This window comes from Uloborus diversus, chromosome 10 (assembly GCF_026930045.1).
Source record: "Uloborus diversus isolate 005 chromosome 10, Udiv.v.3.1, whole genome shotgun sequence".
In the NCBI taxonomy this organism is placed as follows: Eukaryota; Metazoa; Arthropoda; class Arachnida; order Araneae; family Uloboridae; genus Uloborus; species Uloborus diversus.
This window is the reverse complement of record NC_072740.1, coordinates 62,049,946-62,122,034: the sequence shown is the minus strand read 5'-3', so window position 1 is coordinate 62,122,034 and position 72,089 is coordinate 62,049,946. Positions and strand designations below refer to the sequence as shown.

At 32.5% G+C, this 72,089-nt stretch overlaps 1 protein-coding gene across 1 annotated transcript; it reads left to right on the top strand.

Moving 5' to 3' along the window:
* Positions 1–14,819: 14,819 nt before the first annotated feature.
* LOC129231847 (ras-like protein 2) lies at positions 14,820–64,442 on the top strand. The gene is made up of 6 exons (XM_054866229.1): positions 14,820–15,040; positions 25,482–25,569; positions 45,617–45,719; positions 52,739–52,847; positions 56,519–56,637; positions 63,467–64,442. The coding sequence occupies exons 1-6, from the start codon at positions 14,936–14,938 to the stop codon at positions 63,540–63,542; spliced, it is 600 nt and encodes a 199-aa protein (XP_054722204.1). The 5' UTR covers positions 14,820–14,935; the 3' UTR covers positions 63,543–64,442.
* Positions 64,443–72,089: the final 7,647 nt, after the last annotated feature.

Sequence of the window (72,089 nt, the reverse complement as noted above, 5' to 3'; positions counted from 1 at the left end):
ATATTTTTGCTGAAATTAAAAACTAATAAACTATTCCTTAGTTTTAACTGTAAAAGGCATGTGACAGCAAAGTTGCACCTTTTGAAGATTAGCCCATTAGTGACTGAAGTTTTTAATTAAACTAGTGTTTTCTTTTTCGGATGAAAATGCTGGAAATTTTGTGTTTTAAATAAAGTTTATAGATACAATAACACCAAAAAATAAATTGAACAACAGAGATCTATGTTGTTTACAACAAAAACAACAAGATAACAACTATAAGATCATGCTATTGGTCTGAAAACTTAGCATGAAATAAATGAGTTTTCCTCATGCTAAATTGTTTTTAATTTTTAGTTTTTGTTTTCTCATAAAAATTCAAAATAAGTACAAATCCTTTTTTGGTGCTCTGAATTATTTTAATTTTGTTTCATTAAAAAAATGTCTACTACCTAACTACCTTTCATTCTAGTATTGTTTTGGTATAAAAATGTTGTTGAAAATTTTAAATAATAGATAGTGTACTTACAAGAAATAAATATAAAACAATGGAGACATCTGTTTCTTATGCATATACGAATGTTAAAAAAATATATGTCAAAATACACGCCCCCCTCCCTTAACTTCCCAATTCATTTCTGAATATTTCTATCTGCATCTAGTTTCAAATAAAAATGACCTCTGATTAATATAATTTTGTTTTCAACTAAATACAAATTAATCTATTAACTAGGTGTGCCCACTAAACCATTGAAATATTCAGAGGTTCTTAATTTTTTTTTTTTTGGAGTGGGGGGGAGCGAGATAGGATCCCCGCAGTGTGTGGTGTCCCAGGTCTTAAGGGGTCCAACGGCCTATGAAATTGAAGAAAAAAAAATTGAAAAAAACCTAGCACTAAGACTTATTTAATGTTACAAATACACACTGATGGCCTCTGGGGAGGGGTTATAGAGATTTTGTTGCAGGGAGGCCCAAAATATATAGATCCGGGCCTGGATAGGATACCTTGTTTTAAGCTTCTGCATATTTCTAGTATTACTCTTTCAAACTTTCCTTTGCATATACATGAGTGCCCCCCCCCCCCCCCGTAGGTGGACATCCTAGGCATATATTTCCTTTCGGAATTTTTAAGCTAATGCTAAACTTTTCCATTTAAATCAGAAAATTGTATTTTTTTTCCTTTTATAAAAAAAAATAAATAAGCAATGCTTTTGATATCAATTCAAGAAATATTTCTATGTTCAAAAATCTTTATAAAACTTAATGTAGCAAAAACAAGCAATTTTTTATGTTCGTTATTTGTTGCTTATTTATTTATTTTCATTTTCTTAATCAGTTTTTATTCCTTCATTCATTTTGAATCAATTCAAACTATAATATAATTTTCGTTGTCTCAGAATCTTTTGATTAATTTAAAATTAATCGTATTAAAGAGAATAAGGTTAAGGGGGTCCGGGACACATTTTGAAATTTTTTTTATTATATACTTTAGAGTTTTGAAATTTTTTGCACTGATTCACCATTTATTTAATAAGCAAAATTATAACATAAATATGAAAAAAAGAGAAATTTTTATTTAAATTTAATTAGTTTTTGTTATAAAAAATGGGGTTGCTTTAAATTGCTATAACTCAAAATATTCTTAAACAATTTTCAATTTTTTTTCAATGAATTACGCACAAATATCTAAGCTTTAATTTTTATTCGGCGATTTTAAAAATATTGATTCAATAAAAAATATTTGAAGAAAAATTTCGAAAAATTCGAAGATACTTTTTTTTTTAAAAAATCGTAATTTTTGCAGTAAACGTTTTTTTTTTAATTCGACGAATAAAATTTAAAGTAAACTGTTTGAAAAAGATATGCTTCAAGTTTCATTACTTTATCTTTATCGGTTCCTGACTTATAAGAGTTTGAATGCAAGAAATCGGGAAAAATTGCATCATGGAGAAAAACGCGTTTAAAGTTTTAAAGTTAAGTACACTTTAGTTAGGTGCATGAAACAAAAATAATTATATCTTTCGTTCTATTTAAGATAGAAACAAGATTCAAACCTCCTCTTAAGCAGAAAAACACGGAGTGATTTTTTACATGATAAAAAAAATTTGCAAAATTTGACCATTTTTGTGTTCCGGACCCCCTAAAAGAAAAATCTGCTTTTAATTCTGCTAACACAGGGCCATTTCGTCTTTTTCTAATGTTTGAATCAAAATCGAGCGTTTCATTTATTGACAGCATGCATTTTCGAATCCGCGTGCTTACATACTTCAGAACCCGTTTCAGCCACTCTTCCCGCTCCCGCTTGTGACTATTTTTTTGTAATGAAACTCAAAAGCGAACAAGGAGCCAATCTTGCAGCTCGGCGGCAACCCTATCTTTCTCCTGTAACCGGTTGCGCTTTCCGAGCGTAGCTGTTGTCGCAACTCTGAAAACTACGTTTTCATATAGGGACTCTAGTGCGCATTCACTTGACCATTGAGGTGAAAATGGGCCTCATCCGTCCAAAGGATATTCCACGGCCAAGCAGCATCGACTTCCATTCTGGCAAGGAACTGCAGCGCAAATGTTTCCCGAACCACAGGGTCCCCGTCCGACAGCTGATGAAGACTATGGATTTTGTAAGGAAAATAGCGTAGGATTCGACGCATCACACGCCAGACGGTCGTATAGGGCATATCCACAGCACGAGAAACACGTGACACACTGACAACACCATGTGACGATTGTCTAGTGGTATCCACGACCGCCAAAGCAACGTCTTCTACGCATGCAGAATTCACAGCATGGCGTCCTCTACCTGGCAAAATTCCCAGTTGTCCAGATCTTTCGAACTTCCTCATCATCTCTCTTAAAGCGCGTGGTGATATCGGTCCTCGGCGCATGTTCTTCAGCCGACGGAATGCTCTTAAAGCAGCACATGAGTTCTCGTCGTTCTGGTAAAAAAGTTTGACCAATAGAGCTTTGTCTTTCAAAGTCACCATTGTGTACCAGCGAGGTTAAAAATAACTGCCTGTGCAGCGCCTGTCTTCCACCTTCCACTTTTGTAGGGCTCATCTTTTGCATACGTTCGCAGAAGCTTTATTTCTGCAAATCACGTTGTTGAAATATGCAAATTTCCCAATTACTTGAATACTGTATGATATTCTACTAATTAATAACTTAATCAAAAGTTAAATTATTCAATAATATATAGACATTTTATAAAGTGTACGAAGACTTTTGTGAGATAAAATTTCCGGCACTTTTTGGTTTTTAATTTTTAAAAAATTAGGTTTTAATATATTTTTAAAACTTTTCATGTAGTTTTATTAAAAACTGATTATAAATCATATAATTAAATACCTATTCCGAAATATTAATTATAACCAATGGATTGGGGTCTATTTCGTTGAAAGTCGTAGGTGTACGAAGGCTTTTAAGAACCACTGTATATACATATTACTCGCGTATATTACAACATGCAGCATTATTTTTTCAGTTCAATATGTTTTTAACTCCCCCTCCCCATACTGATTAAGTTTGGGGGAGGGGGTGGAGCACCCTCTTTCAGTTGAAATAGGAAGCTAATATTCTTCCAGCATATTATTGTCCACAAGACTAAAAATATTGAGGGGTGTCCTGTTATCTAGGAGATTATTATTTTTTTTTTTTACGTATTTCGGACCCACCCTAAGCAAGAAGCCCACCCTAAGCAAGAAGCGTCCCTATCTCATTTAATTTTTTGCCCCATTTGTGTTATTTATTACTTTTCGGGTGTTCATGTAATGCGTGATTTTAGCATAATTTTTCGATGCAGAACGTCCGGGTTGGGCCCGAACACTTCTGGATACCAGTCGAACGCTCTGCCGATCGAGCTATTCAGCTCTGTCGGTCACACAGCGCAAGTTAAACTTATAAATTTAACCGAAAACCTCAGTCTGGTGCTTAAAAACGGTTTTTTTTTTTTTTTTTTTGTTGGACAGAAGAAACAATTTTTAGACCGTGGGTCTATTTTTCATCATTAGCCTGCACGATAAGCTTTAAAATAAGAGGTAAATCAAAGAAATCGATCAAGAAATGAGGAAGATCTCGCGTAGCAACAAAAAACAGGCTGCAGAAATAATATATAAGGATGTATCATGAATCCCGAATTTCTTGATGAAATTTGGTATCAATTACACTTTTTATACTCACATATATGTGGTGCCGACTCTGGTACACCCTGGTACGCTTGCATAGCCCTCCATACATTTTAGCCTTCTTGTATGGAAAACTCGCCAAAAGATGACGACGTAGAGTCCGGCGACAAAACGAACAGCGCCAAGGGCGGTAAAACTTTTTGATTAGTGAATAACTTTGAGGAGACGAAAGACGTAAGACGTGGCACAAAGACGAGCAGCAAGACGGCTGCACTTCTGCATTGTAATCATTTTTGTAAATATTAGTTATGTGTAGTTTAGTTATCATTAAATGTTTAGTAGCTAAAATTATGTCATCAATGAGTGGTTTTATAAGTGAATACCAGCATTTCCATAGTTATTACCAGTAGCTCGGCGTCCCACAAAAAATTCAGAAGTGGGATCTTGGATCGATATGAGGAACGCCTACAATAAAATTCTTTTGGAGTATAATGTTTGCAAGTGTGATTAACCGGAAAACTGATTGATACTAACTGTTTCTGAAAAATTGCAAAAAAAAAAGAAAGAAAGAAAGAGAGAACTGAGTCAAATGTGACTGTGCCTTGTGAACTATCTTAAATTCTCTGTTGGATTATCTGATTTCAAGCATCCGGAAAAGGGGTGAGTGAATTTATTTTCTTCAAATATGCAGTTGAAAGAGATTAAAAACATTGACTTTGCGCTCAGAAACTTTAAGCGAGAAAAAATAGTGCTTCTCCACCGTTTTATATTTTCTGATAACGGGGATAGTTCCAATAGAAAGCGCTTAAGAAATTTTACGGGATTTGAATACAACTCAGAATCAGATGAATTCAAAAATAAATTAAAAGACATTGAGAAAAATTTTTCTCTTAGCGAAATAATAACTATTGCAAATCTTTTGAACATTCCCTTGGAGGGAAATAAATCTGAGTTAGCAAAAAGCATTCTCTCCTTTCTGACAGATATTGGGGAACTGTCAAAGCTTGACGAACAACATTCCCACTCAGAAGATGACTCATTCTCGGATCATCAGCAGTCCGGTCAGAACGAGGAAGTTATTAGTGACGATATATCTGTTGGAATTGAAAACAAAGTAGCACCGCCGCCTGTAATTAATTATTCTGATTCAGGCAATGTTTTGGCTACGAGCTATCTTTTACATTATTCTGATATTGAACACTCCCTGCCGAAATTTAATGCAGAACCGCATGAGAACATTTCTTCTTGGGTAGAAACTTTTGAAAGTGTTTCTAAGTTATTTAACCTTACTGAAGTTCAAAAATTTATTTTTGCTAAACGCTGTTTTGGAGGAAATGCCGCATTATTCATCAACACCGAACAAAATATTAATTCTTATGAAAAATTAAAGAAAGCGCTAATCAGCGAATATTCCACACAAGTTAATTCGGCTTCGCTTCATAGTTTAATGAGCGAGCGTAAAATGCGACATTCTGAGACTACGCAAGAATATTTTTTAAAGATGAAACAATTGGCTCTTTCTGGACGTATTGATGACATATCTCTTATCAGTTATGTAATAAAGGGAATTCAAGATAAACCGGAAAATAAAACAATTCTTTATGGAGCGCGCGATATAAATGATTTTAAAGAAAAACTCAAAGTATACGAAGTAATGAAAAATGATTTGGCTAGAAATGAGAAACCTTTCGACAGAACCAAGCAAAAAATGTCAAATGATGATCGCTTAAAAAAGAGTGGGTATACTTCCAATTTCAAAAGAGATTTAAACAATAAAAATAAGATACACTATGAACAAAATAATGAGAAGACGCGATATAACACTAACAACGAAAATTATAAAGAAAAAATTTGTTACAATTGCGGTTTGAAAAACCACATTTCAAAAAATTGTGTACACAAGGATAAGGGGCTTAAATGTTTTCAGTGCGAAAATTTTGGGCACAAAGCTTCTAATTGCCCTAATAAGAAACCAGACGTTGCTCATTTAAATGTTCCAAAGAAGAAAAATTTAAATAAAGAAGTAAAAATTGGTAACTCAGTGGTAAAAAATGCTATTGTCGATTCAGGGTCACAAGCCACATTAATTCGGGAATCAATTTTCAAAAAATTGAATTCTCTTGGTGAGCGATTTCAATTACTTCCTTTAAATACTGTTTTGTCAGGATTCGGTAAATGTCAAGTAAAACCAGTTGGAGTTTTTGAGAGTGATATTCAAATTGACAATTTTAAATGTAAAGCAGATGTAGTTGTGGTGAATAACGAAATAATGGCTTGCGATGTAATTATTGGACTAAATGTTTTGATGCAAGGAATAACAATAATTGATGATAATGGTGTTACGATTCAAGCTAAACCCAAAGATGCAGAACATTATGATGTTTTATCTGTCTTGCCAATTAATGTATGTGTTGAAGAAGTTGAAATGAATATTTCCCCTGATATTCCTCATGATTTAAGATCTAAAGTAAAGACATTGATTTCCAACTATGTGCCTCAAAAAATTAAAACCACTAATGTTGAGTTAAAAATTTTGGTAAAAAATGACGTACCTATATCGCATCATCCCCGTCGGTTGGCATTCTCAGAAAAAATGATCGTCGAAGCTCAGGTTGCCGAATGGTTAAAAGAAGGTGTAGTGGAACCCAGTTCCTCTGAGTATTGCAGTCCAGTGGTTATTGTAAAAAAGAAAGATGGGACACCGCGCGTATGCATTGATTATAGAAAACTAAATAAGGTTATAGTAAAAGATCGATTTCCCCTTCCACTAATTGAAGATATTTTGGATAGACTGCAGGGCTCCAATATTTTTAGTACTATTGACCTCAAAAATGCTTTTTTTCATGTAAATGTAAGTGAAGAGAGCAGAAGATATACGTCATTTGTAACGCATGAAGGACAATACCAATTTTGCCAAGTCCCTTTCGGATTATGTAACTCTCCGGCGGTCTTTACAAGATATATCAACACTATTTTTCGAGAATTAATTAATAAGGGTATTGTTTTGCCTTATATGGATGATATAATCATTTTGTCTTCCTCTCCCGAAGAAGGTATTGAACGCCTTGAACTGGTCTTAAAAACTGCAAGCGAATACGGACTTGAAGTAAATTTTAAGAAGTCCCATTTTTTTAAAAAACGTATTGATTTTTTAGGACATGTAATCGAGGGTGGAAATATTTTCCCATCTACTTTAAAAACTAAAGCAGTTCTTAATTTTCCAGAGCCGACTAATTTGAAAAAGGTTCAAAGCTTTTTAGGTTTAACAGGATATTTTAGGAAGTTTATCCCGAAATATTCCATAATAGCTAGGCCGTTAAGTGATCTCTTGAAAAAGGATCGAAAATTTCATTTTGGAGTCGAAGAAAAACATGCGTTCAACCAATTAAAAACGTTGTTAGCTGACACACCTGTTTTGGGAATCTACAACCCTAAATTTGAGACTGAACTTCATACGGACGCTAGCCTAGAAGGGTATTCCGCAATTTTGATGCAAAAACCCCCAAATGAAAAGACTTTTCATCCAACCTATTTCATGAGTAGAAAAACGACTGATGCCGAAAAGAAATATTCTAGTTATGAACTTGAGGCCCTAGCCGTCATCGAAGGGATAAAGAAGTTCCGTGTTTACCTTTTGGGTATCCATTTCAAAATTGTAACCGATTGCGCCGCGTTTGAGAAAACGTTGTCAAAACGAGACTTATGTACCCGTGTAGCTCGTTGGGCTTTGTTACTACAAGAATTTAATTATGACATTGAACATCGTCCCGGAAGCAAGATGCCACATGTTGACGCTCTCAGCCGCTCCCCTATCGACGTGTTTTGCATTTCAGTCGATAATTTGTTGCCACAGCTGAAATCAGCTCAAGATAAAGATACTGAAATTAAAACTATTAAGGAATTACTTAAAATTTCAGATTATGAAGATTATTGTGATAGAAATGGAATATTATATAAATTTGTTGAAGGTAAAGAATTAGTGGTTGTGCCAGAGAATATGCAAACAGAGATAATAAGAAATGCGCACGAGAAAAGTCACTCAGGTATCAAGTATACTGAAAAGGAAATAGAAGAATATTATTTTATCCCAAAACTAAGACAGAAAATAGAAAAAATAATAGGAAACTGTGTCCATTGTATACTTCTGAACCATAAAAAGGGAAAAAAAGAAGGTCTTTTGCATCCATTGCATAAAGAAGACGTCCCACTGAAAACGTATCATGTTGACCACATTGGACCCTTAGAGAGTACTAACAAAAATTACAAACACATTTTTGTTGTAGTTGACGCCTTTACTAAGTTTGTATGGATCTACCCAACAAAAACAACGACGTCTGTTGAAACCATAGCCAAATTAGAGCTTCAAAAGACTGTATTTGGAAACCCTTCACAAATAATCTCGGATAAAGGACCAGCATTTACTTCTAGCGAATTTGCTGATTACTGCGCAAAAGAGGGCATTAATCATCATTTTATAACGACAGGATTACCAAGAGCAAATGGCCAAGTCGAACGAATTAATCAAACAATTATTGCAATTCTTTCTAAATTGTCCTTGGAAAACCCTACTCAGTGGTACAAGCACACGAATAAACTGCAACAAGCCATTAACTCAACATATCAAAGAAGCATTGATAAAACTCCATTTGAATTACTTTTTGGAACGAAGATGAAGATTGCAGGACTTGAAAAGCTGAAAGAAATGATTGAAGTTGAATTTCAAGCCAGTTTTGAAGCCCAAAGAGAAGATATGAGAAAACATGCGAAGGAACAAATTTTTAAAATTCAGGAAGAAAACAAGAAGACATACAATTTACGAAGGAAAAAACCGAAGCCTTACGAAGTTAACGATTTGGTCGCCATCAAAAGAACGCAATTTGGACCTCACCTAAAACTTAAACCGAAGTACCTAGGCCCGTACAGAATAACGAAGGTGAAAGGAGGAAATACGTTTGATGTCATCAAAGAAGGAACTCACGAAGGACCAAACTGCACATCAACATGCGCAGAATTCCTTAAACCATGGAACAGCTTTTCGGAATGTTAATTAAATAAAAAAAAAAAGAAGCAAAGAAGTGTAAAAAATAGAAGAAAAGAACACCGACTTTTTGTAACCAACTGTCCATACTTTCAATTTAAAGACGAAAAACGAATACCAAAAGAAGACGAAAAAGATGAGAGAAAACACAAATGACGAAATAAAGATGAAGCAAACGATAAAAGACGAAACGCACGACGACGAAGATTTTTTTTTTTAAAGACGAAGGTGATTTTTTTTAAAGACGAAGACGACATTTTTTAAAGATGAAGACGATATTTTTTAAAGACGAAGACGATATTTTTTAAGACGAAGACGATATTTTTTTCTAAAGACGAAGACGAATTTTTTTCAAAGACGAGGACGAAGAAAAAATTTTAAAGACGAAATATTTTTAAAGACGGACAGTTTTCATTTGCAGACGAACATTTTTGTGAAGACGAGAAATTTTAAGACGGGCAAATCAAAGACTGAACTTTTGAAGACGAAAAACTTTTGCAACCAATTTAATTTTAGTTTAATTGTTGTTTTGTTTTTGTTTTTTTTGCTTACTATATTTTCAGGTTCGCCTGGAGGTCCAGTCGAGTGCAGGACGGCCGAACTTGTGGTGCCGACTCTGGTACACCCTGGTACGCTTGCATAGCCCTTCATACATTTTAGCCTTCTTGTATGGAAAACTCGCCAAAAGATGACGACGTAGAGTCCGGCGACAAAACGAACAGCGCCAAGGGCGGTAAAACTTTTTGATTAGTGAATAACTTTGAGGAGACGAAAGACGTAAGACGTGGCACAAAGACGAGCAGCAAGACGGCTGCACTTCTGCATTGTAATCATTTTTGTAAATATTAGTTATGTGTAGTTTAGTTATCATTAAATGTTTAGTAGCTAAAATTATGTCATCAATGAGTGGTTTTATAAGTGAATACCAGCATTTCCATAGTTATTACCAGTAGCTCGGCGTCCCACATATATATATAAAAAAAATGTGAAACTTTATTCCAATATTTTAACTACCTCTCTCTCTCTCTCATCTTATTTTTTTCTTCCCTATTTGAAGTATATTTCGGCGGCTCAAATATTTTTTCTCCACTTTGGTGTGATATGTTGATATTTTGATAGGGTCAGTTGGGGTAAGAAGAAACATTTTAGCTGACAGAACAGAAAATAATGTATCTTTAAATTGAAAATCACGGAAATATTTCCGGCTTATTAACTACTAGCCGCCTGCGGCGACCAGCTGGTTCGTCTTCTTACGCCATTCACCTTTCTATGCAAGCAGCCACCTACGGCGGCTGTTTGGTTAACTTGTAATTTACCTTTTTACTTCAAGTTTGACGCCTTCGGCGACTGTTTAAATAAATTTGGCAGCAGTATTAATCAATCCATTTCTATCTTTTTTTGTGCCATTCCCGTTTTGACGCCGAGATTGCCGCCTCCAGCGGCTATCTACCTTCACGATCTATCTCTAAATTTTCTTATCCATCTCTATTTATTTCAACATCCCCGCTCATTTCCTAATAAAAACAAAGATCACTCAAAAAAACCGCTTTTTTTAATTTAAGTAGAGCAAAAAAAAAGTTGTCTCCAAAATTCCCCATAGTGTGCAAAAAGTAACAAAGTAAAGCAAGTGACAAAGAAAAAAAAAATCCCGCTGTTTTTATTGAATTAAATGCACACAAATATGAAATGTAACGTAATATAGATACAGCAAAACTTCCAGCTTGGGGGGGGGGGTGGAAAAAGAAATAAATGTAATCATTAAATAAAACAAAAAAGGGAAGAAAAAAGCAAGCGCTGCCGGAAAAACACGTAACCATCACGTTATAAAATGCAGAAGTAAGCTATATAGTAAAAAAAAAATTAACATTCTTTGCGATTAAGATTCCGTCGTAAATATCGAATCGAAATCCATGAAGTGACGTCAGAGGTATAAAAGCATTGTATAAAAGATTGAAGAACGCTTTTTTCGACCGATGCGTGGAAAGACATGATGTGTTCAGCATTAAAAAAATTGTAAAAAAAAAACTATTGCGTATTTTTAAGAACTTTTTTCTTCTGAAGAGGGCGAAATGTTTTTACTATTACCAACTTAAATTTTAGAAATGAGGCTTTGATACTTCTCGCAGGATGATATTAGAAAAATATAAAACCCAGGAAAAAATGCAAATTGAAGGTTTTTTCAAAAATTCATAAAAAATACAAAAATTGCTCAATCTTCAAAATTTTTTCATTCATCATATTTAAAATTAAATTTCCAACACTACAGTACAAAAAATATTTGTGTGGTGCAATTGGTTCGGGGTCTGTGAGGTAAAAAGCACTAAAAAGTGCAAAAAAACACACAAAACATTAAATAACTTTTTTTCTAATTCAAAATTCAAAAATCGAAGCCCGAGGTGCACATCTTCAGCAGAAACTGTACCTGTATACCAAATTTCATCTTTCTAGGCCTTACCGTTTTCCCGGGAAGCGCGCCACACACACACACACAAACATCTTATTTTATTATATGTATAGAAGACTAGCCGCCTGCGGCGACCAGCTGGTTCGCCTTCTTTCGCCAATCGACTTTCTGTGAAAGCAGCCACCTACGGCGGCTGTTTGGCGAACTTGTCATTTACCTTTTTACTTCAAGTTTGCCGCCTTTGGCGGCTGTTTAAATAAATTTGACAGCATTATTAATCAATCCATCTCTATCCTTTTTTGTGTCATTCACATTTTACGCCAAGATTGCCGCCTTCGGCGGCTATCTACCTTTACGATCAATCTCTAAATTTTCTAATCCATCTCTATTTATTTTAACCTCCCCCCCATTTCCTAATAAAAACAAAGATCATTCAAAAAACCGCTTTTTTATTTAAGTAGAGCAAAAAAAAAAAAAAAAAGCTGAAATTCCCTGTAGTGTGCAAAAAGTAGTGTTTGACAAAGATAAAAAAAATCGCTGCTTTTATTGAATTAAATTCGCACAACTATGAAATGTAACGAAACAAAGATACAGCAAAAGGTCCAGCTTGGGGGGGGGGGTGAAAAAGAAATAAATGCAATCCCTAAAGAAAACAAAAAAAGGAAAGAAAAAAAGCAAGCCCTGTCGGAAAAACACGTGGTCAACATGTCATAAAATGTAGAAGTAAGCTATATAGTAAAAAGAAAAGATTATCATTGCTTGCGATTAAGATTCCATCGTAAATATCGAATCGAAATCCAAGTAGTGACGTCACAGGCATAAAAGATTGAAGAACGCTTTTTTCGACGGATGCGTGAAAAGACATGATGTGTTCAGCATTAAAAAAATTGAAAAAAAAAAAAAAAACTATTGCGTATTTTTTAAGAACTTTTTTTTTTTTGAAGAGGGTAAAATGTTTTTACTATTACAACTTAAATTTTAGAAATGAGGTTTTGATTCTTCTCGCAGGATGATATTAGAAAAAAATAAAACCCAGGAAAAAAGGCAAATTAAAGATTTTTCAAAAATTCATAAAAAATACAAAAATTGCTCAATCTTCAAAATTTTTTCAATCATCATATTTAAAATTAAATTTTCTACACTATAGTACAAAAAATATTTATGTGGTACGATTGGTTCGGGGTTTGTGATTTAAAAAGTACTAAAAAGTGCAAAAAAACACATAAAACATTAAATAACTTTTTTTCTAATTAAAATATCAAAAATCGAAGACCCAGGTGCACATCTTCGACAAAAACTGTACCTGTATACCAAATTTCATCTTTCTAGGCCTTACCGTTTTCCCGGGAAGCGCGCCACACACACACACACACACACAAACATCTTATTTTATTATATGTATAGATATCCACTAGTTTGAACAAGAGGAAAATGCGGACTTCAAAAACAGAGATTTAGATTTTCTCTGAAAAACTGAGAGGGTATCCCACCTCTACACCCGCTCTTACCTCTACGCCCTCTCTTGGCAAGAGCCCCGTCAATAATTCGTTTTTTTTTTTCCTTCTCTTTTATTGAATAATTATTAAGATGACACAGTTTGTTAAAACTACAAAGGAATTAACAGCTTTGCCGCCTGCCTTGTCTAGTGGTCAGAGAAGTCTGACTGCGACAGGAAGGTCCGGGTTCGAATCCAGACTCGGGCATGGACGTACTTTCTCTCTCCTGTCCTTGTCTTTTCTTTGTGTGAAGGTTTTGTTATGCTGTGAATGATTGCCTACCCTATAAATGGGTCCTTATGGCATATGTGTACTGCAGAATTCGGATTTCACACCAAATTACGGTACAGTTGTAAAAGTGAAGCAGCGCACCTCAGCCTAGCTGGCACACGACAACAAACAATTAACAGCTTTTACTTGATACATTTACGATGGTCTATAGCACGGGTTTTCAAAGTGGGTGTCGCAGGGAAATGCAAGGGGTGCCGCGAAGTGTCCATATGGTATCCCTTAATAAATATATAATATAGATAGATTAGAGTGCCTTGAGAAAGTTCTAAATCTTTAAAGGGGGTGGGTGTCATGGCACAAAATACTACACTTCGCAAGCCCCTCCCCCCTCCCTTAACCTTTAAAGAGCGTCTCAAATCTCGTTCTCAGGGCTTCAATGTCGAAACATTTCCAGGGGACGATTACCAAACGCCTTGCGTTCTAACAGCATAGGAAATCGTTTAAGATTTCTTTTATGGAGCTTCAAATTTGAAAAATGGCCGAACCCATAACGTTACCAAATATGGCCCACAATCGCGTTTTTAAGACTTCGATTACGAAAACATTTCGGATGAGGGCCCAACTGCTCCCATATGAAATCTGAAAGTGAAAAAAGCAACAATGTCGAGAAATTTAAAGTGGAAAGCGTTTAAAGGAGGCCCTGACTTCAAATGGTTATTAAAAATTAAGAAATCGTATATAAAAGTTATTTAATAAAATAATTCATCGTATAGTAATTAAAATCAGTGTGTATTTTATAATTGGGTGTTTAGTTTAGTTAATTTTGTACTGGAATTGTAAAATAAATTTGATTTTTATGTTTGGGTAGGAAATCGTATGTAAGTATAAAAAAATATTGTTACCTTTTGTTTTCTTAATAATTTAATGACATATGTGTGGATATGGGAAGTAGAAGTTATTGCTTAGAGTAAGTTTTAGTTTTATAAATTTTTTAATAATACAGGACTCGATGAAGATTTGTACTTTGATCTTGACATAGATATTGACAAGAGCATTTAAATGCACCAGAAATTGTTATTTCTTTTGAGGACGCTACAGTTGAAACAACAACTGCGTTTTCGAGTAGGGACTCTCTCTACATCGAATTTTCAACCCGCTTTACTGCACGCAAGCAGCTGTCAAAGCAAGCGATTTCTACCGCTAGTCTACTCCCTCCCCACATAAGTGAGAAATACTTCATGCTCTATTCATGCTTATTCATGCTCTAAATTTCAAATTAAATCCAATATTTAAATTTCGATTGAAAGAATGAGGGAAAAAAAGAACAAGCGAAAAAACTTTTGCTACATGAAATTTAAATGAAATGATATTTTTAATGTTTAACAGAGCATAATTCAGTGCAATATTTTTTTTTTCAGTCAAAATTTTGTTTAAGACAGAATAAAATCTTTCTATTTTGTAAAACAAAATCCCTTTAACGTATTTCAGGCAGTGCTCGATTTTTTTTTTTTTTTTGAAAGATTTTTTTTATTTGTTACTATGGGTTTGTGAATCTGGTTGGGGATCAGTATGAAAAGCAATAAATTAACATGAATGAGTAATAATGAAATCGCTTGGTGTATCGCTTTGTTATAGTTTGGAAATTTGATTTTTAATTTTAATCCGAAAAATGCCCCGAACACCAGAAACTAGCAATATTGGCCAAACCTACAAACTGGTGGTTGTAGGTGGTGGTGGAGTTGGTAAAAGTGCATTAACTATCCGGTTTATTCAGGTATGGAATATATATAAACAATTACGCAATTCCTAAATTTAATAATTTTTAATTGACAACCGATCTTCTTAAATTAGAATGTCATTTCAAAATTTTTATTCTGCTCACTTCATTTGCAAGTTTATTTTCAGTGGTTACTTCTTGCATTCCGTTTTCAAAACCATGCATTTAATTTTGTTTAATGCTCCAGTTGCTGTTATTGTTTCTTTCTATCGATATTTAGCAGTCCGATGAATTTTTTTTTCTTTTTCTAGATAGATATTTTTTGTAACAGTTGTTTCCCTCTGAATACTAGTTATTTTGACTGAAGCATATAGTTTCCAGACGTGATTATGTTCAGAAAATTTTGTGTCTGTTTTTTTTTAAATTATTATTTTTCATTCAAAAGCCATTTACCAATTACAGATCGCAAGAAGAAGTCGAATTCCAAAAAAGATAATTTTTTTTTTCTCCAAGTCTTACGCTTCTTGTAACAAACTGTAAGAATGTTTGTGTGCGCCAAAGTGCTGTTCCTGTACTGCTTTTCAAGAAAATAAATTTCTCTTTCACGTTAACGCTTAACAGGGGAGGTGCGGTCTCACAAACCGCTCAAAAGTGTATCTGATCACCCCTATTTCATTCTCAGACCGATTGAATGGTTTTTCCCAATAGCTTTTTGTTTTGTGACCTTGAACACCTCCCTTGCTTTATTGGTATCTTTTGGCATCTTTCATTGCATTCTTAGAAGCAGTCTGTGAGACCACACCTGCCCTTCAGTGTTACAATTTTCGGCAGTAGTAGACATGGCTCTTAACGTTAGAAACCGCGGATATAAGTCCATTTAATCTTATCCACATTATGTGGAAGAGTTGCAAAATATTCTCGATGAGGTTGAGAGTTGTTTGAAATGTTCTCAAATGTTGCGCAATAATGTTCTAAGGACAATGAAGGCTGAATTATTCCTCGAAATAAGGCATAAAATACTAATAGTTAAAGGGCTGTCAAAAATTTCCCATAACGTGATATAACCAATCTTCTGGTGCTAAAATGTTCTGTATATATTAAAAAACTCAAATGAAATCATTAGTAAATTATAGATTCGTTTTTATTATGAGTAGATAGTTATTTACTACACAGCATATGATTTTCTCGAAAAATCTTAAGACTCTAGCAAAATTTCCTCGGAAAATGTATATTTCGATTAAAAATTCAAAAATATTTTTTTCCCTTGCTAATAAAAGTTCAAAGAACATCTGTGGGAAATTTGAGGAATATATCATAATTACATGATTTTTTAAAAATTTGCAAATAGAGCGGTCTCTGTGACCTCACGTCCCCTGTTACGTACTACTTTTTCACCTCCCCTGTTACAGGTTAAATTTATCAAGACTCAGGGCTCAATTGGCGTTCAGATACATGAAAAATTTAAGAATTCATCCATGGTATATCTATCTATCTATCTATCTATCTATATATATATATATATATATTTGAACTCTCTTTAATACCAGGGCTGTGGAGTCAGAGTCAAAGACTCAGAGTTGGACTGATTTTGGGATAAAGGAGTCGGAGTTGTTCAAAAACATGCCGACTACGAATTCCGGGTTGGCATAAAAGCGCAAATCCAAAAGATCCGATAAAATATAAATGTTTTTTCTTAATCTAAAGACTTTATAAAAGAAAGCTTGGTTATCACTAAAAAGTACAGAATAAAATCAGTACATGATTTATTGGTTACAACACTCAATAATTGTAGTTAATTCTAAAATCTTCATATTAAGGTTAATTCTAAAGCTGCCAGTAAAATTAAAATTAAAAATTGGGTCAAGAAATGTAGGTATAGTAAAAGCTATTTGTGCAAAGATGTTTGCCGCTGCATTTTGTATAAAAATTGCTCCAGACATATACAAGTATCCGACCCAAACCTCTCCCTGCTATATAGTGCAATTTTTTCCTTGAAATTTTTAAGATGAAATTTAAGATTTATTAAGGAAATTTTTCAGAATTAAGGTATTTCAATTTTTATATACTCTGAAATTAAGTTGAGGTATCACCCACTAGATGGGTGTCACCCGGGAGGGGGGGGGGGGAGAGGAGGGACATTTTTAGAGAAAAAAGTTTTTTTTCTCTAAAGGTACAGCTTTAAAAAATTGAAAGCACAGGATTTGATCAACATCTATTTGTTAAGCATTAAAAAGGAGCAAATTAATCCTTTTCAATTTTTTTAAAAATTGGATTTTTAAGTAAATCTCGCTTTAGAAATTGCAATTATTGGATAATTTGATTTTCAAATTGAACTTCTAACGTTGTATGCATCTTAAGTTTACAATAAAATACAATGCGAAAATTTCTTTAAAAGAAATTAATATTTCAATCTCTGTTTCAGGGTTTTCCTCCCTTCCCATGAGGGGGGGGGGGGTTGAAAATAAATAAAAAAGCTGGAGTTGGAGTCAAAGTCAAACGGAACTGATGTGATATACCCCACCCTTGGCGACTTTTTCCTGTTGGCGCCAAGAAAGCGTCGCCAAGAAAACGATGTATGACGACATATGTCATACATCGTTCTTAGCGATGCTTTTTCAGCGCCAACAGGAAAAAATCAGATAAAAAAACATGATCAAAGCACTTCAGAACACAATATATATAAAAACAACATAAAAGCACAACAAAAAGCATCACGAATATATGCTTCAAAAATGTATAGGGCCAGGGTTTTTTGTAAACATATTAAAATACAATGAAATAAATTATTGTATTAATTACAAGTCGAAATTAATGCATTAATTTTTTTTTCATCATTTCTCCGGGATACGAGCCCTCGGTCTCATAGTACTTTCGTAATGAGACCTCGGCTCGCCGGCCCTGCCTCGGTCTCATTACGAAAGTACTATGAGACCTCTGGCTCGCCAGGACCTCGCTCCGCTCGGTCCGTTATCCCTCCGACTGTTAATATACATGACAGTCGGAGTATGATCACAGTTATGTATACTACAAGAACCCCTCAAGGATTTGTAAAAACAAAGAATTTTGGAACTGAGAGGTTTTTTTTTGAATTCTAAAATAAAGAACTTGCCTTTTTATATGGTATAAATATTCACACTCAGTCTAAAACAATACATCATATGACAATGGCACGTTACAGATACACACCACGTTGGAGTTAACTTTTAATTAAACTTCAAGTTTGAAGAAACTGGCATTTTCTAATGTTTTTACTTCAAAACACAACTACTGAATTTAAACTAACACAAAATAAGCATTCCTGTAAGGTATATTGCAGGAAAAAACACCACGTCGTAAAATCCCCCTAAGAGCGGAACATATGTGCACCTACCTCCACGGACACACGTGCGAAAAGAATTAGTTCACATCTGTACTTCCCAGGTATATTCTGCAGGGTTACTAGGGCTACCGGAAAAAGTTTTATCGCCAACGTTGGCGATTTTCGAAATGAGCTAAAAATTCTATCCTCGCCAGGGGGGGGGGGGGGGGTATATCACATCTGTACCAGTCAAACTTTTTAAAATCCCGGAGTCAGAGTCTACCATTTTTCTTCCGACTCCGCAGCCCTGCTTAATACGATCACATTTTGTAAAAAATCACAGCTAAATCAAAAATTTTGTTTAAGTTTGGCTTGTCACGTATAATACATACATTAAATTGAAAATCTCTACTAACAAGGAGACCTTACGGTCTCGGAAATTCAGATCGGGATGAAATTCAGCAGATTAGCAGTACCCCTTAAGAGTAGGGTGGTTCAAAAATACATGTAAAAAAAGTTTCTGCTAGATACCAGGACACCCCTCAATATTTTTGGTCTTGTGGATAGCAATATACTGGAAGAATAGCTTAGTATTTTAACTGAAAGAGAGTGCTCAACCCCTTCCCCCATATTTCATGAGTATGAAGAGGGAGGTTAAAAAAATACATTGAAATGAAAAAACAATGCTACATATTATAATATATACACGAGTATTATGCATATACATTGCAATAAAATAATGATTTGCAAAAAAACCGCTGGGGAAATTAAATGTTTCTAAATTTGTGACTTTTTTAAGCTACACGACTAATGTTAAATTGAGGGGTTATTCAGCAACGTCCTAAAATTTGAGTAAGAAGCTAAAGCTTTAACCGCATAATACTATTAGTAAGTCTAAGAAAGTTAGGGGGTGTCCTGGCCTCTAGCTGAAAAAAAGTTTTTTTGAACCACCCTACCCTGAGAGTATCCACACAGTAAAGTAATAAAGCACACTAGCCAGAAGATTCCAAGAAAACAGCCTCTAAAGTTTTTATGCACAGCTTATGGACTAGTAGGGATTTTTCGCCTGCAGCAGCTCGCTGGCTGTGTGGTCAGCGTATTAGATTCCTGTGCAGTCCATCTTGGGTTCGATAACCTCTTGAAGAATTCTTTTTTTCACCAAAATGTACCTCACTTGTTCAACCTTGAGACGTCTATTTTTATAGAACAAGTAAAGAATCTAATATAGCGTATACAAAATTGTGCGTATCTCGTTGAAAATAATAGAAAAATAAATACCCGTGAAGACTATAAAAATACAATCAATAGTGTATCATCAACTGTCATCGCCAATTTTTTATAAAATGGTACCGTATACTTCCAAACTTTCTGACAAAAGAGAAATTTTCATGGATGTTAAAGTATGTTTTCCTATGAATCTTTTACAAAAAGATTGCTCCTGTAAACAATCTTCCTTTATACATTGTGCAAGATGTTAAAACAATTTTTGTTTTCCGTGTTTTTATGATTAATTACCATTCTGGTGTATGTAGATAAATAAGAACTATATTTTAAAATTTTTTACATAAATTAACAAGTCCTACACTAGTTTTGTTGCCGTGGTAATTAAAATTATAATTTATGATCAATTGAATTTATCTCTGTTTTCTTGATTAAAAATATATTATGTATTTAAAAATAAAGTATTATCTTCAATTCAAATTTCAATTAGCTGTAACAGTCACTTTATAAATTTATGTACAAAAATTATTAGAGAGGTATCGAACCCAGATCGACAGCACAGGAATGCAGCTCGCTGACCACACAGCCACCGAGCTGTTGCTGACGATTAATCTCTACTAGTATATATAGGCTGCCCGTAAAACTTTAGAGGCTGTTTTCTCGGAATCTTCTTTCTAGTGCACTTCATTAGTTTACTGTCTGGATATTATCAAGGGATACTACTAATCTGCTGAATTTCATCCCGATCTGAATTTCCAAGACCGCAAGTACCAACCGGCTCCAAGACCGTTTGTAGGACAAACAAAAATTTCTGATATCTTTACTTAAAATGATTATTTTGTGATCAGAATTTAAAAAAACTAAGTTTAAAGATCAATATAACATATTAAATTAAAGCAAATATTGAATTGACTAACTTCTACTTTTGCGCCATTTATGTGTCGAAACAAATCTACATTTTATCTGGAATTAGCACAACTTGGGTCTTTATCAACCTCACTGTTGCTAATAATAAAATATTGTTTTCTAATTCTTCTATAAAATTTCGTTTTTTCGTGGGTTTTCTAAAAGCGAACCAACGTGTGCCAGGTTCTTGGTTTTAATTTTTTTATATAGTCATAATTTATTTCTTTACGGACAAAAAAATGAAGAAACAGCAAATAATTATGAACTATAAGACCTGAGAGGAATTCGATTTATTGCTCTATTCTTCATGAAAACCATTAACAAAAAAAGTTAAGAAGAGTTATGAAAATACTCAGACGTGGCCAAAACAATAAATGTTTTGAAATGTTTTTTTCTGAGTAAAATTTGATCGATATAACCAGGGTTTGCCGATATATATCCGACCTATTTATTTTGAAAATATCATGATATTTTGATATTTTTGATATTTATTTTCCCAATTACGGTATTTTCAATGTAAAAATTGCATTAATCATAGTAATATTTGGACAATGAAGAAAATTATTATTAAACATAACCAAAAAGTTATGCATATATTACTTCCTTTTACCAAAAAAGGAAGTATTGTATTCGCGAAAAATTTTTCACTCAAAAATCGGCCTTAATTTCCATTTTTCTCACCCCCGAATGAATGTTGAGTTTTTTTTTCGACTCGACCACACGTGGATATATGTCTAGGAACCTACAGACACTCAAAATATCCATTTTGACAACCCCCGAGTTAATTACAACGAATTTTCTCGTGACGTCCGTATGTATGTCCGTGTGTATGTGTCTCGCATAACTCAAAAACGATGTGTCCTAGAAAGTTGAAATTTGGTATGTAGACTCCTAGTGGGACCTAGTTGTGCACCTTCAATTTTAGTTGCATTTGGATGTTTCTAAGAGGGTCTTTTACCCCTTTTTGGGGGGAAATCATTGTTAATTTCAATGTAAACTCAAGTGGTGTTATAATTTGTCAGTCACTTGGCAATATATCGCCAGTCTTTAGGTCGCCAAGTTTTGTTGCCAACTTGGCGACAAATTTGGCGATTTTTTTTAAATTTTAAATTTGATTTTAATTTGGCCACTTCGTGATACACTTAGAGAGTAAACAACTGAATCACATTAGAATTGCCAATGATGAGGAAATGACATTAAATTGGAGTAAAAGGAAGTCATGTGATGCACACATCAGCTCGTTTTTATGATGTATTAATACATCATCAATACAGCAAAGTAATAAAATACTCCTTTTTTATTTTATATTCATAAAATGATTAGTAATGTAACAATTTTAATTCATTTTAAAAGTGCCTCATTAAATATTACATGTTGGTCAAAAAAAAAAAAAAAGGAAACTGTCTTATGACTGTGCACCGACTAAAGCATATTTCTTATTTCTGAATCATATACCTGTAAAAACGGCTAACTGAAGAAAAATGAATACAACAGCTAATACTAAATGAACTACATTAACATTGATAAAAAATTTAAATGAAATATTAGGCATAAATAATGAAAGAGAGGCGTTAATTTTAAGTCTACATATTGTAATAACAATGTTTAAGGAAATAAAGAGTGATTTGAGGATTCATTTACTATTTTGAAGACTTTAGTTTGTGCTAATCGAAAATATCAGATAGATATCAAAATATCCTATATATATTAAAATATCGGATATTTTCGAAAATATCCAATATTTTTCAATATTTTTGAAAATATCATGATATTTTTGATCCCTGGATATAACTGTACCATGTGATTTCATATTAGGATTTGTAGGACTACAGGTGCATATTTGTTTTCCATATAAATTAAAATAAGAAGGATTAATATTATCACAATTATAGAGACCAGTCCCTACTGGACTACTTTCTGCTTTTTTTGTTGACCTTTTTGCAATTTCCAGTTTTAATAAAATTTTCTTTACCTTTTCAAAAATTATTCAGTTAAAATATTTAGAAAAAAAAGCTACAAACCCTCAAGGATTGTGTTCTACAAAAAAGAAAAAATAGGAAGACTCAGATAAAAATAAACACAGATTAAACACAACAAAATGACTAGAACATAATAAAAATCTTGCTCCCCTTCCTGTAGAGAATAGAATTTCCTTAAAGACCTAGCTATAGTTGGAGAAATATTAAAACCACCCTCCAAATCAAAAACAATAAGAGCTTGATAAAAATGCATATTTAATAAAAAAAATTTTGAAAAATCATTTCAAAGCATACCCTTCCCTCAAGGTCCAAACAAACTTGTTCCAAATTTGACAGTTATAGGTTCTAAGAGGCTCTTAAGCATAACAAAATGTCAATTTTATTCTCATTTAGACTATGATTCCAGGCTTAGAAGGTTAAAAATAAATGTACAGTCTTGAGCAAAGAAGAGACCGAGGGGACATAATTCAGTTGTTTAAATTTATTAAAATGAAAGATGTTACAGGGCTGAAGTTTAGCCCTGAAAACAGGACAAGGGGTCATTGTTTTAAGCTATTTAAATCTCAGGCTAACACGGATATAAGGAAAAATTATTATTATAGCAGGGTAGTGGAACCTTGGAACAGCTTACCGGAAGAGGTGGTAATGAGCACGGGAGTAGATAGTTTTTAGAGGGCCATTGATTTTCACTGGGGATTGTAAATTGACTAGGACCAGTTTAGCTGGGCCCAGAGCCTGTTGCTGGTCATCATTTTTGTATTTGTATTAGTTTTCAAGTTCCTGGTCTCTGCAGTAATATTTTGCTCTTAGCTCTGGGAGTGAATTGAGTTAATATGATTTTTGCTAATTTTAGTTTAAAAAAATTAATTACAAAAATACTTTGAAGTAAAAAAAAAAAAAATAATGGAAAAAAAAAACACTCCGAAGTGCAAACCAGTAGGGCTCAAAATAATTTTTTTCCAAACATCAAGGCTGTAGGTGCTATGGGTTCTCCTGGATGCAGGTACTCTTTAAGACATCCTTTCACAATTTCTTTGATATTACTTTTTTAAACTATAAATATATTATTGTTATTGAGCAATCACGATTTCTTATTGTTCTCGCTTGACTATTTTGAGGTCCTATGATTTTATTTTCCCCCCGCCTTCCTCTGCAGCATCACAGTCGACCGGCCCCTCCCGATGCTGCTCCTATAATCCTATAGCGAACACAATCTCCAGGTTGCGTCAATATAATACACACACACATACAAACACACGGCAACACACACACAAATACCCACACACTCATGCCTGCACACAGACACAAACACGCAGGCATACATACACGCAAACTCGTGATTGCAAAAAACACTTAGTGCAGCTCTGATTAGTTGAGCTGTGACCTTGACTATGTTTATCTGTTTTAGGAGAGTTTAGTGAAAAATAGTCGTGTTATTTGCTCGGATTTTAGTTGGAATATATTTGAAGAACTACTAAAAAAGTTTCTCAGCTCAATTTAGCACCAATTTCCTCTTCCTATTTTCCGAAACAGAGGTAAACATTGTCAGAGTCGGAGCTCAACTTCTCAGAGCTTCACAATAGTTTGAATTCAAGATGTCAAAACTCAAATAATTTTTTTTCTTTTTATTTACTTACTTCAAAGTACCTATAATAATCATAATCATATCGTTAGTTATTAAAACTTATCGTTGTAACCTTATTTAAGTGTAATACTCATACTATTTTATTTATTGAGATCTTTTATTTTTTGTACTTGGGCAAAAAATGATCTTTTTGCATGTAATGGTGTCGTAACTGGATGGTTTTCCTTTTTGGTAGTTATTGCCTTGGTATAATAATAATGAATCTCAGAACTCTAAATTATAAGTAAGCTGCTTTTTATTGGTTTAAAGAAGCTTGTCAGTGTGGAAATAGATGTAAGACGAGGGGTAATTAAGTATTTAGTGGAGATTCAAAAAAGAGAATAGGAAAAGGCTATTAGATAACATAGAAAGGAACTCTAAGAGGTTGTTTGCTTATGCTAATTTTGGGAAAGTTTGCAATAGTCGAATCCGGCCACTGGTTGATAAGCTTTGAAATTTAATTCAAAAGGATAGGGATATTGCAAATGCTCTTAATAACTTTTTTCCAGTGTTTTTAACAATGACTGCGTCTCAACAGTTGACACAAGCTATTACACAGTTTGGAAGGATTTTGTGTTTTCCAGGGAGGAAGTTTTATTTTATGTGAAAAAATTTAAAGGAACTAAAAGCTTTGGGACCTGGTAATATTTAAAAAAAAATTTTAGTTGAATGTGCAGAGGAATTAGTAAATGTTATTTTAAATATTTACAATTCTTCTCATAACTCAGGGACAGTGCCAGAGGACTGGAATCTGGCTAGCATAACGCCGCTCTTCAAGAAAGGGTCTAAAGGTAATGCAGGAAATTATAGACCGGTGAGTGCGACTTCAGTAATTTGCAAAATTTTTGAAACTTTGATCAAAATCTAGATGATGAACTTCTTAGAGACAAATAGTCTGTTGACTAGTTTGCAGTATGGTTTCAGCACTTTTAGGCACTAACGTAATGATGAGATTTTCAGCACAGCTGTCTTATTTTCTTCAGTGCAGATTTGAAAATATTTATTCTTATTCCTATCAATCTTTTTCTTCTTTAGAATAACCTGGTACTTCTTTTTTAGACAAAAAACTTGTCTACTCATTGATGAATTTATATGTTCTGCTCTTTGTGATCTACCAAATTCTTTATCTTCTCCTACACAAGTCATTTATCTCATATTTTGTTAAAAAATATAAATCCCTTGAGGTCATCTTTCTAAATCTACCAACTCTTTTGCTTAATCTGTGTTTCGTAATTTTTTTTACCCACATTTTAGCATTACTTGTGTGTGTATCTTTTTCACCCATTTTCACGTGTTAGTCCTAAGCCTTAGGATCATTCAATGCATTGGAAATTGGTATCAAAAGATAATTTTTAATATCTTAAGCAGTTTAATTCAAAATGTTTTATCCTTTTATCATATAGATATTAATTAATATACATTACAGCTTGATTGAAATTATTCTTACAATTACAAATCTTGTCATTTTAGTCATATTTTGTTACTGATTATGATCCAACAATTGAAGATTCATATACTAAGCAATGTGTCATTGATGGTCAAGTAGCAAGGCTAGATAGTAAGTACATTTTGAAATAAAGAAATTAAAATTGTGACATGTCAATCTCTTTTGACATGAAATTCTATATTTCTTGTTTTCAGTGCCGGCTCGTGCCTTGAAAAAGTGAGGGGGCCAGATCATGGGTGCACTCCCCCCCCTTCCTCCATTTTTGAAAAAATATATCATTAATTATTTTGTCATAATATGTCATCATATGTCAAAAATTATTTTTTAACCGACTTCAAAAAGGAGGCGGTTATCAGTTCATACTGTATGTATGTTTTTTTTTTTTGTTTGTCCACTCACAGCGTATCACCTAGTGAACCGATTTTGATGATTATTTTTTTAATGGATAAGGGATGGCTCAACTTAGGTCCCATTACTTTGTTTGACCATATTTGTCCTTTAGAAAAAAAGTTATGGGCAAAAAACAATAAATTTCATGCAATTTTCCCATTAAATGATTAAATTTAAAACCCATTGTTATGAAAGTTTGGTGCCATACGACAGTAACATTAATAGTAATTGTAATTATAAATTTGAATGAAGGCTTCTCTGAAGCAAGCATCAAGTTTCTTTAGGGGGATATTTCGATAATAATCGGGAATCTGGCGCTGTCGTCTCATTTTTTGGCGTAAATAATTTTATTTTGGTAACCTTGCTGATTTAAAGTAACCCTATGTGAATTATCGAAATCTTCCCTTCTTCAGTGCTATTGCTCCATAGTGGGGGTAAACCTAACCTGGAAGCGAGGTGATGGGATGTGATTAGGATCTGCTTAGCCTTCACAATGCTACCATTAGGTTTGCCTCAACTACAGTAGTATTTTTTTCGTTATCATCTATGCCAATAACAGATGATGGGGGCTAAGTAAGAAAATACAGAATTACATCATGAGCAACTTAAATGCTGTAAAATGTAAATTAGTTAGGAAAACGTAATACTTAAATGGTTATAATTAAATTAACTACACATTAATTCCAAAGAGGAACAAAGATAAGTTTTTAGTGCCAATCGCTTAAAGTTTAACGCGTGTTTATTGTTTTTTTTTTTAGTATGGAGCATTTTTATGAAAAAACAAGATGAAGTTTCGTGATGGTAACTTCTTTCTATTTCTGAAATACCTACATTTACACTAAAAAGAATGAAATAAAAAAATTTTGAAAAAAAAAATAGAACCGACTTCAAAATTGCTCTAAAAAGTGAAAAATAATTTTATTCTTTAAACACCATCGATAATGCTTTTAAACATAATTTTTGAAGTTGGTGCAAAAACGATAGATAAAATCATTCACAGCCATAACTCAACTACAAATATAAATTTAACCAGGCCCAGTTTCTTCAATATGTCATAAATTATGCATTGATGACAACATATTTGAATAACGATATAAATGTTTCGTTCGTAACTTTGGATGCTTTTCGAAAAGAAATATGAACGAAGCATGGTCACACTGGATTTTATGTTTTGTTTTTGCGCCAACTTCAAAAAATATGTTTAAAAGCATTATCGATGGTGTTTAAAGAATAAAATTATTTTTCACTTTTTAGAGCAATTTTGAAGTCGGTTCTATTTTTTTTTTCAAAATTTTTTTTTAATATAGACTTTCTTAAAATGATTATTTGTGAAAAATAAATAAAATTAAATTCTTTTTAAACACAGGCTAAGCTACAAAATACTTAAACTACTAAGTAAACCATGAAAGATATTAATCTCATGTTTATATCCATAATTGCTGGCAAGGTGGTGCACTTCACCCCCTGACTTCAAAAATAGAATTTAATTAATCAGATAGAGGAAAGTTACAAAATACATCACGAAAATTATTAATCTCACTAGCTGCGTGCCCGGCGTTGCACGGGCTACTTAAAAAATGAAAGAGATGTCCAATTGATATTTTTGTATTACTCTGACATTAGTTTCTAAAGCGCTAAGGAGTAAATAAATACGCGTAATGCTAGGTTTGCAAAAAAAAAAAAAAAAAAAAGTAGAGCTTATTTTTGGCAAAAATCTCTTTAACGTTAATCATAGTTTTCAATGATACAAGTTATGAGCATTTTCAATTAGCACAAAAGATGAAAATATATGCATTATCAACTATAATCTGTGCTCACGCTAAAATGAATTACATCTGATAGACTATATCTGAAATATTTATGTACAATTACAATCAGCTTTTTACTTAAAATGACACACACTTTATGATTGATTACGTGAAACTAAAGCACCAAGACTAAAATACCAATAAGCATTAATTTAAGGTCATCAGATTCCAAATTATCTTTAGTTAAAATCCTTAAAAACAGTTTTTTCTGTTCAACTCTGTTTCACTTAAAGAAATCCAAACACTCTTAATTTAACATGTTCTTTAAACGATACAAACTGTATTTCAAAAATAGAAACAGGAAGGAAAAAGAGAGTTATTACAATTCGAACTCACCCATGTGACGGGAAAAGGTCCAACAAAATAACATAATTAGTCACACCTCCTAAATGTACCAAAATATGAGGCCGGTGAATGATAAACTTACACTACAATCAATAAACATAGCTAAAGAAACAACTTTCCTATGCTGAAAAAAGTTAAGAATGTTGAATGTAAAAATTAAAAAAAAAGACAGACGATAAAATAAAGTCTATGTCCGAATAGTGCAACCAATTTTAAGCTAATTTAAAATAAAAGTTCTAGATGGAAACGTTGTTTTAAGATTTGGACAGCAGCCAAAAAATCTCTTTTAAAAGAATTATTAGAATTTTACTTGCTCACCCATATGCAAAATGGCAACAGGAAAGAAATAAAAATTCCTGAATAACGTTATATTAATTAACGTTTAAATTAATATCTCCGCTAATTAAAGTCGCACAATTACGTGATTGGTCCTATTGTTTTCTTTGGAAAATTTCGAATTGATCGCTATCTCGTTTGACTCTTGATTCGCAGCGGTTCTCAAGAAGATAGATCTTCAGACAGACAGACAGACAGACGCGAACAGATTTTAATATTATAGTGGATATTTATATCCTGCACGCTTTCCGACGCTGCCGTACACCTTCACCCCTTAGCTTTTCAAAACAAGCAAATAAATTTTAAAAAGCAGTATCAATCTAATATTTTTAATAGTAATATTATTTTTTAATCTTTTAATAACTAATTATTTTGAATGAGTAAAATTAAATTTTTTTTAAAGCAAGACCAAATTACAAATGTGCAAAAATATTATGATCAGAGAAATGTGTAAGAATTATAAATTAATTAACTTTAACAAATATGATAATACATGTCAGTATTCGCTTTAAAATAAATAAAATAAAACTAAATTTAGAAAAAAACCAAGAATAAATAAATTACAAAACTAGTAAAAAAAAATCTTAGCAATTTACATGCGGGTGTACCCTTCTGCATATGAATCTGCCGGCCCCCATGTGCCAGATTCAGAATTTTTATGCAGACAAAGAAAAAGAAAATATCAGACTGTTTTTATTTTCTTCAAATTATTGATAACTTGTCACATTTTCTTTAAAACTACATGAGCAGTAATTTAAAACAAGGGTAATAATTTCTGTGTAACAATGGGAAGACATTTTTTGAATAAAAAAATAATCTTGTAACCATATATGCACATACGTACATACAACACAGCACACAAGAGTGGCGAAACTAATAAATAATTTTTAAGGTCAGGGGGAGGGGCATAATAGAAAAAAAATCTCATCAATTTGATTGATTTGATTTGCTCATCAAATCTCTCAATTTTGAAACTTTTAGTTTTAACGGTTTAGACGGTGTTTGGTGATGTTAGGGGAAAGAACAATACAGGGGACTCCATGGAAATTTGTAGAAATTGAAGCTTTAAAATGCAGTTTAATGCCATATTTATTGACGTTAGGGTAAGGGATGGAGCTCCGGGACCCTCCCCGATCGTTTTTTTTTTTTTTTTTTGAAAAATAAATAGAGATCAATTCCCCCCCTTCCAATTTTTTGAAATTGCAGTTCCAAAAACGCAATTGTAGACAGTTTTAAAGACTTTTACGGGAAGGGGTATTGGAGCTTTCCCATGGATTTTTTTTTTCGAAATTGGAGTTCTGAAAACTTAAGCAAAATATTGTATGATATTATAAGGAGGGGTTCAGAGACTATTCCACTTAAATTTTTCATCAGAGGCTATTTAAAAAACCTACTTTTTGATGATATTAAAAAAAGGCGGTTCAGGGGCATCTGCCCAAATATTTTCTGAAAATGAAGTTTTAAAAACTCGATGTAGAACAATATTTGGTATCATTAGGGACAGCAATCTTTAAAAAGTGAAGCTCAAAAAATGCAATTTTAAGTGATGCTGTAAGGTATTTGGAAAAATAATGATCTCTTCTCTAAAATGTCATTTAAGTATGCTAATTACTTGAAGACAAAGAGTCAAGAAATGAGCAAACAGTCTAATCTGGTGCAAATGAAGGCTTTTTCCTTTCCTGTACGTTGTTTATTTTACATAGCCTAAATCGCGTAAGAAGAACATTCCAGCTTTGTAAAATAATCAACATACAGGCAGGGTAACGGTCTTGGCGAATCCTGCTGTAAATATTGAAGTTCAAGGCGTTGGTATTGAGGGGAAAAATACACAGATAATCTGCGGCAGCGTATAATCTGCACCTCATTAATTTTACAACTTTTTAACAGGTAATCTGCGGATTATATGCAGAAAAATGCGGTACAATACATTTTTTTGAAAATTTCAAGTATGTATAAAAGAAAAAGAGAATAAATGAAACGTTGTAAATTATTATCTGAAAAAAAGTGAGGGGCCTGGCCCCCTCTGGCCCCTCCCACGAGCCGCCACTGCTTGTTTTATGAAAGCATCTAAATGTGTAATTTTTTCTCGAGCTTGTTTTGTCTAAAGTTAGAATGCATTTTTTGAAATGTTTTCAATCGAAAAATGATTGTAGACAAAACTGTTTTAATCACTTAAGCCATTTGCCCGTTTGTGACACAAAGCAAGAATTGCTAGCAAATTTGCACGTGCTTGATCTCACACTATTTCTAATGCTGTCTAAGTTATGTTCCTGTAAAAATAGACAGATTATAATTAAACTTATCTTCCTTAAAATGATGCAGCATTTTTCTTGGGTAAACCAATGATTTTCCATAAGCTTGTTACGAATTCTTTATTATAAAACAATTGCTTGGTGGGGAAAAGATAATCTATTCATATTTTTTATTCATCAAAAAAAAAAAGAAAGAGAGCTGTTCGATTTTGTGCAACAAGTTTCATCGAACATTTCTTGTCATGCCAGGTTTTTTTTTGAAATTGTGAAATTAACTTTTAAAAATTAATTTTTTAATGGAACCTTGTAAAGTTGACCATCCTACCCAGCGCGGCAGGGTTACGTCCGTCTACCCCATGGGTGCGTTGGACCTTATTACACAAACAACTTCTATTATAATTTTTGTAATAAATGTTATCCAATATTGTAACTAACTTATTTCTTTTGTGTGTAGAATGAAAAATATAAAGTTTAAATAAAAATACAGATACTATGACCATCAATTTTTTTCTTCATTAATGTTGCATAAAATAATTCCAAACAGAAAAGAATCCTGTTAAACTATACCATACATTTTAAAGAAAAAGTACAATAAAATTGACATTTTAAAGTTGTGAAAGTAGATAATCTTTTTTTTAATAAAAAATCTTACCTTTTTCTTCTTTCAATTATTTGTTTTATTTTGTTTTGATGTAAAAGGCTTGTTTTGCTAACAATTATGTTTAATTCAAGAACTTTACTATAGCATGTATTACATATTTTATACTTTGAAAGCGATTGCCTGCAGAACTTAAAAAATATTTGAAAATATAAATAGTAAAAAAGTGCATATACAAAATAAATCTTATAGTAAAATTAACTTAGTATATTTTTTGTTAATTATGAAATGTACCTTTGCTTTTTTTCCTCCAAATTTTTTTCATTATTATTTCAAAACATGTGTAACATGAAATGAATGTTTTTTTTTTCTTTCCAATGGGGCTGTATAAGAGACCCACCTCAAGAGGTGTCTAGCCATATCCAGACCTAGTGCGCTCCCCAACAATGCATCAGTCTTTCGTGTGTCACCATTATGACGCTGATGCATGACACTGTAGTGTTTTTGACGCCCAGTTTCCCTCAGATGGGGGCACCTGGGCTTTCATTTAATGCGAAATTGCACTAGAAATTTAATTTATCCAAGGGATATTCTAAGCCAAACGAATACCCAAGCGATGTTTTACATGCTGCATGATCATAAGACATGGGCACTGAAAATTTTCTGCATCTCGAAAATCCACCTACTGGCCACGCAGGTCAGAACCTGGATCCCACGTGGAAGGCTAGCACCTAACCATCACGCCTCCAGCCGGCTACATGAAATGAATGTATAATGTACAAAGAATTAGATGAATGTTAAAATTTTTGAGATTTATGCCGAAAAAGAAAAAAGATTTTTTAAATTACTTGGGATAGCTTGGTACCATTCAGCGTGGCCTGAAAAAAAAGTGCACTGATGTACCATGTTCTTGGTCGGAAAAAATGCTGCCATATTCTTCTGTTTATGCAAAAAATATAAAAAACTGCAAAGAATAATGAACTAATAGAACTTATTTTAAGAGAAGAGTTCAATTTATTTACTGCAATCTTGGATGAGAACGGTTTAAAAAAAAATCAAGTTACAGATTTTGGAAAATTACTCAGCACGACTGAAATAACTCTTTTTCAAATAAAATGTGTTTAATATATCTGTACTCAGTGGCATAGCTAGGAAGGGGCAGAGGGGGTGGTCCGCCTCGGGCGGCACATTTCGAGGGGCGGCAAATTAACCCTTTTGATGTGGAAAAAAAATATTTTTGAAATAAATAAATTATGGTTTTAACCCTTCAAGCGGCCGTGACGTAAAATTCCTTCACCAAGCGATGTATTGAAGAGCGGCCGTGTCGAAAAATTTCGCCATGATTATTCTTCCATAGAATTTTACGCCGCAGCCGTTCTCGAAGCAGAATATTCAAGGCCAAATTTTTCGACACGGCCGCTCTTCAATACATTGCTGGGTGAAGGAAGTTTACGTCACGGCCGCTTGAAGGGTTAATCTGTTACTGCAGGCAAAAATAAAATCTTTGAATTGTAAGTCTTTTGTGCCACTCCCAGTTTAAAATTATTTACATACTATACTTTGTGATTTATTTAAAAAAATTTCAAAAGTCTCCCTTGATAGCATATCAGTACAATTTCTTGTTTTGTTTCTGAGAATGGGCGGTTGTTCAACAAGGGCGGCAGTGGACAGTCATGGGACCAATGTTTTTTAGACTGTAGAAGTTAACTCCAGGAGGAAGAAAACAATGAAGTTTTTCCACTTTTCACTGCAAGAAAGAGTTAACACTGAGTATTAAAAGAGATTCTTGAAAACCTCCTAGTGGAACATAACCTTTTTTTTTTACTTAAATAAAATGGTCACAAGAGTAAGAAAGGGAGGGGGGGGGGTGAAAAATGGTAGACGAAACAATTTATTACTTATCACACGGGTGGCTTTATATGTTGCAGGGTTTACTTAGATTTCCCATTCATTACAAGAGTTCTCTATTTCGAAAGAAGTAAAAGGGATTTCTGTTTTTCGCTTTTGAGAGTAGAAAATCTATCCGACAACTTTTGATCACATATTAGTTTGTTCCTTATGGAAGGTGAGCGAATTTCATTTTTTAACATTTGGTTTGGTCCCTCAACTTGGTCAAGCATAGTCTAAAATTGTTTTTTAGCGTATTCAGTTTCAAATAATTCCGGTTGGGAAACTCTCCCAGCTCCAATCTGTAGTCTAACTGCTTGAAAGATGACTTCAAAATGTTTTTAGGCGGGAGAGATCTCTAATCTTTCATCTCTTTTCCTGATGTCACCAAAGATAGCTTAGAAATACGGTTTTGGACCTCAATGTTTAAACATTTCTGGGTAGAACCCCGAATGCTGTCTTTTCCTCTAACGTAGCAAACACAGCCAAAAAGTGCATGTTTAGGACTTTAATTCTGAAAATTTTCCTGGAGAAAACTCCTCTCTCCTCTAAGGTCTCAACATATAGCCTAAAATTACGTTTTTAAATCTTTGATTCTTCAATATAAATTTTTGAAAACACCATTTGAACCTTGACTATGCTTTATCTCCTAACGTGATCAAAAATAGCTTAAAATATGTTTTTAGGACTTCAGTTTTGGAATTTTTTTCGAGAAAGATGCCTTAATCACCCCCCTCCCCCTTATCTAAGGTCTCCAAAGATTAAAACTGCGTTTTGGAAACTTCAATTTTGAAAATTTCCCGAGGAAGGAAAGCCGAACTCCTCAGAACTTTTCCTAACGTCCCCAATGATAGCCTAAAATTTCGCTCCTAAAAATGTGCGTGGGTTTGAGAGCTTGCTAATTCTTCCTTTTCAAAGATAGCCTAAAATGAACTTCCGTTCGAAGAAAGTTTTTTTTGGGGGGGGAAGCCTCTCTCTGCCCCCTTTTGCTCCTAACATTATCAATATCAAACAAATCCTAAAGTCGGGCGTCAATTACGGAAAGTTTCCATTAGAGAGCCGCCTGGCTTCACAACATTTTTGATGCCGTTATATCTTAGGGAACCCTTTAACGTCACGAAAGATAGCCTAGAATTGCGTTTTTGAGACTTTGGTGCTGAACAAATTTCAAAGAAAGAAACCGAACCTTCCCCAATCCAGTAGATCACCAAAGATGCCGTTAAAATTCATTTCAACTAAAAAAAATATTTCAGTAAGGAGCCTCAGCGCCTCTCCCTCTCCTAACGCTTACAACTGTCATAGAATACACATGCAATTGCGTTGCCAAAGAAAGCGTTAAAGTGCATATTTCAGAGCTGAAAGTTTTCGAATTGAGTATCCGACCATTCCCGATTTTCTTAACCTCTCCACAAAGTAGCCTAAGCTGCGTTTTAAAACATTGAATTTGAAACATTTCCTTGCGGTGCCCACCGATCCCCTAACGACAACAAAAAAACACCAAAGAGACTTCAGTTTTGAAAAAGAATTGAAAGCAAACCCAAATCGCCCTTTCCTTTCACTTTCCCAAAAACTGCCTCAATATTGGAATTTTTTAACGTAAATTTAGCAATTTTCTCCTAGTGTGGCACCTTTCCCCCCTTTTTTTTCTTTTAGAAGTATGTAGAAAAGAATTACGCCTTTTTTTAAAATTAAATTTCTAGTTTTAATTTCAACACTCTTGACAGTTTATAAAGTGTTAGCTATTCACAACAAAAGGGCGGCAAAATTGAGAAACCGCCCCGGGCGGCAAACATTGTAGCTACGCCACTGTCTGTACTGATGATGATATATCTGTGATTTCATTTTGGGATTTGTATGACTATAAGTGCTATTTGTTGATCATAAATCAAAATAAAGTACATCAATAGCATTAAAATAATTGAGATCGATCCAAAGGGCCCCTGGTCCAATAAGCCCCATCTCCCTCTAATCAAATTGTTTATACTTTGTATTTAATTTTCTTAAAAATAACTATTACCTCATCCCCGATCCCTAGTCACCCTCCTCTCCTTGCAACTGAAATTGCAAAAGAAACTTATACCAATCCTATATGAGGCAGTGAGAAGCAAAGGGATGTAAGTGCCAAAATTAAAAATTTGGAGATAACAAGTACAAATTGTAGGGGAACCTCTCCTCTGTCTTGGGGCAAGAAATAGTACTAGTAGCCTCGATAGGTGCTGCTACACAGCATGCTTAATTTTTTTTTTTTAATGAAAGCCTATCTAGGACTGAAACTTTAAACCCGTTTTTACTCAAAACTTGAAAATGTCCACTAGCTCCCCTTTGTTTGTCCTTGCCTCATATAATTATTTTCTGTCAATCAACATTTTTTTTTGCAGTTTTTCTGGAAAAAAACAAGAAAAAAATCATACAAAAAAAGCTGTTATTCATACCTTAAAAATTCATAACGTCATTTAGGGGGCCAGTTGCCCCCTTGGCTTTGGGAAGTCCATGTATTTACGTGTAAGTCTGTAAGGGGACATGGTTTTTTTGGTATATTTTGCATTGAGTATACACCCTTTGCCCCTGGAGAAATTTGAAATGACTGCCTACTTAAAGAGCTATAAAAGGGTGTTGGAAAGTTGTATCTCACTGCCTAGAAAAAATTGCAGTAGATTGCTTGGCATATTTTCCTCATTGAATTTGAATTGCTATTTCACAAGGCTAAATTAAAGGCTAATCATTGTACTTGTTCTGAACCATGTCATAATTTTGTCTTCTGTACAATATAATTGGTGTGATCATGAAATTGTTTTATGCTTTATTTCATGGTTATATTTTGAAGTGCCCTTTGATATGCTACCATTTTCCATTGTGTTACAAAATTTTGTGTCTGGTTGTTAAGGTCATTAAATCAACAACATTCATTTCCAAGTGTGGATGTACTAGTCATTGGAGGACAAAGCTGACATCATTATTATGCCTTATATGCTATATGCATAAGGTATTTGATTATCACGTTAAAACGGAGATAACATTGAAGCGTATTTCATATTCCTGCAGAAACCTGTGTGTATCTTCAACCTGTTCCAACAATGTTTTTGGTTCAAATCTTTTCAACATGTTTCAAACTCGGGTCTAGTTGCTTAAATTATTTCAGTTTAGTCTAGAACAGCTGGCCCCATTGGTCCATACCTCATGGTGTGACATATTCACATTAAAGGGTAAACTCAAAGTGGGGCTGATGCCCTGTGTGTGGTACCTTCCCCGGTGCAATGTTCCACATCCGCAGACCATCGTCAACCTCAGTTCCGAGCCATAAAGGGGCTGCTTTGCAGTCCCCTCATGTGGTAGAGCTTAAGCTGGAGCTCTTAAATAAATATATAGATAATTTCGAAAACAAAATTTAATGTTACTAAACATAACTTTATTTTAAACATTCTTATTGGAACCATGAAATCAAAGAACTAAAATAGAAATAAATTTGAAGTAAGTCAATTCCACTGGTAACTGACTGACATTTTCAAAGCAAAATCACAAGCATTTTGTCACATTTCATGCAAAATATATTATTTTTCTAAAATATTCCTTTGTTTTTTTTTTTGCTTTTTAAAAGCCAAGTTTGATGTTGTAGTTAAATTTTAAAAATATTTTTTGGTTGGTTTTACAAAAATAGTTAAAAATATGGTAACTGACTGACTTCTAGAGTACTTTAATTTCAGTCAGTTACTATGTTATGATCTATTTTTTAAAACTGAACCAAAAAAAAATTAAAAATTCAATCAGAGCATTAAGTTTAACTTAAACAGAACAATAAACCAGAGGAAAAGATTATGAAAATAATGTATATTTTGCATGGAAAATGATAAAATGCTTAATTTTTTGCTTCAAAAGTGTTGGTCAGTTATGCATGGAAATGACCCTGTGAGCTAGGTGAGATTGGAATGCGATACCAATCTCTTTCACAACACATGGCTGCCAGATGTGGCACAAGAATGAAAGGAATCGCAAACAAGGCAAGTTTACCGTTTTTGCCACTTGTGGCGCTGTCCTCCCAGGGGCACTTTGTATGTATTTCCAATATGAAAACCTCATCTTTGCTCGTTTTACAGTAAAAATCATGATATTTTTTCTGGCAATTTTTCAGTGCATGCATTATTAATCGAAACACATCTTACGACACACATCTATTTCATATGTTTTACTCTTTTTTCTTTTATAATTTCCCGTCCCATAATAGATTTATCTACCAATTGAAATTGAGTTTGATTTTTTATTGTGTTTATATTCTCTAGTATATTAGCAAGAATTGGTGAATATTATTCATTCTCCCCATGCGTCTTAGACTCGACTTTTTCGCATGCATTTTTTCACTATTTTGTATCTGAAGTGTTTTTCGCGACTTGTGCTATAAGAGCATTGGTGTGCTCATTTTCTCCACTTAAAAATCATCTTTGCACTTCAGAATATGTTTGAATTACGTATTTAAATTATCTTTTATTCTGAAAAGTTTAAATTTATTATATTAATCACTAATTTGTATTTTGAGAAGAGTGAAATCTCTGTTAAATGTAAAATATTAAAAGATAAACAGTTTAAACTGAGAAGAAATAATAACTTTTTTTTTTGGCTGAGCTGCAAATGCTAAAGCCTTAATTTCCATCCTTCCTTCTCCTTTTATTCTTTCGTTTTTCTCGAGCCATTTTTGTGGCACCCAGTTTTTCATTAATTATTGCTTTCATTTTTATATTGCATGATTATTTGAACATATTTCATACTTAAAAAATAAAAATAATTATAACTAAAGCAGCAAATAAAATAAATTAGCTGCATATTTAAGAAAATGAAAACAGGACATAATTAAATCAGAACATCAAACCAGGCCGGTCAGGGGGGTCAGTTGCTTTTGTGGCTTTCGGAAATTAATGTATTTAGATGTAAATGGGCATTGTTTTTTGAAACAATTGACATTGAATATACACCCTTTCCCCCCTGGAAAATTCGAAATGCCAGACCTGCATCAAACCCCTTCCTTTTTTCTCATTTTTCTTTAAAAAAAAAACAACTTCTGCTTGCAGATTGTTAACACATGTGAATTTAATTTTCAAACTGTTCAAATGTTTCTCCTTTTTTCTTTCCTTTTATTGGAAAAAAAATAAATAAAAACTCTGGTATCGTTAAAAACTTCTAAGTTTTTTGAACAGGAGGAGTGGGGTTAGTCGTTTCTTTTTTTAAAAAATTGTAATTAATAATTAATGCATAAATAAATATATAAATAAAACTTTCCTTGGAACCAAACTGTCAGAGAAAAATGTTTAAAAGTTAAAATTGTTAATTATTGTATTAAATTATGCATAAGTAATAAACATTGGCAAAAAACTCAGAAGATTTCGAAAGTTAAAAACAAAAATCATGTAAAAAAAGCCATATTTTATATTAATGTTAGTAAAGATTTGCTTTCTATTTCTTTTTTCCTTTCAGTAAGGAATTTTTTTGTTTTTTAACATAGATGAGCAAAAATCTCTGAGGACCAGTCCAATTTTTCCACCTTACCACGGGTTGAGAAATGTTGGACTAGATTGTAAAGGTCAAGATTCAGAAAAATTTCTAAGTGGCCAGTGGCCACTAGACCCAAAAAACTTGGTGGCCACCACTGTTGCAGAGTGTTGAAGTACAAAGTGGGAGAGGAGTTTTTTTACTACTTTCTTGAAAAAACTAATGAATAGAACTTTACAGAATTAAATTTTAAAAGCTATAAACATGCATTTTTTTTTCAAAATAAATAAATAAATGTAAATTAATGAAAAGTCGGCAGGAAACTGCATTTTAGATGAAATTTACAAAAAATACAATTTTGTTGATAAAATTTCACTTTTCCAGAAAATAACTAATTAAAAAAAAACATAATTTCTGGCCCTTTTTATGTTATTTTCAGTAGTTTGCACTGAGATAGGCATCCAATTCTGTTTTTGGAAACTTAGGCAATTAAATAGTCTTGTCTGCTTTCATCTTGCGAATGACCAAGCGTGGCGACTACTGGAAAAATTAAGATTTAGGTTTTTGAATTTATAGCATAAAAATAATTATAAAATGTAAAATCCTCATTAAACATGAATTTAATCGATCTGTTATAGCTTTTAGCACATTAGCATTCAATGCAATAAAGATAAGGTGAAATTTTAAATACAAAATTTTTCAATTCTCAATAAAACTGTTTTAAATGATAAAAAATAGATAAATAAAATGCTTTACAGCCAATTTTACATTATTTTCATTAGTTTGCATTTGAATAAACATCAAATTCTGCTTTGTTTTTGCAAACTTAAGCTCTTAAGTACTTTACGTTCTTCTATCTTGTGAGTGACAAACATGGCATCTATGTTTTACACGTAACTAAAAAGTATTGCTGTTCTGGTCAAAAAACGATCTTCCTTGATGTGTTTATCCTCAGGCATATGCTTCCAAAGCAATTTATTTTCTTCCACCCTCTTGAGTTTGTGCATAATTCCTGTTCACACCAAGATTTTTTTTCTTAGGAACAACAGGGGGGAAAATGACGACTGAGGACGCTTTTTTAGGTCTCCACTTTTTCAAACTAGGTCGCCACGTGGCGAGTGGCGACTGTGAGTCTTGACCTTTACTAGATTGTTATTATGCTTTTATTATTATTATATGGATCTCAGCATTTTTAACATTGTCGTATATTTTGCTCGTGTTTACTTTGTGATAACAGCCTTTGATGCAGAGATCTCAGCTATTCAAATTGCTCTCTTGCAGCTACAATGCCATTTCAAAAATTTCTCGAAAGCTATCCTACTTTCAGATTCTAGGGCTTCCTTAATGGCCATTTCTTCACCTGAAGCCCCTGCATCGGTTCGGATGTTCTAAAGATTTGTCAGGCCCTTAATGACTTAGCTGAAAACCATAAAGAGGTTGCATTTCAGTGGGTACTATCACATTGTGGACTGCAATGAAATGAGGTGGCAGATTCCCTGGCAAAGAAAGCAACCAAAATTGTTCAAATAATGGATAAACCAATTCCCTTCTATATCGCCTAACAGTTAATTAAAAATTCTCTCAGAGTCTTACTGGAAAAACAAAAGTCACAAAGACAAGAAATGGATTGAGGAAATCAAATGTTTCATTTTGGCTACGAGACAGATCTGTTGCCATATTTTGCCTTGTTACTCTCCTGTGATCGTCTCCCCCAAACATCTCCACCGAATAAAAATCTTATCAATTCCTATTTGCTAGCTGTGCAGCATGCATGAAGAAATGGACATGAAACATTTGAGTTACTGCCCTGCGCTTGACTCGGGATACTTGTGGGCAGGGCCGATCCTAGGGTGTCGGCCGCCCGTGTGCAAAGACCTAATGTGCCGCCCCTCAAAAGTAATTTGCATATTTTGACTAATCTTTAACATCTATATAAATCTTACTTTCAATTTCTATGCCAAGTGCGAATTTAAAAAGGGGGAGGGGGGAACAGAAGAATGATCTTATAAAAAGGAAGAATTTTTTTATAGTAAGAAACTCCTTAGGTACAATTTATATCTTTGAAGAAAGTAATAGATACCAAAATTTACTAGTCGTAAAAACGCATTTTATAGTAAGATAAATAAATACCTTTGTGCTGTTGTAAAGAAACGAAAAGTAACAACGTATTAAAAGCACAAATTCGCAGATTACCATCTACGAATTTGTGCTTTTTATACGCTGTTACTTTTCGCATTTTATAGTGTTTCTTCGGTGACATCAGAGAAGGGACGGAGGAAGGGGAAGCGTAGGGGGAGGTGTCAGGGGTTCAGGGGAGGAGGATTGCACCAAGAAAATTATCGAAATTGGCGTATGAAAAATATTTTTAGTTAATCCTTAGTTGCGTTTGGTTGCAAAGACAAAAGAGTCAAGTATATTCAAGGCGCAAGAAGAAATTTTCGAAATTGACATCAAATATCGCAATTTTAGGAACTTTTTCGAGACTTTAGGTGAAAGTAATGTTGCAGTTCTTTCCTAAAATTCTTTCAAAATTGAAATCAATTTGAAGTTTTTTTTTAAGACTTAGGAAGTATCGGCGTTCTTCCCGAAAAATCTCCGAAACTGATTCAATCGTCTCCCATCGGATGGTTTCGAAATATAAGTTTAAAATGCAAATTTAGGTCGTCTTTGGTGACGGTAGGGGATCTAGCGGCTATCCTCCGGTAATTTCTTGGCACTATTTTTTCAAAAACCCGTTTTTGGCTAGATTTGAAAACAATAGGGGAAACACGAAAATATTCGGAACCAAAATATTTTTCGGAACTGAAATCCATTATAGGCTGTTTTTGGAAAGGAAGGATTTTGGAGCTCTTAAGCGGCTATTTCTAAAATCGCAATTTTATATTATCTTTGGTGACGTTAACAAAACTGGGAAGCTTCTACGGATCTATCGGATATTTTTCAACATTAATATCTGAAAAATATAACTATAGACTTTTGTCCACCTCAAATAGACGATTGATGGATATGCCCTAGCGCCGTGAAAAGTTACATAAGCCTGGCAGTTCTCCTACGGAATTCTTTAGAAATATAAGTCCCAAAATCGTGTTTTAAGCATTGTTTGATAGCGATGGGGCTAAGAGCGGGCGGCGGGGATTCAGTGTGCCCTCACGAACTGTGTTTTTGAAACTGAAGTCAATTTCAGGCTAGTTTAGGCAGGAAGCTGTGGCTCCACGGAATCGTCTAAAAACGAAATTTTCAAGTATAGTGATTGCGTTGGAGAAAAGGGGGATCCGGGGTCTTTCCCCAAAAGTTCTTGAAACTATTCTTGATGTTTGAAAAACGCAATTTTTGTTTGTTTTTCAATACGTTAAGTGAGAGGGGGTGGAGTAAGGGGCTTCTCTAAAGACGCTAATTGAGACTGTCTTTGTTAGTAATGTTTGCGAATGGATTTCGGGGTCCTCCTCTGCAAAAATTTCGAAAAATACCAAAGCAATTTTATATGACGTTAGATGATAGGAAGGGCTGTCGTCTGAAAACACATTTTGGATTTTGGAGCCAACATTTTTAGGCTATGTTTGATTAAGTTAAGGTGGAAGACGTGAGTCAGAGACTTAATTGGGTCCTTAAGATCGATTGGTCAACCAGCGAAATTTTCCGAAAGTAAAGTCTTAGAAACGCAACTTTAAGCTTTCTTTAGTTTCGTCAAGGAGGTCACGGCATCCTTTTGGATCTTCGTTTTGGAGCTACATTTAAATTTACTTCCCTGGGCAAGGGCCCTGTCCACCTACCTCCCAGTAAGCAAATTATCTTGCCTTAGTATTGCATAAAGGTTGACATGCAAGAAAAATCATCTTGCATTAATGCTACCTCAATATTGTTATGTTACTCCATTTATGCTGTCAGCAGGCTGCCACAATATTGACTGACAAGGTGTATGCAGCATAATATCAGGAAAATATCAAGGTAGGCTGCTTTTGTAATATTGCATACGTATTGATATGACAGGATAATATCAAGATGTTGTCATGACAGCATGAAATCAAGGTCTAGGCCAGATGATCTTGCTTTTGTAATCTTGCATACGTATTGATATGACAGGATAATATCAAGATCTTGTCATGACAGCATGAAATCAAGGTCAAGGCAAGATGATCTTGCTTTTGTAATATTGCATACGTATTGATATGACAGGAAAATGTCAGGATACATTGACATGACAGTATGAAATCAGCACGTTTGCAAAGTGTTTTGTCCATTTATTTATTTTTATTATTTTCACTTTAAACTCGAGAATTAAATTTCATTCTTTAATTATTTCTGTTATTCTTCAAGATAGTTTTCTAGCTTAAGAATATTTTCAAAGCTGATATCTGATCGGAAATTCATATAAAGGTATTAATATTATTCGCAATTTAATTAAAAAAAGGAATGTTTCTTCGTTTTGCGTAATACTTGACTTATTTTTTAAATTCATGCTTCTAATTGTATTATAAAGATATAAAATGCCTAGTTAGGAATAATTGCGGAAGTTTTTATAGCACATTTAAGAGTAAATATAGCAAAATAATAAATAAATAAATACAATGAAGTACATTTTCAAATGGATCTCAGCATTGAAAATATCCCATGGACAAAACATATGAATTTATCTTAAAGAATAATATAAATAACCATTGAATAAAATTAATCTTACGCGAGATTGAAGTGATAATACGAAATTCTGGGCTTCATGTCCTTTGTTTCAAAGTCTAGGGACGAAAAAAGTTATTTTCGGCCATTTCTAACATTGATCGCACATCGTCTGCGATATGGCTTGTTTAGTACTATATTAATAAACAAATGCAGTTATCCGTCATTCATAAGTTTTTCCTAAAACAATACTATTCCACACTAATAACTAAGCAACCAACTTAACGCAGTCTAAAGAATGCAAGGCCACGTGCAGCTCCTCTGAACCGACTGAATCGCAGGTCGAAGCAGGAAGATGTGCCAGCAATGCGAGGGATGCTGGGTAGAAAGAGGTGCGCGCATGCGCAAGTATCAACGAAGGTCCACCTGTTCTATTGTGTACTAATTACCTTGACGGCGACAGCATGAAATCAATATCATCTTGACGGCGTCAACATGTATGCAATGTTGTTATTTTAAGGTAATATCAATATTGATATTTAAGGATGAACGCAATGTTGCATACGTGTTGTTATTGTAATATTGCTTTTTAATCTTTATGCAAGCTTTATGCAGTATGAAACAAGTCAATATTGACGCCTCTCAAGGGAGTCACAATTTTCCACTTTCTCTCCACGCATCCACGATTGTTAAACACAGAGTTTGTTACATAGTTTGTTGTTTGAAATGCTTGCGAGAGTATCTAATCAGTATAGCTTTTTTTTAATAAATAAAATATGTCTTCATTGTTTAGGTCTATAAAAGCTTGGGGGGGGAACATTAGTGGCCGCCCTCGGTGATCCTTTTAGACGGCACCATTTCATGCTTCAGAAGGGGGCCTTTCCCGTCCCCTGTATCTATGCCTCATTACCGGTTCTGTCACAAACTTTGAAACCAAATGAAGCATATGTGTTAAGGGTAGATATTAATGGACAATAAACCAACACAATGTTCCCTAACATTCTATTTTTCTTAAACTATGCTATGCTGTAGGGAAATCGACACATACTTTGACAATTGAACATTTAAGAATCAGCATATTTATTCTACTTATTATAAGTTATCTTGTGAGAAATTCTTGAGGAATTTTGCTTGATTATAAGAACTATATGATGCGGCCTGCGGCCACCCCTTGCTTTGGCCGCCCTTGTGCGGCGCACACTCTGCACACCTGCTAGGATCGGCCCTGCTTGTGGGAGAAATATTGGAGAGTTAGGCACAGGATGAATGATTTATAGACTTACTGTAGTTTCGGTGTTGTATTCATTTTTACTTTTGTTCTTTGTTCTTGTTTCTATGTTTGCTTTTTGTAACTACAGTTGTCTTTCAATCTGGCATTATATAAAAAAAAAAATTTGATAATAAATAGTTTTCTGTTTTCTAAGAAAAATCCCCTAAAAACTAGTGAAAAACTTTCTAATATGGATTAATTTTTGGAAATGTCCTTTTTCATGCATTTATACATACCAATATCCAAGAAAGCAAAAATATGTGATTGCATCTGGGTCATTCTTCAAAAAGTAATTTTTCAGTCACACTCCTTTTACAGTAAAAACTTTAAGGAACAACAATGTTTTTTAAATTCACAAAAATATATTGATTGACACCTGCAAAAAAATTTTTTAATAATGATTTTTATTTTAATATATTTTTGGTTTACAATATGAATTATCATCTCTGTGGCATGTCACACACTTGCTGTGAATGTCGATGTTGCTTAATAACTTGTTTAATTAAAAGTATATATTTATTTATTTATTTCTTGCACAAGTGTCTCAAATACTAATTGTTTAATTACATTTAATTTTTTAATACTATATTTTAGTTCGTTTTAGTAGGATAAGGAGTTCGTCACACAATAAATTTTCATCTCCGTTACCCAAACACAAAATGCCATTTCTCATTAGCAGATGACAGTAATGACATCACACGTTATTTCCCATGATACAAGGGCCCCCTTGTTTATTTTCAAAAGCCCTTCTGTAAAAAGCCCCCTTGTTTATTTTCAGCCATAAAGAAGTTATGGGGTTTTTGTTGAAAAACAGAAGATAGATTTTGTTTTAAAAACCAAGTGTGGTTATTGGGAATTCACACCTCTATGAACTTGAATGCTGCATATACAGATTCACTGGAACATGTAGATAAAAAATGGCACTGAAAAATTCAAGAACACATATGTGACCTCAAAATTGAGCAAATCATACTTAGTTTTACTTTTTAACCAAATTTTTGAAATATGTTCACGCCTCCCGTGAAATTAATTTATGTCCCCTAAGTTGAGAACTTCTTGGTCCAGAATGAATTATACTGGATTTAAATTTGAATTTTTTAGTAATAAGTTTCTTGTTTGTGTATTCTTCTCACCCCATGAATTTCTTTATTCATGAGATGTCATTAATTGACTTTTTCTTTTCCAGTTTTAGATACTGCTGGTCAAGAAGAATTTAGTGCAATGAGGGAACAATATATGCGATCTGGTGAAGGTTTCTTGTTGGTATTTTCTGTGACTGACAGCAACAGGTACTATTAATTCTGAATTTTAGGTGTTGTCTCATACGATGTTAAATACACAAAATGTATTAATTCACTCGATATGAAAATCTTTGACTGCAAAATAGTCTTTTTGTTCTGTTTTTCAGTATCGTTTTGAAAATATTTTCTTCTGAATTTATTTTATGTTAATTATTTTATTCAAAAACAATTCTCGTTCATAGGCCTAATATACTTGTCTATTAGAAATATTAAAGATGAACAGAAAAAAAAAAAATCAGCTACATAATTTCATAGTTTTATATTCTCTTACTACTAATTTTTTAAAAAAAGAAATACAAATATTTCTTTTTTTACTTTTGTTCTTTTTCCTTTAATTAGAAGTTCCTAGTTTGTTGTGTTTTTAGACTGTATGGTCATGGGGAAAAAAATGAAACTCTTAATTGCTCAGCTGTTATCAGACATGACATTCTTCTATGGATCCTCAGTTTTCCGTTTTTGTTGTTCTCCTTTTTACTGTTTTAGAAATTTTTCCCTGCATTTTTTTTTTTTTTTTTGGTAGTGTAAAATTGCTAACCTTATCTCAAAGCTAGTCTGATATTAAAACAGATGGTTCAGCAAATTTGAGATACAAACCATGAAAACAAAGCTTATATGCTCCCAAAATGGGTTTGAAATTGAAATTGTTTGCTCTTTGTCTATTTTTCCTTGTACTTATGTCTTGTGATTTCAATTTCGTCTCTTCCCTTGCATTATCGACCATCTGATTCTGTTTTTTGAGCTTTTCTGTCTTTTATTCCTAGAACATCTGCATTTTGAAATGCAATCTTTTGCTTACTTTACAGGATTTGAAACTTTTGACTTCAACGCAGTCAACAATCATCTTCAAAGTATAGATGAACATTTTGAAAAATTATTTCACTTGAATCTAATGTTCTTAGTTTTTTATGCGTTTGGAAACAACATACAAAAAATTGCATTTAAAGTATTGTTCTTCATGGAAAAGAAACCAGTGTAGATTTAATACCTCTCAACTATAAATTTGGTATAGATCTGGTTATGTTTTTTTATGTTTATTGAGACGTAGGTTATTTATACTGTCTTAGTGCATTAATAAAAGTCAAGAGATGGAAAATATGATCCACAATGCACCAAATTTAAGTTCTTTCTTCCTCCTAAAACAAATACAAAACTAAAAACCAGGAGCATGCTCTGTGGCCAACCAGGCCATGCCCATTGCGAGTCAATTTGTTAGTCCCGGGCAAAAATCCGTGGCTCTCTGAAGGCTATCTACTGTAAGCTGTTTCTAACACCTGACTGGGATAGTAATTTTTCTTCATTTCTGGATTAGCCTGCAAGAATAAGATATTTTCGGCTTTTGCCGAAATTCAGGCTTTCTCTGTTGACTTATAAAACCTTTCCTTTTTTTTCCCCTCTTTCAGGCCTCAGAACACTCCTATTGTTCTTTAAAATCTGAAAAGATTTTGATTTTTCTTAATTTTCGATTTCCGCATTCTTATTTTATTTTTTCTATCCCCCCCCCCCCCTCGTATCTTCATCCTCCGCAATATCTGTCAAAAACATATGTTTGAAAAACATGCCAAGGACATCAAACACGTACTTCGCCGAAAATTACATGCCTTGTTTGAAATTTCAATCTTTTTGCACTGTGTAAATATTTCAATTCTTTTTAATTTTGGAAGGTTTTTTACCATATGACTTCCCGTCGAGGTGCCTGTGTCGTCACTTGAGGATACTACCTCGCATTCGTTTTAAAAATTATCTTATCAATTGAATCCCAATATGATTTAAATTTTAATGTACCGCACAAAAAAAATCACATAAATAAGACCGCATAAAAACAGGTTTGCTGTTATAGCTGGTGTTAGTGGCACTCATTCAGTATGTGTTTGTACAGCACATCAGAACATTAAAGTGATGGTTGCTGCCAGGAACTTAAATAAAATTACTTGACTTCAGTGTGACAATACCTTCAATAGTTACAAGGAATATATAACAAAAATTCGTAATCCACCGGCATAATCATGCTTTCTCTACAAGTTTGTGTTCTGTCCAAAAATCGATTAGTTTAAAGAAGTCTTGATCAAATTCTTTGACGAAAAACATGGTTGATTTTATAAGTTACAAACAATAAATAACTGTTGATTACTACAATCATTTTGCAATCAGTTAGTACATTTAAAAGACATGATTTTGCAGCAAAACAACAAATACAGTTTTTTTTTCTGAAAATAAGTCATCATTGGAAAAAAAAAAAAAAAGAAACTACAGTAACATATGACTTTGTAGTCAATTATTTAATTGAATCGCAAGGTAAAACACAAGGGTTTCACATTGGAACAATTCTATTGCTACAATACACCCTATTGTTTCTTACAACAAAAGTCATAAAACAGGAAATCAAGTTGCAGTACATTGTATGCATCTCACACTGCATGATACAGTTCTTGTTCATGTTTTTCAAAAAAAGTTGATAGAATTTTTAAGGGATATTCTGCTTAACTTGAAGAAGCTGTGCTACTTTTTGATGACTCAGCAGCTCAATACAAAAACTGGGTTTTTTTTTAAATTTATCTCTGCTACCATAAGGAGGATTTTGATGGAATTGAGGCTGAGTGCATTTTTGTGCTGCAGTTCATGGTAAAGGGGCAAGTTGAACAATAAAATGCTGACTGCTAAAGCTAGCCTCCAAAGTTCAACCAAAAACCACATATTAACACCTTTTCCAGTCCAGTCAGGAATGGAAATCTTATCTTCGATAATTTTTTTAAATGTAAATAATGAACAATAAGTTGAAAAAGAGTAGCTTTTAAAATCAAGGCTTGAGAAATCTACCAGTTATTGGGACTCAAAAGTGGCATGCATTTATCCCTGACAGTAATTATAAAGTTCAGAGAAAATATACGCTTTTTCTGGAAAAACAACAAATCACAAAGTTGAACTGAGTCCTCTGACTATGTACAATTTGAAAAAAATGTCTTTCTTGCTTGTGCGTATGATAGCAGATGGTGGATGGAATGTTACTTTGAAAGGTCATGTATAAGAAGAAATCCATGATTTTTTTTCTTTATCCTAATAGACTATCACCATCATTCACTTATACAAGAAAAGCAGACATTTTGACCATACCTAAAGTTTTGATAAATTTTTTGATGAAAAATTTGAGGTACATCCAATAACTGCAACAGGCAGAACTTAGTCTTGGAAAAGGAGATGGCAAAAGCAACACAAATCTAACATAAGAAAAAAATATACCTAAATCATTACTTAAAATGGAGTTCTATAGTAGCAAAGTGAATGCAAAACATAGTAAAAATAAACAAATGTATCTCAGAGTGCTTTTTAATATACAACTTTAGAAACTCATTAAGTTTTATATTGTTGCAATTAAATTATACATTTTCTTATCAGGTTAAATTATATACATATAAGCATGCTAGAGGAACAATGAAAGTGCAAATGGAACAAATTATAACATCAGTGCATAGATAAATAGAAAACTAAAACTTAAATGATGGAGTACTCATTAGCAGTGGAAACTCCATCTCATGGTTGAAAAATCGAAAAATTAAAACTTCAGACTAAAAGAGAATTGTAAAAGTTCCAAAAATCCGCCAAATAAAACAGAATAGCATTGGGCTCAATGCTCCAACTTTTAAAATGTAAAAAAATAAATGGGAGCTTATACCTAAAGCTATAGCTTCATCTGTTATTAAAATCCAAAAAGCTATCGATAATGACACTCCGCTGTACCATTCAGCATATGCAATATCAATATAGAAATCTTACCTAAAATTCAGAGTAAAATAAAACAAATCTGATGTCCAGTGCAATTGTAAGAAAACAACAAAATCAGCCATAAAAAACTATATATGAGAATCCAAAAAATCATGATCAAAATCGCACTAGATCATCCGTAAAAACAGCATTCAAATGATAATTTGTCAGCAGAGGGAATTCTACTTAGTTTTGTAATACTTGTTAAGTTTAATGGAGATAGCTTGTTTCCTTCTGGTGGCATATATTTTTTGTGAGAGTGTATTGGACTCATGTTGTTGTTTTAGGTCAGTGGTAGTCTAACTGATCCTTACTGTCCACTGTTAAAAATTGATTTTGGAGCTTTTCTAGTGTGGTATAGAAGGTTATCTAGACTTTTATATGAACTGGAACTGAATCAACAATTATTGTTTTTTTCCTCATTTAAAAAAAAAAAAGTCCTGACAACTTCTTGAAAGAGCTGATTTTATCCTTGAAAAGTCCTTGAATACTTCTTGAAATTTTTTTCCAATTTTGTGTTTGAACAATCCTAAGAAATATAATCAAGATACTCTTGGAGTTGTTCTGCTTGTTCTTCATTTTCTACAATCACCTTAACTTTGACATCATCAGCAAAGCTATTGGTGTTTTCAGAAGTTTTCATTAGTATCATAAATACAATTAAAGAAAAAGGCCCTAAAACTGAACTTTGAGGAATTCCAGTTAAAAGATCACCCCATCAAGAATGATTTTCATTAACAATAACCTTTTTTTTTCTTTTCATTCAATTTTTAACTCTAGTTCAAGTATTTCTTCCTATTCCAGTACCAACTAGGTTGCTGAGAAGAGCAACATGTGGAACCTTATTGAAAACTTTGACAATAAATATTTACAACACTTACAAAACTTTAGTTGTTTTAAATCATAGTGACCTTGTCACAAAAATGCATCACACACATTAGCATTTCATAATTTTCTTCTTCTAAAACCATACTGAAAACTAGTTTCCAAGATACTAATGTAGAAAATCTTATTTTTCGGACAAAGTGCCAAAAAATGATGTTCTGAGCCGTGAAGTTTTTTCCCCCTAAGCATCTATTAGAGGTGGGCAATGTTCTTTTTAATGATCCGTTCATCAGAAGATCGTTCATGTTTTTGACCCACACAAGTGCAAACTGAACTCGTTCATTGGAACTACTTCGTTAATTTTAAAATGTTGCAGGGGATATCTCTAAGAGACTACCTAACACTTAGAAAATATACCAATAAAAATTTAATCAATAAAAATTAAATCAAGAATTATTTTGTTGGGTTTAGATGTTTAAAGCTGTTTAGTACATTTTGTAAACTATTTCTCGGTAATCAAGGGCAAAGATATCTGCTTTCAATTCGAAAAGTTGCAGGTTCGATTCCTGCATGCCACAAAGTTAAATAGTTATATTTTATTTAATAAAAAAATATATAAAAATGGCATGATGTCAAATTTGCTAGATAGATAGATCTTTAAAAAATTATACAAAAAAAAAAAAAAAATGCTGAATACCTTCATATTAAACATTTTGAAGGGGAAAATAAAGATAAAAACAATTTTGAATGAGAAAATGAATCAAAAGTTGTCAAAAAAATATTAAAATTAAGAAATTAAATGAGATAGAAAGAACTATTAAATAGCTATCACTAATATTACAGCAAACTAAAATTACTTTAATTGTTCGAAAGAACCAACATTCATTTTTTAGGAGATTGTACTGCACCATTCATTTTGAAGAATCAGTCTTTTAAACCCGTTCGTTGATGAATGACACATCCCTAGCCTCTACATTTCTAAGCATGCTTTTACGTCCCATATGAAATCTGGCTGTTATTTAGTGAAGAAAATAAAAGTAAAACACAGTTAATTACATACAGTTTTTTCCCGCACCTAATTTTTTCTTCCCACACCAATCATAAACCTTTAGTTCTAAACTGAAAGAAATTCTATTGTGGATTTGGTCTCCTATAGAAATGTCAAAAAGCTTTTAAACTGCAGTTATGTATATATTTTTCTGGACCTTAATTCTCTTACGATCAAGCTTAAGTAGCAAGTAAAACCTCCCTTAACAGACTCTGCCAAATAGTAGACACTTCTTATTAGGGGACATTTTTTTCAAATTCCTGTTCCTTTAGGTTTTACCATATTATTCAATCTGAAAGCAGATACTCAGAATAATCGACAATTATACTTTTACAAAAAATTCTTTTGCGATTGCTATGGCCAAATTTTCTTTTTGTTTGCCATATATACTGGTTATATTTACAAAAAAAGTTGTCATTATCTATGAATAGTTTTATAGTAACCTTAAAAAACATTATTTATCTCCCCTTGCGAAATTAGTTTGCTGTTTTTCCACTTTGCAGTTGCTCTGTAAATGTAACCCTGTGTTACATTTTTCTAAAAAATGTGTTAAATCCGTTTAGTGTTACAGTATAAGATTAAAATGCATTTAAAGAGATTGATATTGAAAAGGCTGATTATTCTGGGTGTTGATGGAAAAGGAAAGCTTGGTATGAGTTGTCAGCCTGAAGCTTTTTTAAAGTTTTAAGTATGAAAGATTAAATTTTAGGTTGTAGTTTATAGTTTCATTTCTTTAAGTACAACCTAAGATTTAACTCTTCTAATAGTAAAGTTCTTGTAAATGAAATTGATGTTTTAAAAGTACAAGATTTTTTGAAATTTGCACAGTGAAAAGCTTTAAAAAAGAAAAAAAAAATCCATGAGATGTCAGCAAATAAATTAAATATTTGTATTGATAAATAGGTTTGCAATGCTGAAACAGAATTTTAATTTTGTTAAATGAACACTTTACTTAAATAGTTAGTCTTCTACTTAATAAGCATTATTATTATGCAAAACAAAATGAATAGTAAGCATATTTAAATGTAAAGAAAGTCCTTTTGTATTAATTCTCACACTGCATGATATTACATTATCAATTAATATTGTAATTTTTCCTTAAATGGATTGCTATTTACTCACAAAGAAAATTTGTAAAATATGATCCTATAGTTGGAGCAAACCTAACCTGACAGCATTGTAATGCTGCAATTAGGATCTGCTGTTTCCTCACAATGCTACCAGGTCAGGTTTGTCCAAACTATAATGGCGATCCGGTTCCATTACTGTCTCTTATTTGGAGGTACTACTTTATGCTTTGGATTTGTTGCTATTTGCCTTGTATCAAAAAAATGCTTCTGTATTAAATTGCGTGTATTTAAAATTTTTCTCTTTTTAGCCTTGATGAAATGTACAAATTCCACAAGCAAATATTAAGGGTCAAAGATAGAGATGAGTTTCCTATGCTTTTAGTTGCTAATAAATGTGATTTGGAAGCTCAACGTGTGGTATGTTTTTTCACTTTTTAATTTTTTTTTTCATATAAATTTTAAACTTCCTTATTTGTTCTGCAAATCACTCTATTTTGAAATGTGGTAAACTTTCTTGTATTTACTATAAAATTTGACATTTCTGTGTTAACTTCAAGTTCACGAAAACTAGGGAATTTTGATTTCAATTAACCACCTTGCAGTTCTTGATGAGATATCTCATCCATTTAACATGTAATTCTGGGACTGCCCAACCGCAAGGGGGTTAAGGCAGGTAAATTGTGCATTATAGAACATTCAATTTTACTCCTTTTTGCAGTTTTAGTCCTGAGATTATGAGATAGAAAATGTCCAATCATTAAGATGCGGAAAGAGTTCCCTTTTCACACTATGGGAATTACTGTCAAATAATCTTTTTTTATATAAATGCCATCGTCATATTTACCCTAATAGCACACTGACCAAAATAAGACGCTTTTGTGACCCTCGTATGCAACACAAGCAATGTCGCAAACAGGTAACTTCGACTCATGAATGTCAGTTCGCTGTGACGTACACAGTGACGTTGCAGTGATGACGTCTGACAACAATATTGCAAACCATGTCTCTGAGTGCAGGTCTACCGACCTCACATGGCGGCTAGTATGTAACAATTATTGTAAATATTTCTGTATAAACAGGAGCATCACCCTCACTTTTCGGAGCCATAAGCGAATTCTGATGTGCATTTTAAGCAAAGACTTGATGTAAATTTACCATGTCATCATTCCCACTGCATATGTGTTTTGCAACAACACTGTTGTTACTTGACTGCTGGAGCATCTAGATTTGCCTCTGCAAAGAATTGGAGTCTGAAAAAGTATAAATGCAAAGTTTTGTGTGTGTTCAAGTTGTGTGGATAGTCATAAGGATGCCCTAGTATGAAAAAAATAAATTACAGTCGAGTCTCGAAAACCCTAGTCTAAGAAGTCCGAGACTCCATTTAATTTGAGGTGCTTTATTCATTTATGTCTTTAAATATCTGAAATATGATTAATATTAAAATCTGAAAATTGAAATCTTTAGCTACTATATAAAACTTCCTTAAATACATACAATAAAGAATTAAATAATGTAATCAAGAGGTCAATATCAACAACACTTGCTAAGTGGTACAAAATATTTGACTACTAAAGATGGATTAAGATATATTTTGGAGAAAAAATTTGATATCAAAAATGACTCAAAATTAACATTGTTTTGCTCGTAAGAACAAGTGAACAACTCTATGTTCAACTGATTAGAATAAAAATGGGAAATGCACAACTTGAGGCATTCAAGTTGTGTAAATGAAATTTTAACATTCTATGGCTAACCATTTTTGTGTCACACAAGAGACATACATAAGCACGCACATATACATTCTGACATCTCACCGAGGCTAGCTGAAATGGATTTAGGGACAGTTGAAATATGTTTTTTGGTTGCCTACCAGTTTGCACACATAAACCTGTACAAATATTGAAAAAAAGTAGTCAAATATCCTCGGAGGTAATAAAAGTGGAAATTTCTTTTGAAGTTTGAGTGAAAACACATCCTTATGTCATCCAAAAAGTGAAATTTCAATTGCTAAGAATTTTCCAGCTAAGCCTTGGTAGCATGAGCCCCAATTACCTCGGAATTTCAAGACTCTACTGCATTGGAATTCCAATGTTAGTACTTTCAGTAAATTGTCGTTGTGTACTGAGCCAAAGGGTTTTTTTTCCTTTGTAATCTTAAGTGTAGGTTTTTATTAGAGACAGGATTATATAGTTAGTTTAAAATGGTTTTTGTATTGCAAGTCAAACTCTCTCACATTAAACATAAAAAATTTGGTGCTCAGATAGTCCTTTCTTTCTTATTATTTTAAGAATGAGCTATTTTCATTGTGCATGGGTGTGCTTTTAAAACTTAATAGAACCTTAATAACTGAACACCCCAAGGAAACACAGAAACATATCAAAGTAAGCAGGTGTTAACTTACCAAGGTTCCATAACTTCAATTCCTAACAAGTTTCCTGTGTCATTTATTTACTAGTGCTTACCATTCACGCCAAAAAATCAATTCTAGTAAAGGGTTTTTATTTTTTCTTTGAAAGTGCATAATAAAATAGCATTTTTTGAATACCTTATGAGGAAATAAATCCATAATTTTTATAAAAGGATGAAGTCCATGTCAATCAGGTCCATTATCGAGTCTTGTTCACTAGTATTTGAAAAACATGTTTTGTGTGTATTTCTTCAACTCCTTCCTAGCCTTAGGATTGCACCAGCAGTTGAGTCTGGTATCTGACTCCCATGGATACAAGGGTTAGTTCTCTAAATAAACTCTTTTCAGAAAAGAATTGAGTGACTGACCAAGAAACTATTGCTTAACACTAAAATTGCGGAAGAGGTCATTTTGACCCCAACTTAACTTTTTTTGCTGACTGCTCCTCTGTATTTTTATGAAAAGTTTAATCCTTCCTTGACTTTTCCTGATTCATTGTGCTGCATAATAATATAATGTTTTCAAGGAAAAAAAATTTTTTTTAGGCCTAAACTAGAGTTATACCTAGAAGTCGGTGCAGATATCATTTTGACCCCTTTGGTAAAAAAAGAAATGCAAATATGTTTACTGATGCTGAAAATAAAAATAAACTCAAAAATGCCTCTTGGAACATAATATTGCAAGAACTTAAGCATTCTTAATGTTTTTGTACAAAAAAGGGAACTTTAGCAGTGAGTTTCTGAATTGCAGCTGAAACAATGCTGGTTATTTTAAGGGTATTTTAAACTTTTTTTAAATACTTCATTATGTATCCTTAAAATCTCTGCATCCTTTTAATAAACTAATTTTGGCAAGTATATAACATTATGTAGTGAACTATGCAAACTTTTTCTCAGAGGGTCAAAATGTCCCCCACCATATTTCCAGATATAGAAAGATTGCCATAATTCTAGTGTTAAAATTCTCAGAAATTTTCAATGTGAAAGAAAGTTGGCTGCAAAAAGAGGACTAAAACTGCAAGTGGAGGTCGACTTTTAGGGGTTCCTGCAAATGTGTGTCAAGTTAAGAAGTTTTTGCCCATTAAAGTTAGTATTGGGCCAATGGTCAGAAAAATAGATGTTGACTTACCGGGGTAGGTGAGTTATCTGTGTTTTGAGTTACTGGAGTTTCACTGTTTTAGTGTTTCTGCACAACTTTCTTACTCCAAAACTGAAGAACTAAAAATGTATGTTTTTCAAAGTCCAGTAAGTATGTAAGGAATTCATGCAAAACAATATTTTAGCATAGATTGTTTTGGGAATGACAATTGTTACATTCACAAGCCCTAAAAGTATTTTTGTTCAAAATAAAACACTTTTTTATTAATTTAAACGTTTTATGATGATCTTCCCAACTTTTTGTGATAGCTTTACTGAGACACTTGGACGAGCATTTTTCTTAATTGTCTATACACTCTGAAATACTTGTATTTGATCGCACTTGGAAGAATAGAAAAAAAATCCTAAGCATGATGAAAAAAGCAATATTGCAGTGTGTTGTAATCATCTACCGGTTTCTTTCTCGGAAAGTTGACAGCACTGCTAATTTAATAACACTCTTTCATATTTTATGCCTAAATGTGTTTTGAATTGCCTCTCAACACTTTCTAATTTTCTCTTTTTCTTTCAATTCTAATTTTTAGGTTCCATCGTATGAGATACAACAAAGAGCTGAGCAGTTAAAAATTCCATTTGTGGAATGCAGTGCCATGCTTGGTCGCAATGTTGAAAATGCATTCTATGAGCTTGTAAGGCAAGTTAGGTAAGTAAAGTTGTAACTTTTACCTATTACTTAGATAAAGCTTTAAATTTTAAAAGAAAAAGTTAATAGGAAAAGGTAAAATACTAAGAATGTAAATGGTTTAATTTATTTTATTTGTGGAGGAAATCATTCCCGTTTGCTAAATTTCAGTCACATAAGCAAAAAGTGATCCAACAAAAGAGCTGAACTATTAAAATTTGGTTTTGTTTTCAAGTATGTAGCATTCTTCTTACTTGCATCAACCATGCCAAATTTACAGTACTGTAGTTCACTTTTTTAATTTAAAAGCAAAACTTAAGTATCATTTTATTTATTTTCAAACCATTAACATCAAGCAGCTTCCAAGTAAAATTGAAGAGGGAAAAGATAGTGTGGTAAAGAATGAGGTTTGGATTGTTTGAATTTTGAATCCTTCATGCAAAAAAATAGATTTGTTTTATCAAGGCTTTAAATATGTATGCAAATGAATTTAATGTTATTGTGAAAGAATGGATTGCTATCCATTAAAACTGAAATAGTTATTGCAGTTTTGTACTAGAAACATCTTAATTATAGATATAGAAAGTTTTATCTAACAGTGGTTTTGAACATACTCTAAATCTGCAATTGATTGTATTTTAAGAGAAGGAGAAAAATGCAACTGTTAAATATATTATTCTAACGGTTTAAAAAAAGTCCAGTTCACCTGGGTTTCTGATGAAAAAAACCATGGCTTATATTTACGTTTTTTTATGTAACTTTGTGTTCTCTATTTTTATTTACTGTACCACACCTGGCGTAAGCCCCACATCATAATATTTATTAAGGAAATTGAAATTTTAGCGTATGGGCGGCAGCCATCGTAAGGGCTGCACCTAAGTTTAAACAATGTTAAAAAAAAATAAAAATGTTGTGTTCAAAAGAAAAAAAAACACCCTGGAATTTGTACGGATCAAATTTTCAAAGTTTTTTTTTTTTTTTTTACTACAATTGCTTATAGTTCACTACCCTAAATTGAACAACCATGAACTTTGCTGAATTTTGGATTGCTGCTTAAAGTTTCGACACTGTGCATGAAAAACATTGTGATCGTCTTAATTGGATGCGTACAAAATATATGTACTTTCTCTGAAATAATTGCTGTATATACTGGCATAAATTTCAGCACTTTAGTCCATAACACAATGTTTAAAACTGGATGATCAGTCTTATTCTTTTTCGCAAACTGCATTCAAAATTTTAGACATTTTCCTGATATTAGCTCAACCCTAGTCATTAAATATTATACAAATAAATACGGACACATTCTTCCAAAAAATTTTTATTGTCTGTTCATTAATTAAAGACTTTAAAAGTAAAGTTCGTAATTTTTCTGGAGAAGTCCACGGAGGTCTGAAGTTTGGGAACCTCTGATGTATCATATTACCAACACAAACTATGTGATGTAACATACGCATTTTAGACAAGAGTAAATAAACATATTTCCTTTGTTATGCATTGAAGGACTATTTATATTGATTATCTTTTATCTCGTGTTTTATTTCTTTTCGGTATGATTATGACTGACAAATGCTTGAGAAAAAAAAGAAACATTAAGAAATTGAAATTATCAATTTGTGAGCAAAGTTTATTTTTAGCAAAAAACCACATTTCATTATGAAAATTTGTTTTTCATTACATTACTTGGGACTAAGATATAAGGATTGTGCCATTTTTCTTTCTCTCTCTCTCCCTCTCTCTCATGAAACAGATGCAAATGAACCAGATTCTACAAAAGCAGTATTTTCAAGTTAGAAACATTTTCTGGTGCAGTTATATAGAATTATAAAATTTGCCTTAGAAATAATCATTAGGGTGTCCACGCAGCTGGAAAGTTGGGAAAAAGTCATGGGAAGTCATGGATTTTGACTATGATTGAAAGTGGTCATGGAAAGTCATGATTTTCAGCAAAATATGCTCAAAAATCATGGAAACTGACAACTGATCATGGATTTTGAGTTTAAGAACATGCATATTTATTGAAGTGTACAGATTAGGTGCAAAATTTTACGCATCCTAGCCATTTTTTATGCTGTTATGCGTCAGTTCCAATTTTTCACACATTTCAAAATCCGTTTGCATCCACTTCTATAATACTCACTCGTTTTTGTTTACCATATTATACTTCCGTTTGAACATTTATAATTAAGTGTTCAACCTTATTTTTAACCCTTCTCATATGTCTAATACTGTGTAGTTGAGGACTTCTAGACTTATAATTTTGACGCTCTCATTCAACTCGATACTTTTAAGTCATCTGCATCCGAGTGGAGAGACTCAAAGAAATTATCCTTGATTTTCAGCAGTGTCTTAAGTTTATGAAGATTTTAGAAAATAAAATTGATCTCAAAAAGTACCTTAATTAAGGGCGTTTGGAACATCGATAAAATACAGATATCAAGGACTTTTCAAGGGTAAAATTTTTATGAAGTCCCAAAACGTTGCAAAAATCACAAATTTGAGAATTTGTTCAATATTTTTCGCCTTTTCTAAAACTTAGGCTGTAATATATCTGGTAATGTCTGCAAAGCTAGTTATTAAATACTTTAAGTATTTTTTTTTCTGATTATGTATTTATTTTATTTATCGTAAACTTAATTTTAGTAATTACTAAATTATTGCTAGTCAAAGATGTTTTAGAAAACTAATAGCTTTTTAAAAAAATAATTTCAGCATTTTTAGTGATTGAAAAATTATTGTGTATCATATCAGATTTTTTTGGAGTAAAAATAATCAATTTCTCTAAATTCTTATTCATATAAAAATTTTGTATGATTTATTGGAATCCAAAAAATATTTTCAAAAATTTTAGGTTTATAAATGTATGTCCTTGGTTGCAAAATAATTAGGTTAAAATTCTGTAATTATTTCATGTGAATCACTAGTCATTGTTGCATAAATTGTTTTTAATTATAACAGTTGAGCTAATTACATTTCACTTTAATTTGAATTTTTGTTGAAATTTAATTTTCACAAACACTAATTTAGATACTCTTGTGAATTTTTTTTTTTTCTGGAAAAATTGCATCCCTTGAGTCATGGAAAATTATGAACAGAAGTCATGGAAAGTCCAGGAAAGTCATGGATTTCAAAACTAGAAATGTAGCAGATACTATGAATCATATGAAATATTCAGTAGAATTTTATGACTTTGATTATAGATGACCAAATTATTATTTTGGTAATGCAGCAGACATGGGAAAGGTCAAACAATTCCCAACATGGTGATAATAAGTTTGATGCAAATGTTCCAATTCCTTATTGCATTTACTTTAAACATTAGTTTTTTTTTTTTTTTTTTTTGAACCGAAAGTTTGTACCAAAAGTTTTGCATATATTTATTTTAAAACTAATTTATGTCAAAAAATAATAAGTAGTCTCTGCCTTAGCATAGATGTAGTGTCAGAGGCCACAGGGGAGCATGCCCCCCCCCCCCCCCCCCAACTTACTGGACATTTGTTCTTTACATGTGTAGAATGTTTTTCATTTCTTTTATGTCATTATTATATTCACATGTTAGCATGGGGGGGGGGGGGGTGGCAAAGGGGAATACAGGATCTCTGAAAATTTCTGAATCTTTAATGTTTGCCGCCTAAACTGTTCAAAATCAGAATGAAAATCTTCATCAGAATCACTAGAAAGATTATTTCCATTTACTTTACCTTATTGTAATACCCTGTTATGGTTATGGACTGTTCATACTGTCAGTCTCTGAAGGGTTTGAGCAAAAACAGAAAATTGAATAGTATAAATCAATAGATTTGAAGAAAGAACCAAAGAAATATTAATTTGGCTCACTATTTACCATTACTGTTCTGCTCACTAGCAGTTTTTCAGGGGGTAATTACAAATAGTGTTACAGTATGGAATAAGGCAGAGACTTATTGAAAAAACATAAGTTAGTTTTTAAATAAATCTATGCAAAATAGTAAGTACTTTTTGTTTAAAAAACTACCAATGTTTGAAGTAAATACAGCAAGAAAATAGAGTTTTTTTATCACCTTTATCAAAACGATGTTGGGAATTGTTTGACCTGCTCCATGTTTGTTGTGTTACTAAAGTAATACTTTATGGATGTATGAGATCTTAAAATTATTCTAAATATTTTATGTGATTTATTTTTTAAGACCTAAATTTTGAAATTTTATGTTACTACTTACTGCACTAGAAAATGTTTTTAGGCAATACTGTTTTCATAAAATCTGGTTCATTTTCATCTGGTTCAAGAGAGAGAGGAAAAGAAAAATGCTCAATCTCTATATCTTAGTCCCAGATAATGTAATGAAAAACATAAATTTGTATCATAAAATACGGATTTTAGCTAAAAATTCTCTTTGTTCCTAATTCAAATATTTTGATTTCCAAATTCCCCCCCCCCCCCCCGAGCATTTGTCACTCATAATCATATCAAAAGAAATAAATTACTACATTTAATAGAATTACTAAAAAAAAGTCTTTTAATGCTTAAGAAAGTAAAATACATTCATTTATTCTTGTCTAAAAACTGTATGTTACGTTTTGTAGTTTGTGTTGATAATTAAAATATAATATTCGTGTCTCAAACTGATTAATAGACATTTTACTTAAATGCTGTGCCAAACTTAAGAATACTTATGTTTATACTCTTAATTATTTCGGATTTTTTTTTTCACAACTTACTTCTGAATCTTTTAAAATTTTGGCATTATAATGTTTTCTCACCTCGAGCCACCTTTTCAAATTTCTCTGGGGACTGTGAAAAGTTACTCAATATGTAGTATGTTTAAGAAAACAAAATTCATACACAACTACACCATGTTAATTTATTCCCTTTTGTGGAGTTAATTTATGTTAATTTATGACTGGGAGCCGTGTAGCATTTTTTGCAATATTTAATCGTCTTCTTAATTTCAAGAGATGTTGAAATATTCTGTACGGCCAAATAATTCCTTTTTGCAATTGCTTTTCAGGGTTTAATTCTGTATTTCAATCAAAAAGTGCTTCCTGCCAGATTGCTCTCTATATAATGTTGGCCAAATAATTAAAATATGCAAGTAATTAATGCATTTGCGTGCATTGTGCTCTAATTTTCTGAGTTCTAGAAATGGAATAGTATATATTTAAATTATATGCTGATACATATTTTTTGTGCTTAATTTAAATGCACTAGATTAATTGCTTGCTTAACCATTGGAGGCACAGGTGGATTCTGTTTTAGCAACTGTGTCCACTGCAAAAAAACAGTACTCAACTAGGTGGATTGAACGAAGTCACTGCCTCAAAGAGTAATCCTACCTTCAATGAACTTAAGATTTGATGCAGCTGTTGCAATGAATGTGGTCTAAATGTAGGAAATTTGCCATAGTCTACCTAGTGAGATAAGTTACAGAACATCCTGCCTACAGTAAAATTAGCACTTTTATCAAAAAACCAGATGAAATAAAAATGTCAACTAGAAGGTTGTAGCGCGTCATAGATTTAGTAGCGAAGCCACTTTGTGCTCACTCAATAATACTACTAGTTAAACCTGTGAGACATTCATTTGTCCCTTAATAATTTTCGATACTCGCTAAAATAAATAGTTTTAAAACCATAATCTGTATTGCTGTATGACAATGCAACATGCTTAATTGCTGCACTTGTATAGCAACTTAACAAATTACCAGCATGTATACATTGCAGTCCTTAGCTTTTCTTTCATATGCAAGTGAAGATTCACTACTTCTTCTTGCACTCCCAATTTACTCCGCATTTTTTCCATGAGTCATCAGACATATTTATGGCTATAGCCATGTCTCCATTCTCAAGTTAGAACAGGATTTGAGACATAGAAATATCTGCTCAAAATTTCAAACAGTACAATCATGTAATGTTTCTGCATGAAACCCAAATAATGAAATCTCAATTACAATTTAGCAATATAAATTGTCTTTAATAAAATTTTGATTCTTTAGGAAAATCAAAATTATTTATTTTCATAAGTCAATGAAGCCCAGCCTACGACCCTTGAAACCAACTGGTTTGACCTGAGGTTTTGTTCAATGTTACAAGTCAAAAACCATGTTCTGGAACATTCCAAACCAACTGTAAAAACATCCCAAACAACACACCAGCAAATCTTACTTATAGCAGTTAATCAAATCTTATCTTCATTTACCTATCCCTGAACTTTTTCTTTCCTGGTCAGTTATCTAGATACTGATGGATTTGTAAATTTTGCATTCATAAAAGTTGAACATAATAATGTTAAGGACAATTTTTAGTTTGTGATTTTCTGCCCCTTTCCATGTTTTTGCATGTAATCTAGAAAAAAATTTAAATATTTTAAGTTTAACATATGTTAATTTTTTTTTTTTTAGTTTGCGACCAGAGTTGTTGTAAAATTAAATTTTAAATAACATAGAGGCTCATGCACCAAGCATATGTAATATTTGAACATATTGACAGCAATATTTTTTCACTGCATTAAATTGCACTGAATTGCAAATGTACTAATAAGTTGTGATGTACTGTATACAGTCAAACCTCGATAACTCAAAATCACATAGCATGAAATGACACTTAACATGAATTACTCATTTGATTCAGTGAGTTAAAAATTACCTAATAATTCATCAGATAAGATGATGTTGGCTTAACATTAAATTATGGAAAAATCATCATGGTTCTGTGAGTTTTGTGTTAACAAATTTCAACTGTATATGTATTCAGGAGATCAATTATTAGTATTAAATTTTGTATTTTAATTTTGCATTCATATACAAGTTCAAAAGTATTTAAAACCATACTGTTTAAGTTATGTTTTAATTGTTTCATGTTTTGTTTGATTTAGAAAATTTCAAGCAGCAGAGAGACCTCCTATTAAACCATCCAAGTCAAAGCCTCGGAGAAGATGCACAATTCTGTGACCTGCTCAGTCATAATTTACTTTTCTTATGTGGTAGATTTTATAACATATATACATTATAGATATATATGTACATACATGCATTCATCAATCTCTATATGAGTGTGTGTATATATATATATATATATATATATTATTTGTATATGTATTGATTGTATGCATATGTAAGTGTCTTTGTACCACATTTTGTTTACTTGGTGTGGTATGCATATAAATATGTCTGTATACTTATATTTTGTACCCACTCATATACTCATACGCCACTAAAGCAGTTGTTGATAGCTTTCCATTCTGAAAACATGTGTTCATTTTCATATGGCCTTGATATTAATGGCTAGACTGAGGGAAACTATTACAATTTTATATCATTTCTACTTAAAATTATTTATATATGTTGTAAAATATTATCTGTTAAAAATATAAATTCAAAATAATTTTACCCTTTGTATAGCAAATATTTTTAAAAAGAGGCTTTCCTAAATGGGCTTATAAAAGTAAAATAATCAATTGCTCAGAGTATTTAAATATCATGTTTCATAGAAATATTTAGGTACTGTTCAGGTGCAGCGTCATATCAGTCAGCATTTCGTGTACAGACAGTTGTTTATTTCAGATTTTATATTTATATGTACTCCATTTTTTGTTCTCATAATAGAACAAGTTTTATCCAAAGATTGTTATTACCTTTTTCACACAGTATTATGTTTATTTTAGATTGCTTTGAGGTTAACCTTCAAAATCAATTCAATCAATGATTTAAATATGTGTATAGTTGTATTTTTCATTTGCTTTTAGTCATATGTGGAAAAGTGTTAAAGATCATAGTCAGCAAAACTTTTGTACAAAATGAATATCGAATATTTACTTTATACTGTTGTGCTGTACAACATCAATTTCTTGTATTCAGTAAAAGTTATTTTCAAATGAATGAATTTGTAATAAATATTTAATATATATTTTTAATAGTGTTTCTTTTTCCTATTCAAATCCAGTGCATAAAACATTGTGCATCAACAACACAATCGATGCACATATTGTGCATTGATTGCACTAACAAAATAAAAATAGTATAAATTTGATTTAGGCAAGGAGGATGTTCCGAGACATCTCGTGCAAGTTGAATACATTGAAAAATTATAAATCAGGCACAGATGCAATAAAGGAATGATGGGGGTGATTGCCTCTTCCTTGAAAGATGTTCCACTGGTAATTTTTTGATATTGAAGATCAAAAAATGCAATTTTAAATGTTTTTTGTAACATTTAAGTTAATGGAAGGGAGGTTTGGGGCTCTACAGCGGAAATTTTTGTAAATTGAAGTCATTAACATTTGTAAACCAGGATATGTTGCAAGTAACAAAATCAATCGCCTCTTCCCCCTAGAAAAATTTCTGGATCCACCCTTTATGAGAGTTGTTTATGTATTTCTTCTTGGGGTGTACAGTATATTTGACTTTTTCAGAAGCAGGGTTCATACGCTCCTTACAAACTTCTGCCATTTAAGAAAAAAATAATAAGGTCCCTTAAAACTGAAGTTTGCTATTACAGTGTAAACAAATTGTGTAAGTTGACCACATGCAATGTGTTCAACTTTTAAAATCAACTAAAACAAGTGGTCAACTTATGGAGTTTGATTCATATGATATAGGGCTAATTCTGTACTTGAAAAAAAGTCAACTTTACAGGTTTTACTGTATCTCCTTACTTTTTTTTTTTTTTTTTTGTAAATCAACTGTCATAAGCTTTTGTTTTATGGCTAATCCCAAGGACCAAACTTTTTCAGGTGGTCAATTTGGAGATTAGGATTAAAAAATTGACCCTCGCATTTTAACAGCTTTCCATCCCTATTTTAACCATCAGGGCTTAAATGTCACTTAAAGTCTGAATGGGTAAACCTGTGCTTTTTTTCACTGGTTAGAATGATACTATAGAAAATCATAGACCCTGAATGCTCACACATACAGATTTTTAGTACTTACACTCATTTTTAGAGTTTATTTCTACTGTTTTTTTTTTTTTTAATTTATCATTGCTATTAACAAATATTCCATGTTTTGAAAATTAAGCTTATTGTTGTTATTTTTAGCAAAAAATTTTAAAGACTTGTCTCATCGCTTTACAATTTTTGGTTGCCATGTTTTACTATGTGAGTAGGTGAGAGTGTCCTTCTGGCTCATTGATTATTGCATTGATCTAAATTTGTATCTTGTGAAATTTCACTTCAACTTGCACCAAGGTATCTGTACAATGCTTGTTAGTTCAATTTATTAGCTTAATTTTAAACTGAGACAGAGAACATCTTACAAAATTTTCTTTTTTTATTTACACTATTTACAATGCTGCTTCTTGGCTAGCACACAAATTGAATAGAATTGATTAAATATTTTTTTTTTTCTTTAGAATAAATATACAGTAACCCCACCCCCCTGCTGGACACCCCTCAAATGCAGACAATATTTAATTCCCCGACTATAAGGCAAATAAAATTATTAAACCCCTGTCCTGTGGACACCCCTCTATTGCAGACAAAAAAAATTGTCCTGTTAGTGTCCACATTAGAGGGGTTTTACTGTAATTGAATTTATAATTAAACAGCATAGTCCTTTGATTTTACATAAACGAAAATTGAAAGTTACTTTTCTTTTCTTGTCTTTTTCCAGTTTGTTGAATGTTGTTAGAAATTTGCTGTTCATGACTGGTGCCCACATGGCGAATGGAATTCTTCTAAGAGTAGAATTTTCTAGATTAGAATGATAGAACTGAATCTCCTTCTACCATTTTTTCAGATTCTTTGAACTTTTTTTTGAAACAAATGCACTGCAAACTTCAATTTTTGTATAGGTTCAAGGAATTGATACTGCTGTGGGCAGGTAAACAACAATACCCGCGCAAATGAGTTTTCGGGAAATTTGAAGAAATGCATTTGGGATTCAACAGTAATAATAGGAAAATGTTGGTATTAGGCATTTTTTGCAGCAGAAACCAAATAAGCAAGTTTGTACAATAAAGCTAAAGTACAATCATAGGAAAAAAATAAGCAAAATACTCTTAATTACTCGGCTATTATATGTGCTTGGGAAAAAAGAACAGTCATTCAATGGGGCTGCAAATTTTATTTAAAACTACGTAAATTAAATTTTGATGAGGGACCATATGCAAAGTAAATAGAACATAAACTCTGAGTTTTCAAATGGGAACCCCTATTTTTCACTACATTAATCGGTTCCTGAGACTAAAAGCAGCTAGGGTACAAAGCTTCATTGCATTCCGACTAGTAGAATAAAAGATATTGATGTAAAACGATTCAGGGACTACCACCGCATTGAAAGTGGTACTTTTAAGATCAAACAACAACATGCCCAAATCTAGCACGTGCCAATTGCTTGCTGTGAGTGCTTCAATCCTTTATTCATACTTTATGTATTTCAATTTTTTTTTTTTAATTTGAACATATTTTGCTGTTCTCTGCTTTCAGTTTATTATATATACATTTTTTTTTTCACTTCATTTTAGTTGGCAAATTATTTGCATGCATTTGATTTTTGAGAGAATTCCAATTTTCAAACAGTATTAATTTTCTCTTTATTTTCTAAAGAATATATTTTTGAGTGGTTCAAGGGTCCCCCCCCCCCCCCCCCCCGTATTAGAATTTGATTCTGAATCGTGCAAATAAGCAGCGAATAGTAAAAATGTTGCTTAGAGATAAAGAGGAACGGAATTGAGAAATAGGAGTGTGAATTTAAAATTTGCAAAACTTCAAATCAAAAATATTTGGTAACCTATTTGAAAGGAATCGCAAATTATTAATCCAGTTAGTGTCCTGCCCTGCTTACTGAAATTCCCTGCCCTGTGATATGAAATTATGCAAAAATTGAACTTCATAAAAGATGTAAAACATTTTTTGTGTAACTATAAAACATTGCATACAATTTCTTGTTAATGTGAAGAATAAGCGGGAAAATCCCAGTGTGTAGTTTATTATATCATCTTTCCCTTTGACTTTTTTGATATTTATTTTTAACCGATCAAAATCTTTTTAATATAAAATTAGGTAAATAAAATCTGATAAGATAAAGTGTATGTAGTGTTAAAAAGAGTAAATGTTGTAAAGACCTTGTTAGGAAATTTTAATTAACAAAGCTATGGGCTATTTGTTTTATTATTTGCTCTTATAAGGGGTATTGTATTGATTCATTTGATGATTTGATCTTCAATTTTTTATTTCCTGAATAAATTTAGCATGCTTATGCATTTAATGTATGCAAGTAAAATTATTAATGGCCTTAAGTCACAAAAATAAAATTATGCAAGGGATGAATTTCAATTTTTCTTTTTTATAAAATAAAAATTTGTTCATCAAATCTTTGTGTTTTATCTCTCGAAATAGAGCATAAAATTTTGACTAAGATGGTACTTAAAAAATCTTGATTTTGGAAAAAAGGATAGTGCCCTTTATTTTTCTGGTACATAATTGTACCTATAAATTTTCTGAAATATATTTTACAAATACTTCTTTTGAAATTAAGTCAAAGCCCTTAAAAATGGAAATGAGCACTTAAAAACCCTCTACTTTAATTTTAAAATTTTAGCATGAACCCTGTAAACATACAGTATTATTTTAGATACTTGTAAACAAACCCTCAAATATTTAAACCATTCCTTATGTATATATTACTATTTCTTACATAAAAAACTAAATTTATACCGATATTTTAAAAAGCTTTGTTAACAAATAGTACTGTTGTGATGCATAAAAATCTTTCTTTTATTGTAAGAAATTCTCTCTTTATCTTCTCATCCTCGCTGGCTGTAGCAGTGCTCTTAGCTGCCATTATATTTAACTGTCACATTTAGAATGGAAAACACTGAGGGGTTATTCAATACACACTAACAAAGCAAAGGTTTAGTCTGGTATGGTTTGGGATCTTCGGCTTTCAGTGGTGCTAAAGGGATGAAAGTCGGTTCAGGAAGATCATTCGTAGCAGGGTTTTTTTTTGGTTTCTAAGCAAAGGTTCCACTCTTTGCTTCCAAATAATGTTGTGCTGTGTGTGGGAAGTAAGTGCTAAGACAAATTACTGATGAAAAAAACGTGTAAGTTGAATAACGTGGTGCAAATCCACTATATCAGCATTAGAACGTGCCAAATCACTAAAGCTAAAATGGTGTAATCTAATCAATTCTTGTTTACTGCACTATTCGTAATGCATAAATATAGATATTAATGAGGTTTAATTAATGAGTATTTGACAATATTTTTCTCCAAAAATGTTCATTTAAAAAATATTTTACTTAAAAAAGTTGCCAATAACTATTACATAAACACTTCTTTATATAACAGTTGGTAGAGCTATGAAAGGAAATTCACAATGCTACCAAGACAACTAATTTCAGTTCCATTTATAGCTCAAAGGATTATTATTAAATGCAATATTTAGGTGCAAAAAAAAAAAAAATATTAATGGTTTTTACAAATAAGTTTTACATGATGTTTTAACAAAAATTATTTTTTAAATCATAGATTAAAGAACAAGAAATTGATGATTAAACACTCATGTTATAAAACTTGTGCTATTCTTTTTTTAATTCGTATTTTTAATATAATACATTCTGTAACTATATAAAAAATTGTAATTTATTGCATTTAAGTCAATTATTGCACTTTATTTTGAACACTTTTTTTCACACACATGCATAACATAATGCCCTTCTTCAAGAAAGAGTCTAAAGGTAATGCAAGGAATTATAGACCTGTTAATCTAACTTCAGTGATTTGTAAGATTTTCAAAACTTTGATCAAAATTAAGATCATAAATTTCTTATTTAGAGACTAATTGTCTGTTGACTAGTTAGCAGTATGGTTTCAGGAAAGGTAAATCGTGTGCTACTAATTTATTGCATTTCTATGACAAGGCTACCTCAGCTGTAGATAACAAAAAGTGTGTGGATGTTGTTTATCTTGATTTTCAAAAAGCTTTTGACAAGGTACTGCATGTTGCTCTTTTCAACAAACTAGCTGATATAGGACTAGGAGGAAAAACTTTACTTTGTGTTAAAAATTGGCTCACTGGAAGGAAGTAAAGAGTAGTTGTGAGGGGAAATTATTCTAAATGGAGTGATGTTTTAAGCAGGGTTCCTCAGGGATCAGTTTTAGGGCATCTTTTGTTTATTATTTTTATGAATGACATCAATGAAAATATTTCTGGAAGCATGAACTGTTTTGCTGCTGATGTAAAAGTCTTGGGGATTGTTGAAAATGACGAACAAGTAAAACAGCTTCAAGAGGATTTAGATCATATTACTAAGTGGGCGGATAAATGGAGTATGGCAGTTAATGTAGGGAAATGTCAAGTGCTGCACTTAAGTCACAGAAGTAAGCATACAAGTTATAGTTTACAGGGTTCATTAGTCAGGCAGAAAATGTTATGGATCTGGGTATCTTAATAAATCAGGACTTCAAGTTCAGTCAACAGTGCAGCATTGCAAGTAACAAAGCCAACAGAATGCTTGGGTTTATAAATAAATCTATTTCAAGCAAATCTAAGAACGTTCTTCTGCCTTTACATAGGAGTTTAGTAAGATTTCATTTTTGGAGTATGCTGTTCAGTTTTGGTAGCCTTATCTGAAGAAAGATATTTCTGCATTGGAAAGGGTTCTAAGAAAGGTAACTAGACTAGTAAGGGGACTTTCAGTTTTAGATTATACCAGACTTAATAGGCTTAATATGTATAGCCTGGAACAAAATAGAGGCAGAGGGGACATGATTCAGTTATTTAAATTTATTAAAATTAAAGATGTTAATGGATTAAGTTTTCGCACGGAAAGCAGGACGAGGGGTCATTGTTTTAAGCTATTTAAATCTCAGGCTAACTTGTAAATCAGGAAAAACTACTACTTTAGTTGGGTGGGCACTTGAAACAACTTACCGGATGAGGCAGTAATGAACAGAGGGGTGGATAGCTTTAAGAGGGCCATTGATCTTCATTGGGGACTGGTAAATTGAGTAGGACCAACCTAGCTGGGCCCAGAGCCTGTTGCTGATCGTCATTTGTATTTGTATAAATGTCGAAATATTTGGTTCATGGAAGAAAACAAAAACTCCTGCATACAAATTGAAATTTTTAATCTAGATTAAAATCAGCTGCATAAATAAGTTACATATATATTTTTACTTGAATTTTCACATTGAATAAATATATTAAATAGTCAAAAAAATAATTTTGACACATTTTGTTCTGTTTTTGATATTTTCTCACAAAATATAGTTTTTAAAAAAGTAGTTTTTGACACAAGGGACTGGAAGGTAAAGACCTTGTTAACCCTGCTTTCATTTGCACACATGCATAAACATAAGAAAATTTCGTTACTAAAATATCAAAAAAAAAAAAAAACTAAATTAACTCCTGCATCATACAAATTGAAATTTTAATCATGAATTCAACTTCTATATAACTAGATTAAAATCAGCTGCATTAATAAGTTTAGTGTTCTCATTGAATAAATGTTCAATATAAAACATTACTTTGATACATTTTATACTGTTTTTGATGTTTTCTCACAGAATACAATTTTTCTAAAAATATAGTTTTGGACACTTTCTTACAGTTTTGGACAGGACAGTAAAAATCGGGTTTTTTTCTGTGGTTTTTACCGCAGTGTCCAAAACCTTGCCAACCATGCCAAGGAGGAAACTTATTTCAGTAAAATTATCAGATGTAGATGAGTTCTTATGCAAGAAAAAATAAGGATTCACTTGAATACACTACAAAATATTAACCTGATTTTATACAATACAAATACAAATGTGACGACCAGCAACAGGCTCTTGGCCCAGCTAGGCTAGTCCTAATCAATTTATTAGTCCCCAATGAAGATCGATGGCCCTCTTAAAGCTATCCACCCCCTTGCTCATTACCACCTCTTCCGATAAGCTGTTCCAAGTGCCCACACACACAACCCTACTAAAGTAGTAGTTTTTCCTTATTTCCAGGTTAGCCTGAGATTTGAATAGCTTAAAACAATGCCCCCTCTTCCTGCTTTCCGTGCAAAAATTCAATCTATTAACATCATTCATTTTGATAAATTAAAAAAAACTGAATCATATCCTTTCTGAACCTCCTTTTTTCCAGGCTATACATTAAGCCTATTTAGGTCTGGTATCATAGTCTAAATCTGAAAGTTCCCTTACTAGTTCAGTCACCCTTCTGTGAACCCTTTCCAATACAGAAATATCTTTCCTCAGATAAGGCAACCAAAACTGCACAGCATACTCCAAATGGGGTCGTACTAAACTCCTATATAAATGCAACACAGTTCAGTAGCAAAATTCCCATTATTAAGAAAATCCAAAATGTACTCTATGATCATATCATTAGTAATCATCAAAATGTGAATGAGACTTTTCAATTTAATAATAATAGCTGCATGGAACTCTACAGTAAGATCACAAAAAGATACATTCCATTACATCTTCCGCTGTTCATCTAAAATAAAAAATATTCTGTCTGACAGAATGTAAAAATGATTTCAATTACATTTATGAACGATTTCAG

What these genes read in the sequence shown, in the direction of transcription:
- LOC129231847 (XM_054866229.1), top strand. Translation starts at nt 14,936, where the DNA reads ATGCCCCGAACACCAGAAACTAGCAATATTGGCCAAACCTACAAACTG. An exon ending in TAACTATCCGGTTTATTCAG is followed by an intron (nt 15,041 to 25,481) that starts GTATGGAATATA and finishes TTGTCATTTTAG; the next exon opens with TCATATTTTGTTACTGATTA. An exon ending in TCTGTGACTGACAGCAACAG is followed by an intron (nt 45,720 to 52,738) that starts GTACTATTAATT and finishes TTCTCTTTTTAG; the next exon opens with CCTTGATGAAATGTACAAAT.